This window comes from Rhineura floridana, chromosome 3 (assembly GCF_030035675.1).
Source record: "Rhineura floridana isolate rRhiFlo1 chromosome 3, rRhiFlo1.hap2, whole genome shotgun sequence".
In the NCBI taxonomy this organism is placed as follows: Eukaryota; Metazoa; Chordata; class Lepidosauria; order Squamata; family Rhineuridae; genus Rhineura; species Rhineura floridana.
Window position 1 is genome coordinate 198,099,512 of NC_084482.1, and position 72,089 is coordinate 198,171,600.

The 72,089-nt window shown below is 44.0% G+C and overlaps 1 protein-coding gene across 1 annotated transcript; it reads left to right on the forward strand.

Moving 5' to 3' along the window:
• The first annotated feature begins 4,185 nt into the window (after positions 1-4,185).
• LOC133381028 (von Willebrand factor A domain-containing protein 7-like) lies at positions 4,186-48,373 on the forward strand. The gene is made up of 18 exons (XM_061619418.1): positions 4,186-4,438; positions 5,544-5,666; positions 6,309-6,488; positions 7,038-7,113; positions 11,415-11,506; positions 13,895-14,059; positions 16,692-16,901; positions 19,025-19,163; positions 24,176-24,312; positions 31,640-31,918; positions 32,378-32,596; positions 34,446-34,618; positions 36,921-37,035; positions 39,774-39,978; positions 40,828-40,909; positions 42,404-42,627; positions 45,588-45,692; positions 48,252-48,373. Exons 1-18 carry the CDS (start codon positions 4,186-4,188, stop codon positions 48,253-48,255), a joined length of 2,781 nt encoding a protein of 926 aa, XP_061475402.1. The 3' UTR covers positions 48,256-48,373.
• The last annotated feature ends 23,716 nt before the right edge of the window (positions 48,374-72,089 follow it).

Consider the following 72,089-nt stretch of genomic DNA (forward strand, 5'->3'; position numbering starts at 1 on the left):
AGGAGGGTCTCAGTTTGCACAAGATGAAACAATGGGAGGTGAAATATATTCTAGCAAATTTCTAGGTGTGCTCTATGGTTTTAATTGACCATACCCACCCTTCCGTAAGTGGGGTGGTTTAAACATAGCAGGTTGGACACACACATCTTTGGCAGGCCAAGTTTTTTTCCCCCAACAGCTAGATTCATTGCTTAAGTAGCAACATATTGTAATCAGTCCGATTTTACCTCAAACTAGTTTCAGATTCAACTGTTAATGCGCCCAAAATAGAAATAGAACCTAACCTCCAATTTGAAACACAAAAGGCTGTCTTCACCATCATATGACACTGACCAATAAAAATTCTTTGAAATTAATAAAAAAGAAATTTGACACAGATTTCTAGAATGAATAATGAGAGAAATATAATTTTCTAAGTTTGATGCTCTGCAGAAACAGTAGTAACACAGGAAAGAAGCAAAGCAAGAACAACAACAAGCATACAAAAATGTAATTCTCCATCTTTGGAGATGTAGTCCTGATTGCAAGTGTTGCCACCACTCACCATATGCTCAGAGGCACATGTTACCAAATTCTTCCAAGCTACACAGGAAGTGGTCTGGAATGTGAAAGACCAACTCAAATTGTGTTTGCATTTTTACAAATTTGTAGGGCAGTACAATATCTCAAAGACGAGGTCAAGTCTCCTGCTCCCCTGGTGCATTAGCTAACCAATTTCCCTGCTTTTTAAAGTGTGATAGAAATATCTGTTGGCTACAGCGGTGTTCTTAAACCGCAAGGGTTTTTTTGCCTATTAGTGAATTTTAACTAAAACACATTTGGCTGAAGTGTTGCATGAATGTGCATTTTGGGCCAAGGTAGATGTGAGTCAAGGGCTTTTCACATAAGTAGGGGCCAATTTACACATTACGCTTAATGCACATTGGCATGCAATTACATCTTTATTTTTTATTTGATTGCAGACACAAAAGCCGATTGTTATTGGAATCAGAGTGCGCAGAAGGGAAAGACTTATCCTTTGCTTTCTTGCTTGCTTTTCCTTGAAAATCACCTCCCCACATGACTTAGGCTATGAGACGTAGCGCTTGTCCACATGCAAGCAGGATCTCACTGAGAATCCATTGTTCTTTTAATTCATATTTGATTATATCAATCCACATTTGTTCCTTAATTCGAGTGGCAAATCCACTTGGTTGTTTTCAGCCAAATTCTACTCAGGGTAGACTCGCTGAAATTAATGGACATTCCTAACTTAATTTCAATAGATTTACTCTGAGTAGGACTTAGCTGAAAGCAACCCATTGTTTTCTGGCCATAGCACTAGTCATTCCACAGTGGTGGGTCAATCAATCCTACTGTTTGTTCATGACCCCAACTTCTAGTTTGTTATTCCCACTCCCTCTATTTGATCCAGGTATGCATGAAGGTGTTTGACCTGCACATTAAAGCTTCTTTTAAAAAAAAAAATCCCCCCAGGAATTGCACACATTCAGAACAAGCTTGAAAGAACAGGGGCTCTTGTTTCCCTTATTTGACCACATGAATGTATTTCTGAATATCCAGAAATCCGCACATCTCTGTCTGTCCTTTCTCAGAATTGAGACTCTTACTCTGGAGCTGCTTCTATGGGTACTTGTGCAATATGTTGATAAAACACAATGGCTTTCTGTTTCTTCAAAATGAGCTTATCCTATCCATCCCACATAAAAATACACATTTTACATTTGCTGCTGCACACATGAACATCCAAATGTGCAGAAATCTGGACCCTGCTATGTGACTGCTACGTGTTTCTCCAATGCAGTTTTTCACTTGTGCCAAATCTGCAGAGTTCTTTTTAAAAACTGTCTTTCTTTCAGCAACCTGCCACCAGAAATAAGCACAATAACTACTGGAAGGCAAGTGAATGCCAAAGGAAGTAGGGAGTGTGGAAGCAGAGGAGTTTTCCTTAACCAGATGCATCCACATGGAAGAACACCACTGCAATGCATCCGGTTTCACAGCAAGAATGAATTGGCTTTAGATATATTTTTGGAAACAGATTATCCCCAGATATGGGAAATCCGATTTTAATATTAAAAAAAAAATCCAATGGAAACATGTGGACAACGGCCAAAAATGTTGGGGACAAGGAGCTGCACACACACATTAAACACTGGTGCAGATGGGGGAGAAATTCGATTCAGTTCGCATTTAAACTTGAAACTATCAAATATACACTTTACAAAACTACATGAGAACCAAAACACAGGTGTCCTTCAAAATTTGCCCTTTTATGAATTTTGCAATGGAGTTCTCCAACCAAACCAATTTTCCAAAAAAAAAAGAATATGTTGGGGGAAAGTGTTCATAAAAATGAATATATTAGTAAAAAATAACATACAAAACTGCATTATACTAGTAGAAATTGATTGCAAAAATACGTACATTAGTTAAAGCTGCATACAAAAATGTGTTTATTCTCATTAAAATGATGGAGAATTTTCATGAGGATTTTTTTAAAAAACAAATTTGCAAATTGCTGCAGAAATGTGGAGACCTGAATTTAAGACTGGAAAAATGAAAAACTGAGGAAAATGTTTCCATCCCTAGGTATGGACAGTCCCTGAGAAAAAAAGCTCCCATTGACACCAATGGGAAGTGGGGGGGTATTTTTATTTATTTTTTTATTTAAAATCTTTCTATCCCGCCCTTCTACCCTATAATAGGGCACTCAGGGCGGCTTACAAAAATAAAATCAAACACGTACATAATAAAATTGTAAACAGTAAAATCAGTAGAACAATTCAAACCTCCCCTCTTACATGTCTACATTCTTTGCCCAACTACTAGTAAAAGGAAATTGTTTGCAAAAATGTGTATATTATGCAACAAGGCATACAAAAAGGGATGGAAAGATCTCTCCGTTTTAGTTCTCTCAGTTTCTCATTTTTCCAGTCTTAAATTCAGGTCTCCAAGAGCAATCCAAATCATGGAAACCCTGTGGGAGGGGGGACCGGCAGAGGAGGAGCCAGAGGAAAGCTCTGCGGCATCCACTCCCCGTTCAGGAGCTGCCAGGCCAGCTGAACGCCGGCTCGGGAACCATGTGCAGAGGCTGGAAAAACAAATATTGGCTCACACAAATACCCTTACCAGGGAGTAAACGCTCCCCATTGACCACCATGGGAATTATTTCACTCCACCAGCCTCTTGATCAGCAGAAATTTTACCTGGATTGGACCCCTTATGAGTACTCAGAACGTGAGGAGGAGGATGCGTAAGCCCCTCCCCCTCAGCTCTTCCTCTGCCATGCCCCCAGAACACCCCATTTTCTGGCCTTCTGCCGGTTCCCACCAGTTCTCCATCCACTGGGCTGGCCATCCCCGGAGGAGCTCAGGTTCAGCTGATAGGATCCCAGCACTGCCGTGGCTGAGCCGGGATGAGGGGCTTCTGCTGGCGGAGTCTGGCGGTACTGGGAGCCTGCTAACTCAGCTACGGTTCCATCACATCCAACTGCCCCCCAGCCCAGCGCAAACACTAGCAAAGTACTCACTTTTGCAAGCAATTTTTCATAGTATAATAGATTTTTGTATGTTGTTTTCACTCATATAGTCATTTTTATGCGCGCTTCCCCTTACTTATGCATTTTTGTAAACACTGGTTGGCAAACTGCATTGCAAAATTTGACTAAGTGCGAATTTTAAAGGATTGCTGTGTTTCAGTTCTTATACTGTTTTGGAAAGTGCGAATTTGACAGATTTGGCTTGAAATCCAAACTGAAACATGTTTCTCGCCCATTCCTAGTTAGGAGAAACGCACACTAAAATGCTGATGAATTTTCATGAAAACTTTTTAAAAGAAAAACACTGCAAAGTAATATGGAAATGTGGACAACCGAATTTAAGATTGGAAAAATAGGAAAATGAGACAAACTAAAATTGAAAGATTCACCCATTCCTATCTTCAAAGCATTTCCCCTATTATCTGGAAAATTGTGCTGATCAGTGGCTGAGCAGTAAGGATGCGAGAGCCAGGTTTTCCCTGGAATCCTCTGTCTGGCTCTTCTACATGCAAGAGGAAATGGACTGAATAGGTGAGGGATTTCCCCTGGGCAAGCTCAGCTATTTAACTGGCAGAGGAGAGGAAGGCAGGCAGACAGATGATCCTTTCCCTTCTCTGCGCTCCACCCATTCCCTCTTGCAAAGCATGTTGCTCCTCAGAGGCCTCCCTGTGTTCTTCTGCCTGGGCATTGTGAACGGATTCCTCCCCAACCACGAATCAGGGGGTATTGATTCAACTGTCTACACAGATGCTGACATCACAGAAGCAGGGGTCCTACGGGCTGTTGCCCGGTACATGGAGAGGAACCCACTGCCTGGGAGATCTCCCATGGTCCCAGGAGAGCTGGAAAATATGAAGCCACTGAATGCTACTGGACTATACAAGGCTTTTTACAAAGGTAGGCACAGAAGACAGGAATACTTTTCATTGCCCCATGTGACTAGACCAGCCTTTCCCAACTAGTGGGCCACCAGATGTTGTTGGACCACAATTCCCATCTTTCCTGACCATTGGCAATGCTGGCTGAGGCTGATGGGAGTTGTGGTCCAACAACATCTGGTGGCCCACTAGTTGGGAAAGGCTGGACTAGACCTTAAGTCTCTTGCAGAGTATTGACTCTCCACAGCCTTTACTTTTGCTAGGAATTTGATCCCATTTCCTTTCCAGTAGAACCAGGAGACTTGAATTCACGAATCACAGGTTCAGACTCATTACTCCCATAAATGCCAATCTGTAGCACCGAGGAGTCCTAGCTACCTGCTCTAACATACTAGACCTCCCAGCCCCTCCTAATGGACCTGAGTGTCGTGGCTGCAAGCCTGAGCCTTCCCCCTTAAAATCCCACCATCCACCCTAGAGAACTAGGAATCCTGATTGTCAACTCCTCACCTCTGGTCATTAAAGCCCATTTATATTAGGGCATATTGTAATATCTTACTAGAATGCTGTAAATGCTTATAGTGCCCCCATCCCTCTCATCCCATCCTCTTCCCCGCTGTCAATCTTTAGAGGTGGAGAACTCTTTTTTTCCCTGTTGAAGGTTGCTATCCCTCAACAGGTTAGCTGTTAGGGGCTGCATACTGATGGTAGATGCTGGCCAGTCAGTGGTTGTCAGGACCAGAAACTTCTCCCACTTTCTTCCCCTGCCCCTGCCTCTCTCGCACACTCTCTATCAACCCTTTTTTCTCTCTTTTTCCACGCCACCTTTCTGTCTCTCTCTCTCATTTTCTGTGCCACCTCCTTTTTCTCTTTCTCTGTGCCACCCCCTTCTCTCACACATTTTCTCATGCCACCCCCTTTTCTTTGCCTTGTTTTGCCTCCTTCCTTAACACCCACTTGAAATTAGACTGATGTCCATATGCAGTCCAGGGGTTACAGTTTGACCACCCCTACATTTGCATCTAAACACCTTGGAGGCAGGACCATTTGTAAAAGCATGTATGTTTTCATGTGCAGATTTCACAGTTCTAAAATAATGTGACCTCTCCCTTTTTCTTGCACAGCTGATGTCTCTCCCAGTCGATTGGTCAAAGCCATACAGGAGCTTATCTCTGGGAATAATCAAGTGGAGGTCACCCACCGGGAAGACAGTAGCTACTTCTTCTACTGCGAAAAGATAGCCCAAAGTAAGGGGGCTGCACCTTTTTGTGCGGAAAGGGTAGGGAACAGTGTTTGGGGTAATCTGGTGTACTATTTCTTGTAGAGAAATGTAGGCAATGCTTGCTAGCACAGATGAAAAATATTAAAGTTTGTCTTTATCAAATGCTAATCCTTACAGAAAATTTCGATGCTTTCAAGTTTGTCTCACTCAGGAGTGAGAAGCCTGTGGTCCTCCAAATGTCATGACTATTTCCCATGCTGGCTGGAGCCGATGGGAGTTGGAGTCCAGCAACATCTGGAGGACCACAGGCTTCCCCAGCCATGGTCTAACTGCACGCATAAACAACAGACATTAAAGGTGAGGTGGGGTAGGGGGGAGGAACTTAGTGAACGTTATGTCTTGTCAATCAAGACTTCCTTAATCATATACCAGAAATTTGCTGTTGGATTCTAAGTCTTGTTAGCCCCCAGCCAGCCCAGCCAATGGTCAATGATGATACGAGTTGGAGCCCAACAACAGGTTTTCTAGTCCCTGGTGTGAAGAAATTTCAGGAAAGGGGGCATAGCTTCCAGTTAGCATTGAGCGCTGGCGTTTTTCTTGTTTAGAAATTAAACATTCAAAGGAGAAATAGGTATTTAAAAAGTTCTCCTATGCTATCAATTCCCAGGTATAAACCAGTTTCGGAACCTGAGGGAATCTATGCTCAACAGCCTGAAAGATCCTGTGAGCTCAACAACTTTGGAATCAGCTCGCCTAAGCGCTGGAAAAGCTCTCCATGTCCAGCAGAAATTCTACAGTAACACCAACTGGGTTGAAATGGGAAAAACCAAACCTTATGAACACCTGTGTAAGTCATGATGGATATACAAAACTGTCTTGTTTTCAGTGGTAGTTCCCCAGCTTTTTTCTATAAGGAGACAGAGAGTGATCTTTTTGTTTACCATTACTGTTTACCATTTCTAAAAGATATGCTTTACAAAAGTGATTTGCCTAGTCCACATGGCACTTTAAACCATCATTCAAAGATAGCCAACATGATGCCCTCAAGATAGGGATGGAAGGAGCTGTCTTGGTTAGTTTCTCATTTTCCCAGTCTTAAATTGTTCTTCACATTGTGGATTTTTAAAAAATCCCAATGAAGATTCGTCAACATTTTAGTGTGAATTTCTCCTAATAAACACAGTTTTAACTAATGTACACATTTTTGCAAGCAATTTCTCCTAATATTATGCATTTTGTATGTTATTTTCACAAATATATTCATAGCCCACTTTTCCACTTGTGCTCTCAAAGCAGCTTACAGAATCATCATAAACCTGTTCAAATTTCAGGTTTACATGGAATTTAACTGAGTCTAAAATGGGATCTTCCCCCCTCCTTTCTGTGTGTCCTACAGTAAATCCAGCCAGTCCTGCTTCCCCTGTTGCTCCTGCTTCTAAGGAAACCTGTAAAGACTGCATCAGAGACTCAAGGTAAGTCCACAATCATGCTGTTGTTCTCCCACTACCACCCCCGCTTGCCGGGCACTGGTGGGTGATGATTGTGGAGGGAAACTGTTGCATGTTCTACTGTGGGCACATGCCAGCAGATGGCAATGGAGGAGCACCGCTGCCTGTACTACTCTGTGGCAGCTTGGTGGCATCCAATAAAGCTCAATGTTGGAAGGTTTGGGACAGAGAAAAGAAAGAACTTCACACAACACATAGTTAAACTATGGAATTCACTCCCACAAGTGGTAGTGATGGCCACCAACTTGGATGGCTTTAAAAGAGGATTATGCCTCTGAATACTAGTTGCTAGGAATCGCAAGTGGGGAGAGTGCTGTTGAGCTCAGGTCCTGCTTGCAGGCTTCTCGTATTTATTTATTTATTATTGCATTTATATACCGCCTCATAGCCGAAGCTCTCTGGGCAGTTTACAACAATTAAGAACATTAAAAACAAGTATACAAATTTAAACCATGCCAAATTAAAATCTATATAAAAAAACGATAGGCAAGTTAAAACACATGCTATTCAAATGCTATTTAAAATGCCTGGGAGAAGAGGAAAGCCTTGACCTGGCACCAAAAAGATAACAGGGTTTGCGCCAGGCACACTTTGTCAAGAAAATCATTCCATAATTTGGGGGCCACCACTGAGAAGGCCCTCTCCTTTGTTGCCAGCCTCCAAGCTTCCCTCGGGGGAGGCACCCAGAGGAGGACCTTTGACTTTGAGCGAAGTGTACGGGGGGTTCATGTCGGGAGAGGCGTTCCATCAGGTATTGTGGTCCCAAGCCGTATAATGCTTTATAGGTTAAAACCAGCACCTTGAAAGTTTAGCTCTCTCCAGATTAACCACAAGCTGTAACCACAGTTTGTCTCTGAGAGACCACGTATTTGCATGTTCACACTAAGCCATGATTTGGCATGACATGCAGACCAGACCTATTATGTCAAGCGCACACAAACACACACACAGTGTGATAAGCATTCAAAATGTCACATCTGAAAAGGCTCGGAAATATTTAAGAATTTGGATCTGCAACAAAATAGGCCTTAGTGAGAACAGGATGTTAGACTAGATGGGCCTTTGGTTTGGCCTGATTCAGCAGAGCTCTTCCTTTGCTCTAGTGCATTAGTCTGGATTCCCAAACCCTCTTAAAAATGTTTTTTTTTCCTCAGTGCAATACCTGGGAAGGGAGTGAGGAATGAAGTTGTGCAGGGCCCAGAGTAATGCAGCTGATACCTACAATGGTGCTTAAAGAAATGTTGGATGCTGACATTTTAATTACACCACAATGCCCCCAACTGGCATAGATGCATCAGGAGCAGAGATATATTAAAATGCCAGTGTCCAGTGCTCATTCAAGCACTGGGAAATGAAAAATGTAAATAAAGGGTCTGGAGACCACAGAACAATGTAGGCATCAGCACTGGTGAGCCCTGGCATTTCCCTGACTATGCCTAGTCAGTGCTGATGCTGGTGGTTTGGCTTTGTGACTGCCACACAGAAAAGCAACAAAGCAGGGCTACTGACAGGTGGGATGCTTATTCCTGAACCCCACTTTAAATGGGCACCCCCTCATTCAGTAGGGGTGAAATATCCCCTTTGTTAGGGCTGGCATCAGACTTCAGGGGGTGTTTGGCATGATGCTCCCAATGCCCACCCTAACCCAACATATCTTCTACCCACCCTCAGTTTCTTTCTTTTCTGATGCTCCTGGCACAGTGGCATCAACAACACATTTATTATTTATTTCTTAAATTTATATCCCACACTTCCCTTCAGGAGGAGTCAAGGGCAGCAAACAAAAACACTAAAAGCATTCTAAAACATCTTAAAAACAAAACATATTAAAACAAAACATCTTTTTTTAAAAAAAGAAATTAAAACATCTTAAAAAGCAATTCCAGCACAGACACAGACTGGGATAAGGTCTCTACTTAAAAGGCTTGTTGAAAGAGGAAGATCTTCAGTAGGCACCAAAAAGGTAACAGAGATGGTGCCTGTCTAATATTTAAGGGGAGGGAATTTCAAAGGGAAGGTGCCACAACACTAAAGGTCTGCTTCCTATGTTGTGCGGAGCAGACCTTCTGATGAGATGGTATTTGCAGATGATGTTGTTTGTATTAGTGTGGTGCCAAAGCTTCCTATGGCTGTATAGCGTGTTGCTGTTTTATTATTTGTCTTATAGTATGATATATTTACTTCTGTTTTTAACAATGTTGTAAGTCACTTGGAGAACTTTGGGTAACCAGCAACCAATAAATCTAATAATCCTAACTTTTTTCCCCAACTCCTCAACTGTCAAATCTTAATTCCCCTCTTAACTGTTCATTTCCTGCTCTAGAACCTCCAGCCAATCAGAGTCTACTGCCTGACACCCAGACCAGTCAGAATGAATTTACCTGACCCAGGCCTTGTTGAATAAATTATTTAAGGGACTTTCTCTCCTTTCCCACTCAGAACCTGTCACCAAGCAACTACTGCTAAGCAGCCTTGCAACATAGTAACAGTACAAAAGCCTTGAACTTTGGTAGTCACATAGGTCAGAGATTTTGTCCCCTTCAAAATGCAAACATAAGCAGACATCTCTCCATAACATTTATGTCAGGGATCCCCAAATTGTCTGGGGACTGTTGGCTTGTGTGCGTTGTTGCGTGAAACAGCATACATTACGTTGGAGTTAAGTTGAGCAAGAAACTTCTTCAGAGCATTAGATCATGTTAAGAGTCTTTTATTAAGACATTATGGCTTAAGGCTTAAGAGTAAATACATGTAGAGTTTCTTCAGTCATCCCCCCCTCTGGTACATCTCTCTCCAAAGGTAAACACAAAAGACAACCTCTCAGCTCAGAGGCATAATTCAGAAGACCAGCCTCACAGATCACAGGCATAAATCAGAAGACACAACTTACAGACTCTGTTAGAACTTTCCCAGTCTATCAGATGGTTACCATAGCAACGGCCTTGACAGCCCGTTCCCAGACTGGGCTAAGACATAACTCCCCCTAGTTACAGTTTTGCAGACTTGATGGAAAACTACTAGGCCTCATGCCAACAGGGACATGCTTGGAAAACTGGGCACCACAAAATACCCATTTCATAGGGAGCAAAACCTGGTGGTTTTCCTTAATCAACTCCCTCCCCTCAACAATGGGCAAAAATCTATATAGACACTCCCAAAATAAAATAAACCACAAACAAAACAAAAGAAATTGGGGAAGACCTATCTAAAATGCACAATCCCCAACCAAACAATAACAAAAAAGCCAATAAAATTTAAAATGGAAGTGGTAGGGGCCTTAGCAATCACCAAAGGAGGTGTCTGAGGGTGCTGGGGTATCACAGGCACCAAGTTGGGCACTCCAGGTTTATGGTGTAGAAGCAAGACTTGAACACAGAACCAAGTCCAGTACTCTGATCTAGAGGTGAGGAACCAGTGGCCCTTCAGCTGTTGTCCAAGAGGATTACCCCTGTAGTGTCTTCCCTACTGGGATGCCGTTGAGGGGCAAGGACTTCACCCACATGAAAGTGGCAAATAGAGGAAGGACCCCGTGTGAGAGGTAGGGAAGTGGAGATCTCTCAGGGTGAGAGACTGGGATGGGAAAGGAAAGCTCCCAAGTGAAAGCTGGGAGGATCTGTCATTTTCTATGAGGGTGGGGGTGAGGAATTAAATACTACTGATGTATAGATAATAGATTATGTACTTGTACATTGGTTTTTGTACTTTATGTACCCTGCTCCTGATTTTCTCCTCCTTTATTTCTTAGGTTGTTGCTGTTACATATATGCTATGTTTTGCACTTGTATCTAAGATTTTGTATTTTATTATATATATATTTATTATTATAATTGCTTTAATTTTTGTATTGTATAGATACTATGTTAAGTATTAGCATATATTGTTTGTTATTTTCTATGCTCTAAACCACCCTGGGTGGTATATACATTTAATAAATAAAAAATAAACTCCCATCAGCCCCACCCTGCATGGCCAATGGTCAGGGAGTAACAGAAGTTGTAGTCCGACAAGATCTGAAGGGTCACAGGGTCCTCATGCCTGCCCAAATCACTGGACTATTCTGGCTCTCAACTAATTAATGTTAGGAGAAGTGAATCCTGATGTGCACCCCTAGGTCTTTCTAGATGATTGTGATTCTTAACTTTTAGCAATTTTATTAAATGTGATTTGGGATGAGAGGCCTTACTCCTGAGTGACCTCTTCCATCCCTCAAGTAAATTAATTCAAAACAAGTGCATTTACCAACTTCCATGTTGTCTGTTTAATAGTGACCAGTACTCGTGCGATGGAAACATCCTAGTGAATGACCTGCTCACAAGTGGGTACTGGGTGTCAACAACATGCAGGAAAAAACCAAAAGGTAAGATCATAGGAACATAGGAATCTGCCCTATACGGAGTAAGACCATTGGTCCATCTAGCTCAGTATTTTCTACACTGGCTGGCAGCAGCTGTCCAGGTTTTCAAAACAGGAGTCTCTCCCAGACCTCACTGGAGATGCAGGGGATTGAACCTGGGACCTTCCGCATGCAAAGTAGATACTCTACCACTGACATGGTAAATCAACACAGCTAACCACAAGGCTGTGAAGGTGTCTCCTATCAATCCCAGTAGCTATCTAAGGAGGCAAGTGCTGACACCAGGTGGGTTGGTGGGTTCTTTCTGTTCGCTGGCCAGCAGCCCTCTTCATCTTCTGTCTGGCAAGGAGGTGGTCCCTGCCAAAAGACAGCCAGAATGTCAAGGTGGGCAAAATGGTTGCAAAATGAACCTTGTAAATTCAGTGTAGCCCTGTGCAATAGCCAGCGGCATCACTAGCGGGAGTGTGCGGGGGTGTGGACCTCTGGTGCGTGCCCTCCCAGGAGCATGGATGAGGTGGCTGGGCTTGCGCATGAGTGCGCAATCAACACCGGCCACCCCGTTCATACCCCTGGGAGGGCACGCGCCAGAGGGGCACCCAGCCAGAGAAGGCCTGGGAACGCCGGCTCGCCTCCCTCGCCCCGCCGACGCTGCTCCCAGTCTCGCCCGCCCGCCTCTGAGGAGGAGTTGGAGCAGCCTTGCCGGGCAACAGTGCGGGGCAGGGCGGCTCTGGGTATCACCCCCCTCACGGTGACACCCGGGTGCGGGCCGCACCCTCTGCACCCCGGTAGTGACGCCCCTGGCAATAGCTAGAATTCTCTTTGTCAAAGCAAGAGGCAGACAAGCAATTCAAGGCCATCTCACAGAGAGTCAGTGAGGCATAGTAGTTACGAGTGCTGAACTAGGACCTGGGAGACCAGGGTTAAAATCTCAGCTCAAGTCATAAACCTCACTGGATGACCTTGGGCCAGCCTCAGCCTAACCTACCTCACAGGGTCGTTGTGAGGGTAAAAATAGGGAGAGTATAACTATGTACACCACCCTGAGTTCCTTGAAGGGAAACTGGCATGTAAATTTGATTCAGTACTAGGCATTTGTTCTGTAGCTTATGATTTTATAGTTTTATGATGTTTTAATGACTTTATTGTACACCACCTTGATTTTCTCATGAATTGGCAGTTTATTTTTTATAAATAAATAATAAATCCCAACCTTCTGCAATTGGTAGGAGGGATTACTCAACATCCCCAACAATCAGGGAGGGGTTGACTTCCATGAGGCCACTAGTTAGTTTTAGTGATATATCAACTTTAAACCAGAAAACAAGGTGGTGTGAAGCATAATAACTTCAGACAATCCACTAAAACACATTAAACACCATTAGAGTATGAAAATTTTATATCTGCCGTATGTAAGGGATGACAAAAACAGGTATAACATCAAAAGACCTAGGAAGGCCTGCACCAACAGATAACTTTTTACAAGCTGAAGAAATACCAGCATTGTTGGTGCCTGCCAAATATCCAGGAGGATGCCAATTTCACAAGGTGGGTAACAGCAGGGGAATGAAAAGCAGTCACCCTATGGTGTTCTCTGAAACCAGCCTCACGGTTAGGAGTGGGGCCACTGTAACACAGGGCCTCCAACTCCCAACCATGGAGATGTTCCAGAAGGTTATCATGGTCAATGGTATCAAAAGCTACTGAGAGATCAAGTAAGAGCATCAGGGTCACATTCTCTCTCCCCACCCCATCCCTCTCCCAATGAAGGACACCCCTCAGGGTGACCAAGGCTGATACATTTTATTTATTTATTTATTTATTTATTATTTGATATATATCCCACCCTTCCTCCCAGCAGGAGCCAAGGGCGGCATAAGGCTGTACATAAGGCTGTAATGTGTTAACTGAACTTAGATCACACACCTGCATCATATAGGAGCCTCCTTAGCCATGTACTCCAGCAATTCAAAGCAGAGATGGGGAACCTATTGCCCTCCAGATATTGTTACACTCAGTTCTGCCACCCTGGGTTCCTTTGGGAAGAAGGGTGAGATACAAATATAATAAATAAATACAAACTTAAGAAGAGCCCTGCTGGATCAGGCCAACAGGTCATCTAGTCCATTATCCTGTTTACACAGTGGCCAACCAGATGCCTCTCAGACCCAATCAGCATGGCCAGTGGTCAGGGATGATGGGAGGTGTAGCCCAACAATATCTGGAGAGCCAGCGATTCCACACCCCTCATATAAAGACTAAATGCCATCCTCATTAAATAACTGCAACTGATAAATGACCCTCACATTTGTGTGTCCCTGACAGACAGACAATTCCTCTGATCCAGCCTGGCAGTTCTTATGCCGCTTCCATTCTCTTCCGTATATTCTGTAGGCAAATGTGGACATGGTGGGAGAAATGATCCAACACAAGACTTCCCTGTGACTGGAGGGATCAACAAGGAGACGACGAACCCCCAGCTTTCTCCACACTATCAATTGCACCCCCAAGCTGCTGAACTAGCCATACAAGACACAAGGGACTTCTTTGTAGGAGATGGTAAGTCCACAGCCTGATCCATAGGAAGCTTTCCTGGGGGCCACCTTGTTACCCTTTTAGCAAAAGGCTAACATTTTGTTCTTCATCCAGGCCTTTTATGATCTTCTTGTTTTCATCCCTGGGGTGGTTTTAGTTCCTGTGATCTGTTATGGGCAGGCGAGCTAGCTCCTGTTATTTTTTGTGTTTTTATTGTGTTGGTCCTAATTGTATTGGTTTTTTATGCCAGAGTTTTTAAGATTACTTGTCCTGGTTCACATGTCACTTTGAACCATTGTTAACTAAGTTATGGTTTCAAGGTGAATGTGCAGCAAGCTGGTACATGCTACTGAAACCATCGGTGCTTTGCTCTGCCCCTGCTCCTGCTGCAATGCCAGGAGCTAAACCATGGTCTGGCTTAGCATTTCATCTGAACCCACGCTTGTGGTTTGTTTCTCTTCAAATATACCATGAGTTGCAAGCACATATTTTGGGGGGAAACAAACCAGAAGCCCAGGTTGGGACATAACACTAAAGCAGGAATCTTTTTCTACCTGAGGGCTGCATTCTCTTTTTGGCAGCCTTCCAGGAGCCACATGCCAGTGGTGGGCGGGGCTAGAAGCAAAAGTAGGTGGAGCAACAAATGTTAATTTATTAACACATCACCCTCTATCCAGGCAAGCAAGAAGGATTATCAGAATTCATTCTAGCCAGGCAGAACACTCAAGGAGGGCGCCAAGCAGGGCAGGTGAAAGGTGTGGCTGAGGAGAGGGTGTGGCCTAGGGAGAGCCCCAAAGGCAGAGAGAGATGTCTGGAGGGCCACATTTGCCCCCCAGGCCTACAGTTCCCCTTCCTTGTGTTAAGCCAAATCATGCCTTCGCTCCCAGCAGTACGGTGGCAACAGCTGGAACAAGGGGATAGCAAAGTGTGATTTCTGCAGCATGCACCAGCTTGTTCACTTTTAAATCATATTTTAGTTTAACTGTGGTAGGGAGCCTTTGGGGCTGGAGTAGGGTTGCCAAGTTCAGGGCCTGAGACTGATCCTGTATCTTTAGGAGAAGAGAAAGTCAGCCAAGTGCCGGTGTTCTTGCAACACTGTAATGGGAAAAACCACAAGGTGGAATTCTCCCTCCCCCCTGCACAACTTTTAAAGATGCAAAAGACCTCTTGGAGGCTGGGCCTGGCAACTAAGAGGTCTTCTGTATCTTTAAAAGTTGTGCAGGGGGAAGGGAGAATTCCACCTTGTGGTTTTTCCCATTACAGGTTTGCAAGAACACCTGCACTTGGCTGACTTTCTTTTCTCCTAAAGATACAGGATCAGTCTCAGGGATTGAACCTGGCAACCCTAGGCTGGAGAACAGGCCAACTTTGGCAGGTTGGCAGGATCACCACCAGTCAAGCAATTGACATCATAATGACATGAGGTGATAGACATCTCTCAAAGCGCAGTGCTTTGCACAGCACTTCCCGAACACCTGACAACCAGCTGATCATCAGGCAGCTGGAAAGCATTGTGCAAAGCACTTTGTGATCTCTGCGCTCAGAGCTGCCAAAGCACCAAGCACAGGAATTGCAAAGCACTGTGCTTAGCGCTTCCAAAGAACCCAACACTCAGCTGGTTGGCAGGTGCTTGGGAAGCGCTGCATAAGGGGCTTTGCAGACACAGCACTATGGAAGCCCCAACAACCAGCTGATTGTCAGGGGCTGCACGGGGGCTTGGCAGGTGCCACCAAGGTGTCTGTGACCCCCTTTCAGCCCAGCAGTGTCATTACCTGCCCCACATCTCACATCATACGTTTTTATTTATTATTAAATTTATATCCTGCTATTCCTCCCAGAAGGAGCCCAGGATGTCAGGTGAAGGTAGGTGGGCATGGCTCGGCCAAAATGCCCTTGTGGACCAAATGGGGAAGTCCTAAATAAGAATTAGACCAGGTGTGCGGAACCTGTGGTTCTCCAAATTTTGGTCATGCATGCTAGGGCTGATGGGATTTGTAGTTCAGGAACATCTGGAGGGCCAAAGGTTCCCCACTCCTGACCTATGCCACAAATATCTAAAAGGCTACCTTCTTCCTTACAGACCCTCTCGGGTGTTAAGATCAGCAGAAGAGACTTTTTTGGTAGTTCTACCAGCCGTAGAAGTTGTGGCTTGGGAGAGGGCAGTCTCTGTGGCATTTCCTAACTTGTGGAATTCACTCCCCACAGAGGTGCATCGGGCACCTTCATTATACAGTTTCCGTTGTATGCTAAAGACTCTTTACCCTAGTCTTTGATATTTGAGATATATATTTTTAGGACCCACTCTATTCTTGTGATTGTAATTTGTTTTAAACTGGGGTGGGGGGTAGCACTGGTTTAAATGTTGGATTTTACATTGTTGTGACCTGCGCTAGGACTTTATGGTGAAGGGCAGATAATCAATCAATCAATCAATCAATCAGTTGGCCTGTGGACTGATTCCTCACCTTAGATCTATGGCTTTTGTTCTTTTGCCAGTAAAAACAATGTAGCCAGGCACCATGCTAGTGTGAGACAAGGTACACTGCAGTGCAGACATGGCCTAACATTTGCCACCCTGGGCTCCTGCTGGGAGGAAATGCGGGATATAAATCAAATAATAAATACATAAAATAAACTTTACTCTGTATTTTCCCAGGATACGGCCTCCTGGACCAGGTGGGCAGTGATATCTTTAAGAAGCTTTTCAACTTGGACGGCTATTCGCTCACCTTTGTAATAGACACAACGGGCAGCATGACAGAGGATATCAGCCACGTCAAAGCCATCAGCATCCAGCTGCTCCGAAACTATTCTAGCTCCCCGGATAAACCCTTTAACTACATTCTTGTGCCTTTCAATGATCCAGGTGAGGAGGCAAAGAGAAAGAGTTGGCAGGGATGGAGAACTTGGTGCTCTCCAGATGTTATTGGACTCCAGCTCCCATCAGACTCAGCTAGCATGGCCAATAGTCAGGGAAGATAGGAGTTGGAGTCAGCAATGCCTGGAGGGCCAGAGTCCCCATCCTGGTATAAGGCCTGAAGGGGAAACCTGTGGTTTTCCAGATGATGTTGGACTACAGTTGCAACTATCACTAACCATTGGGCATGCTAGCTGGGCCTGATGAGAGTTGGAGTCCAAGAATATATATCTGGAAGGCCACAGTGTTCCCTCCCATGGCACAAGAACTGAAAGCAACTTTGGTGGATAGGCCCAACAGTATGGATCACAGGTGGGTGGGAAAGATCAGTGGGGATCTCAACTGGAAAAATTGCAAGTGGACTGCATTATAAATAATTTGGAAGCACAATGTTATTCCTATGTATATCATGCTAAATTATCTTTGTACGCAGGGAAGGGGAACCTGTGGCCCTCCAGATGTTGTTAGATGACAGCTCCCATCATTGCTGACCATTGGCATCATGACAGAGGCAGATGGGAGTTGGACTCCCACAAAATGGGGTGGGGGGATCACAGCTTCCCCATCCCTATATTTTTTAAAGAATTGATATGATGGCCTTCAATAAATAAATAAAAGATCAGAACAGCTGACAAATAAAACAATAAAATACATAATAAAACAACAATGAAGTCAAAAGACAGCTTAAAAGCAGTTCAAAACAGCAGAGATAAAATGTGCTGTTGCAATCCAAAGTTTTCTGTGTTATCTTCCTATCTTTTTGATAGTTATTTGTGGCACTTACAAAAAATAAATAAAAAGCAACTGCAGCCCAAGACTGTCCAGTGTTGATTGACAATGTGGATTGATGCTTTCAGGGCAACTACCCCTTTAAGTAGAAGCTTCTTCCTTCTGGTTTCTGCTGCTATTTTTGCTTCATATTGAGCGGGGATGCCTGATTACTGAAATGTCCCTGAATGATCTCCGCCATGCCCCCTCTATGATAAGCTTCCGCCAGGCCTTAAAGACCTGGCTCTTCAGGCAGGCTTTTGGGGTGGTTAGGTTTTATTATTGTTGTTTGAGATTTTTAATGCTCTAATGTAATTTGTATGTTTTTATGTTGTATGTCGCCCAGAGTGGCTGGATAACCAGCCAGATGGGCGACTAATAAATAAATAAATAAATAAATAAATAAATAAATAAATAGCTTCTTAATCTTAATTACACAGTTCCAGTTTCCTGCAAGGAGGGTGTTTCATAGGCTAGTTTCATCTTTGGAGCCACAACTATTACTCATTTATTTTTTAACATTTAAATTTTTCTGAGTGCTAGTTTGCAACATTGCAGTTGTTCTGAAAAGCCCTGTCTCCAACATGAAACAGAAGTTGACAATTAAACACCAATTTACTAATACCATGTCTCTCTTGAATAGGAAACAATTATAAGAGGGAAAGCCACAAAGAGGAAGCTTCTAATTAAAGTTATATTTGCATGGGAACCAGTACTGAATGGCGCATGCTTCTAAATGAGCATTATAGCAGTATCTTGGCCATTGGCATAAGCACTACCAGATAATTCCATGCTTTAATCCACATATTTACTTAAATTGGCACATGTATGTTTATGCAAACTGGCCAGCCTAACCATCCCTATGACAGTTAAAGATTGTATCCAATACTGGTCCTACTCAGAGTAGACCCATTGAAATTAATAGACATGACTAACCTTAGGTTCATTAATTTAAATGGGTCTACTCTGAGTCAAAGTTTATATTTTTGATGTGCGTTTTTGTTTTGTTTTAAACTGTTATCTGCTTCAAGTCCCAAAAAAGGATAGAAACTGAACTAAATAAATAAAATATATGCTTGGGGCAGGGGCAGCCAACACGATGCCCTCCTAATGTTTTGGATTATAACTCCCATCAATCCTAGCCAGCATGGCCAATGGTCAGGGATGATAGGAACTTTAATCCAAAAACATCTGGAAGGCACCATGTTGGCTGTCCCTGGCTTAGACCATGTCTGCATCTGCTGCTCTCACTTTCATCTCTTCATGTCTTCACAATTCAATCCCTGTCATATCTGTCCTTGCAGATGTGGGCCCAGTCCAAGTGACTCGTGATGTGGATGAGATGGAGTCTTTCATCTCTAGCCTCAAAGTTGATGGTGGTGGTGACTGCCCAGAGATGTCACTAAGTGGTCTGAAGTTGGCTTTGGAACACAGCTTGCCACAGTAATGGCTCTGCCCTTTCTTCCCTTATTCCTGATGTATTCTCTTCCCATGACCTTTGTTACTCAAGTTGTACTACCTTTGCTTGACTACCTGAAACTCTCCTGCTCGCTTAAATTGCTCTGCTTGTTCTCCCTTGCTACCACTTAGGCCTGGAATTTCTTCCCAGATCAGCTACATGTTGCCAGTGCTACAACTGTTCTTTCAAATCCTTCATAAAAAAAACCCTGTATCTTTTTTTATGTGAAGCCTTTAAACCCCAATCCTTACCCCCATTAAACCCCAATCCTTACCCCCAACAACAATGGTGTTCAAGTATGTGTGACTGGCCAAATTCCAATTATATCTCAGTTAAATAACCTGAAATCTGAATAAACCTTATAGCCATACACATAGTTCCTTTGTGTGAACTGGCAAACCATTTATTTATTTATTTATTTATTTATTTCATTAAACTTATAGACCGCCCCATAGCCGAAGCTCTCTGGGCAGTTCACAAGACAAGAAACAAACAAACCAGTTAATTTTCCATTGACTAGAACAGAGGTAGCCAACGAGGTGCTATCCAGGTATTGTTTTCTACAAATACTATTCTCCCTGACCATTGGCCATGCTCCCTGGTGGGGGGAGATGGGAGTTGGAATCCAACAACATCTGAAGAGCACCATGTTGGCTAACTCTGAACTAGCACATAACAAAAGTTTTGTTGGATCTAGTTCAGACTCCCGTTTCCCACAGTGTCCAACCCTAAACCAATGAGAAGCCCACAAGCAAGACAGGGGCCCAGTATCACTCACTGGTAGTTGTTTTCCATTGACTGGTATTCAGAAGCATGCAGCTTCTGATCCTGAATCATTCATTCATTGGTGATCACTCATGGCCAAATAAGATTGTCTTCCAAGGTAAGGTCTTTAACAGTGGGTCCATAAGTGACTGTGGAGGCCAATTCTAGATCCACACAGCCTCCCACAGTGAGGACATAGGTTTCCAGATGGAAGATGGTCGCGATGAGGATTTGCTTGACATGCCTTCCGCTTAGCTTGTTTGTCTCTTTCACCCTGTACTCGTGCTTCTTCAAAGTCCACAGCACCTTTGTAACAGCCGACCACCAATTAGGACGCTCATGGGCCAAAGCTGCCCAGTTCTTGATGCTCATGTTACATTTTTTCTGATTAGCTTTAAGAACATCTTTAAACCTCTTTTGATGTTTAAATCTTCCATTTTCCATCCTTAAGTTGGGAGTAAAGAAGCTGCTTTGGAAGACAGTGATCAGGCATTCGAACAACATGGCCAGTCCAACAAAGTTGATGTTGAAGGATCATTGTACCAACACTGGTAGTCTTTGCTTCTACCAAAATGCTAACATTAGTCTGTCTGTCTTCACAAGTAATTTGCAGAATTTTCCGGAGGTAGCGCTGGTGGAAACTTTCAAATAGTTGGGAGTGGCGTGTATAAATGGTCCATGTTTCACAAGCATACAGTAAGGTCAGTAGTACAATGGCTTTGTAAATAAGCATTTTGGTCTCCCTGCGAATATCCCAATCCTCCAACACTCTACGCTTCATTTGGGAGAATGTGGCACTCGCAGAGCTCAGATGATGTTGAATTTCAGCATCAATGTCAGCTTTTACAGAGAGATAGCTTCCAAGATAGGAAAAGTGATTAACGTTCTCCAGTGTCGCACCATTAAGCTGGATTGATGGTGCTACAGGGGGATTAATTCGCACCTGGTAATAAAGCACTTTGGTTTTTTTGATATTAAGTGAGAGCCCAAGCTTTCCATATACTTATGCAAAGACATTTAGGATAGGTTGAAGATCTTTCTCTGAACGTGCGGAGACTACATTATCATTGGCATACTGAAGTTCTACGACAGAGGTTGTAATTACCTTACTTTTTGCTTTCAGTCTACTGAGATTAAAAAGCTTTCCATCTGTTAGATATGTGATTTCCACACCAGTAGGACGTTTCCCTTCATTAAGGTGTAGAATCATAGCAATGAAGATAGCAAATAAAGTTGGAACAATGACACATCCCTGTTTTACGCCTGATCCAACTCTGAATAGATTGCTCTGAAAGCCATTGTTATCCAAAATTGTCGCCGTCATGTTGTCATGAAGGAATTGCAAAATATTCACAAATTTATCAGGGCATCCAATTTTCAGAAGGATGGTCCAGGGAGCAGTTTGATTCACAGTATCAAAGGCCTTAGTCAGATCTATAAACGCCATATATAAAAGTTGATGCTGCTTCCATGCAGTGAAGATCATGTCCACTGTCCTTCTGGAAGGGCGGAAACCATTTTGGGATTCAGGGAGGATATCTTCTGTGATAGGTAGGAGGCAATTTGCATCTGCAAAATGCTGGATTTCTTGGGCTTTCTTTATCCACCAGGTGTTCTTAAGTTATCTGGTTCTTCTTTGGACCTCACCCTTTGCACTGGCATAGATTTTTTTCTTAGCAGCACAGTTAATGTCTTTCTGCTATATCTGGAAGGCTTTCCTTTTCTTGTTGATTATATGTTCAGTCTCACTACCATTCTCATCAAACCAATCCTGATGTTTCTTAGTTTGGTATCCAATAGTTTGTTCACATGCTGCAATAATGGAAGTCTTCAGTTTCATCTAGTGTTCCTTGACATTTTCAGGGAGTTCCATAGGTAGATGTTTCTTGAGAGTTGTTTGAAAGCAAGCTCGCTTAATAGGATTTTGAAGGGCATGGATGTTCATTTTACGCCTTGGTTTTCTTCCTTGGAACCTATGTTGAGGAACAATATTAATGGCCATAGTGGATCAAATTAATCGGTGATCTACCCAGCAGTCATCAGCACTCATCATGGCTCTAGTGAGGAGTACATCATGACAATCTCTGGCACGGACAATTATGTAATCCAGAAGATGCCAGTGTTTCGACTGAGGGTGCTTCCATGATGTTTTACATTTATTTTTCTGGTGAAAGAGTATGTTTGTAATAACAAGATTATGCTCTGCACATTTAGTCAGAAATAGAATTCCATTCAGGTTGCTATTGCCAACTCCTTCTTTCCCAATGGTTTATGGCCATAAATCAAAATCATGCCCAACTCCTGCATTGAAATTGCCCAGGAGGATAATGTTATCATCCTTAGGTATCTCTGATAAGATGGTGTCCAGCTGGGTATAAAAAATTTCTTTGATGTCTTCATCAGCATCTAATGTTGGTGCATAAGCACTTAGAATAGTTGCCTGCTGGTTTTTGGTGAGTTTTAATTGGAGAGTTGAGAGTCATTCATTAATGCCAGTAGGAACTTCTGACAAGAGCTTCACAAGATCATTTTTAATAGCAAAGCCTACTTCATGTATTCGTCGTTCTTGTTCAGGCAGTCCTTTCCAGAAGAAGATGTAACCTCCTTTTTCTTCCTTCAATTGTCCCTCTCCTGCTCTTCAAGTTTCTTGGAGTGCTGCTATGTCAATATTAAAACGTCTCAACTCCCTCGCAATATTGGCAGTCCTGCGTTCAGGACGTTCACTATCTGTATTGTCCACCAATGTCCGTATATTCCACGTTCCAAAGTTCATTTGTCTTTTGCGACCGCTAAGTGGTGACCCCACTGGACGTGGTGATCCAGTCAGGGAGAGAGATGAGGCAGACTATGTTTAGGGCACCTTTTCTAGCCCCCTCCCCATACAGGGTGAGCAGAGTGGATCCTGAATAAGACTGCTCAGTCGTGGTTACAGCTGCCGAACTACTCAACTGCCTCGGTCCTTGAGCCAGGATGACTGAATCTGTATCCACCGCCCATGTGCCAGTCCATGACTAGGGGCTTCCGGATTTCACAGTCCTGCCCCTGTTGCCATTCGCCGATCGCCATGGGACTTTTGTTTTGTTTTGTTTTGGTTTGGTTGGAAGATGCCTGTGCGTGAATTTGTTTTATGTGGGGAGATTGGTGCACGACGATCAACACACAATCTTGACAGAAAAAGGCTTTGATCCAATGGCATGGATACCACGACGATTGGAAGTCTTTTATCTGCTGCAGCCTTCATCCGCCTTCACAGCCGTTGTAACGTACACATTGTTATCCTCCGCCTGTTCTGCCATCGAGGACATTCTTGGATCGTTCTTTGTCTGGTTCCTCTCCCTTGACCTTACCGCCATGGGTGACCCTGCTGGGAGTACATGACTCTCGACGGCATCGCTAATAGGGTTCACTGGAACACGCAAGCCCACTCACCACTGCAAGGTGACGATCTAGTGAGCAGGTGATCCTGAATAAAGCCATCATGACTAGCAACCATTGATAATTTTCTGCCCAGTATCAAATGTTAGAGTTTATCTTCCTTGGGACAAGGACCCTTTTTTTGCTTATCCTGTCAAGTGGGCTGGGGAACCTGAGTCCCTCCAGATGTTGCCAGACTAAAACTCCCATCACCCCTGATCATTAGCTGGACAACATCCAGAAGGCACGTAGTTCCCCACACCAAATACATGAATGGCGTTGTATAAATAGTCATGATTGCCTCTGAGCCATTCCACATTCAACCCTACTTCTCTGCCACCTTAACCTGGGAGGTGGAGAACCCTTTTCAGCCCAAGGGCCTCATTCTGTTCTGGAAAATCATCTGAAGACCACATACCAGTGGTGAGTGGGGTCAGAAGCCAAAGGAAGTGGAGCAACAATAGTAAATTTTATCTTTCTATAGTAAGCTAGTTTCTACACTCACTCACATACTTCTCTGTATCCTCCATCCAGACAAACAAGCGACATCATCAGAGTTCAAGGACACATTCCAGACAGGCAAAAATATTTGGGGTGTGAAGTAGGGCCAATGAGGGGGTGTGGCCTGACTGCCTTTAGCTCCCAGGTCTGAGGTTCCTCGTCCCTGCAGTAACCTTCAGCCCAATCGCCCTCCTTATTTAGTTTATTTATTTATTTATTATTTGATTTATATCCTGCCCTTCCTCCCAGCTCTTTGCACAACATACTACTAGCCTGTTCAAACCCTCTTCCATAAGATTCTTTCCACTTCCTCCAGGTCCCAGATCTACATGTTCACTGATGCTGGAGCTAAAGATGAAGACCTGATGGATCAAATCAAAGGCATAATTGATTCCTCTGGATCTATCGTGAACGACTTTCTCACAGGATATTGTTCAAGCCGGAAACGAAGAAGTATGTAAATCTGGGCAAGGGATATGATCCAATGAGCAGAATATTAAGAGAACAAATTAGATGGTCTGAAGCCCAATATGTAGCCACCATCAATTGGTAGCCACCGAGGGGAAGAGGGCAAAACCACTCCTCTGTAATCAGCCTTGTAAATAAGCCTACAAACATTTACAAACTGTGAATGTTTTTACTAGTCTGCTGAAAGGCTGTTTCTACCCTGGGCATAGAGAAGAAGCCTCACCTTTCATGACTAGCATGGAAACATAGGATAATTTTATTCATTCATTCATTCATTCATGCATTTCATTTATCAGTTGCTTTATTTCAAAGTGACTTGACAAAACAAAATATGTTACATAAAAACAATCAAAACCATAACAAAATTAAAATAATGACAATAAAAATCCATAAAAACGCTCATCCAGCAATAAATTAATAAGGACCAGGTCCTACCCAAACCACTAAAAGATGAGCAGCAGTGTAGAAGGCAATATTAACTGAAGGCTTGGGTGGGAAAGGTCTTAGCCTGGTGCCTAAAGACCACCAAAGTTAGTGCCAGGCAGGTCTCCCCAGGGAGAGCATTCCACAGACAAGGGGCTACCACTGAAAAGGCTGTTCTGATGTAGCCACACTCCACATTTCCCTTGGGTGGGACACTCAGAGAAGGGCATCCACTGAGGACCACAGGGTCCAGGGTGGTTCTTATGAGGAAAGAGTCCTTGAGGTATTATGGCCCTGAGACATATAGAGCTTTAAAGATCAAAACCAACACTTTGAATTGAGCCTGGAAACTAATAGGTAGCCAGTGCAGTTTGGCCAGAATTGGTATAATATGGACAGACCTTCTGGTCCAAGTCAGTAATCTGGCTGCTGAATTCTGTACTAACCGTAGTTTCCAAACTGTCTTCAAAGGCAGCCCTGATTATTTATTTATTTACTTTCTTATATCCCACCCTTCTTCCCAGTAGGAGCCCAGGGCACCAAACAAAAACACTAAAAACACTCTAAAACATCTTTAAAACAGACTTTAAAATATATTAAAACAAAACATGTTTTAAAAAGTGTTTAAAACATCTTTAAAAAGCAATTCTAACATAGACACAGACTATGTATAATGCATTGCAGTAATCTAACTTAGAGGTTACCAGATCATAGACAAGTGAAGCTAGGTAACAGCCTCTAAGAACACTGGTTTTTTTTAAAAAAAGCCTTCTTCCAGGTAGGCTGGTGGAAGGAGGACAGGGCATGTTCAGTGGGTTTCCTTTTCTCTGCAGCCAGCACAGAAATCAAGTGAACAGGGGAAAGGAATGGAGAGATCTGTCCCTCCTCTGTCAGCCCAGTAACTTCCCTACATGGAATTCCCAGACACCTATAGCTACTAGGCAAGCTGTTAAATGCAAGTTTGCCTGTGATATGGTCCCTTGTTGCCTCAGTAATACGTGAAGCATGGATGATGCAGAGTCATGTTGAACATTTTGTTCTTTCCCCTAACACAGAGATGGGGCATTTGTGGCCCTTTGGATATTGTTGGACTCCAATTCCCATCAGCCCTTGCCAGCATGGCCAATGGCCAGTGATAAGAACATAAGAACATAAGAAGAGCCTGCTGGATCAGGCCAGTGGCCCATCTAGTCCAGCATCCTGTTCTCACAGTGGCCAACCAGGTGCCTGGGGGAAGCCCGCAAGCAGGACCCGAGTGCAAGAACACTCTCCCCTCCTGAGGCTTCTGGCAACTGGTTTTCAGAAGCATGCTGCCTCTGACTAGGGTGGCAGAGCACAGCCATCATGGCTAGTAGCCATTGATAGCCCTGTCCTCCATGAATTTGTCTAATCTTCTTTTAAAGCCATCCAAGCTGGTGGCCATTACTGCATCTTGTGGGAGCAAATTCCATAGTTTAACTATGCGCTGAGTAAAGAATTACTTCCTTTTGTCTGTCCTGAATCTTCCAACATTCAGCTTCTTTGAATGTCCACAAGTTCTAGTATTATGAGAGAGGGAGAAGAACTTTTCTCTATCCACTTTCTCAATGCCATGCATAATTTTATACACTTCTATCATGTCTCCTCTGACCCGCCTTTTCTCTAAACTAAAAAGCCCCAAATGCTGCAACCTTTCCTCGTAAGGGAGTCGCTCCATCCCCTTGATCATTCTGGTTGCCCTCTTCTGAACCTTTTCCAACTCTATAATATCCTTTTTGAGATGAGGCGACCAGAACTGTACACAGTATTCCAAATGCGGCCGCACCATAGATTTATACAACGGCATTATGATATCGGCTGTTTTATTTTCAATACCTTTCCTAATTATCCCTAGCGTGGAATTTGCCTTTTTCACAGCTGCCGCACACTGGGTCGACATTTTCATCATGCTGTCCACTACAACCCCGAGGTCTCTCTCCTGGTTGGTCACTGCCAGTTCAGACCCCATGAGCGTATATGTGAAATTCAGATTTTTTGCTCCAATATGCATAATTTTACACTTGTTTATATTGAATTGCATTTGCCATTTTTCTGCCCATTCACTCAGTTTGGAGAGGTCTTTTTGGAGCTCTTCGCAATCCCTTTTTGTTTTAACAACCCTGAACAATTTAGTGTCGTCAGCAAACTTGGCCACTTCACTGCTCACTCCTAATTCTAGGTCATTAATGAACAAGTTGAAAAGTACAGGTCCCAATACCGATCCTTGAGGGACTCCACTTTCTACAGCCCTCCATTGGGAGAACTGTCCATTTATTCCTACTCTCTGCTTTCTGCTTCTTAACCAATTCCTTATCCACAAGAGGACCTCTCCTCTTATTCCATGACTGCTAAGCTTCCTGAGAAGCCTTTGGTGAGGTACCTTGTCAAACGCTTTTTGAAAGTCTAAGTACACTATGTCCACTGGATCACCTCTATCTATATGCTTGTTGACACTCTCAAAGAATTCTAATAGGTTACTGAGACAGGACTTTCCCTTGCAGAAGCCATGCTGGCTCTGCTTCAGCAAGGCTTGTTCTTCTATGTGCTTAGTTAATCTAGCTTTAATAATACTTTCTACCAGTTTTCCAGGGACAGAAGTTAAGCTAACTGGCCTGTAATTTCCGGGATCCCCTCTGGATCCCTTTTTGAAGATTGGCGTTACATTTGCCACTTTCCAGTCCTCAGGCACGGAGGAGGACCCGAGGGACAAGTTACGTATTTTAGTTAGCAGATCAGCAATTTCACCTTTGAGTTCTTTGAGAACTCTTCGGTGGATGCCATCCGGGCCCGATGATTTGTCAGTTTTTATATTGTCCATTAAGCTTAGAACTTCCTCTCTCGTTACCACTATTTGTCTTAGTTCCTCAGAATCCCTTCCTGCAAATGTTAGTTCAGGTTCAGGGATCTGCCCTATATCTTCCACTGTGAAGACAGATGCAAAGAATTCATTTAGCTTCTCTGCAATCTCCTTATCGTTCTTTAGGACACCTTTGACTCCCTTATCATCCAAGGGTCCAATTGCCTCCCTAGATGGTCTCCTGCTTTGAATGTATTTATAGAATTTTTTGTTGTTGGTTTTTATGTTCTTAGCAATGTGCTCCTCAAATTCTTTTTTAGCATCCCTTATTGTCTTCTTGCATTTCTTTTGCCAGAGTTTGTGTTCTTTTTTATTTTCTTCATTCGGACAAGACTTCCATTTTCTGAAGGAAGACTTTTTGCCTCTAAGAGCTTCCTTGACTTTGCTCGTTAACCATGCTGGCATCTTCTTGGCCCTGGCGGTACCTTTTCTGATCTGCGGTATGCACTCCAGTTGAGCTTCTAATATAGTGTTTTTAAACAACTTCCAAGCATTTTTGAGTGATGTGACCCTCTGGACTTTGTTTTTCAGCTTTCTTTTTACCAATCCCCTCATTTTTGTGAAGTTTCCTCTTTTGAAGTCAAATGTGACCGTGTTGGATTTTCTTGGCAATTGGCCAGTTACATGTATGTTTAATTTAATAGCACTGTGGTCACTGCTCCCAATTGGTTCAACAACACTTACATCTCGCACCAGGTCCCGGTCCCCACTGAGGATTAAGTCCAGGGTTGCCGTCCCTCTGGTCGGTTCCATGACCAACTGGTCTAGGGAATAGTCATTTAGAATATCTAGAAACTTTGCTTCTTTGTCATGACTGGAACACATATGCAGCCAGTCTATGTCCGGGTAGTTGAAGTCACCCATTACTACCACATGTCCTAGTTTGGATGCTTCCTCAATTTCATATCTCATCTCAAGGTCTCCCTGAGCATTTTGATCAGGGGGACGATAGATCGTTCCCAGTATTAAGTCCCTCCTGGGGCATGGTATCACCACCCACAACGATTCTGTGGAGTCTGCCTCTTTTGGGGTTTCGAGCTTGCTGGATTCAATGCCTTCTTTCACGTATAGAGCGACTCCGCCACCAATACGTCCTTCCCTGTCCTTCCGATATAGTTTATATCCAGGGATAACCGTATCCCACTGGTTTTCTCCATTCCACCAGGTCTCGGTTATGCTCACTATATCAATGCTCTCCTCTAAGACCAAGCACTCCAGTTCTCCCATCTTGGTTCGGAGGCTCCTAGCATTAGCGTACAGGCACTTGTAAGCAGTGTCTCTCTTCAAGTGTCTTTGGCACTTGTGGTTAGGCCTGTGGTAATTTTGCTCTTCTGAATTTATATCCTGTGCCCCTGCTCTCACAATGCCTACTTCTAGGCCTACCCCTTTTAAAAATTTTAAATGATGGGACTTGGAGTCCAGCAACATCTGGAGGACCAGAGATTCCCCATACTTACCACAGCAGCATCAGCAAGTGAAGCAGGCTGTGGAAATGCCATGCTTGGAAAGTTCATTTTTAAAATGAACTAGTTCTAGTTCATTATTTTAGTTCATCCTTTTACAAAACAAACTGGTCCAGTTCAATCCATCTAAATGAACATTTTAGTTCATAAAAACGTCATCCTTGGCAAAAAAAATGATAATGATAACAATCACAACAACAACAACAACAACAACAACAACAATAATAATAATAATAATAATAATGGTAATGGTAATAGTAAAATACTATTCAGAATATTACAAGCTGCTGTGCTTAAGTACAGGGTCCAAAAGTAAATCAGGAGGCACACACAAGTAATAAGATGGCTGACAGACAAAATGTCTGTCAGTTGAAGCTTTACCCACAGTTGTATTTCCATACAAGAAAAGGTTTGCGCTGCTTATTTGTGCCAATCATATAGCTGTTAAAGGCATAAGGCATCATTCACTTTGTTCCTGTACCTGGATTCCTTGCTGCAAGCTGCTCCTGTTGGAAGAAAGTGAATCTCTTCACAGGGAAGATACAAAAAATGCCTCACATTCCTTCCTTCTGATTGCTTATGACTGAGTGAAGCAACCTCAGCAGTAGCAGCACTCAGTATCTGCAAAATAATCCTTGGAATGTTGCCTTCATGTTTTGCTTTCTGACTTTCTTTGTATATGTCCAATTTTGAGGGGGGGTAATGATAACTACAGTCCAGGCCTCCTGCAGGAGCAGGGGGATGAATGATGAATGTGAAAATCAACTAGAAATTGTTCAGAATTCTACCCCAAAATGAACTTCATTCCCAGTTCACGAGGCAATTATGGGAACTACTTTCGGATGGTGTTCAGAGATGTTTAAACTAGTTCAGTGAACCGAGGTTGGCTGTAGAAACCCTGTCCAAGTGCCTGGAGGCGGTGAGTGGCTGGATGGGAAGGAATAAGCTGAAGCTGAACCCTGACAAAACCGAGGTACTGTTTGTGGGAGACAAGGGAAGGCTGGGGGATGTGGACCTGGTGCTCAATGGGGTACGTTTGCCCCTGAAAGACCAGGTCCGCAGCCTGGGGGTCATTCTTGACTCCCAGCTGACCATGGAGGCTCAAGTCTCGGCTGTGAGCCGGGCGGCGCTGTATCAACTCCATCTGATACGGAGGCTGCGCCCCTACCTTCCCAACCATCTGCTCCCACCGGTAGTACATGCCCTGGTCACCTCTCGTCTAGACTACTGTAATGCGCTCTATGTGGGGTTACCCTTGAAAACGGTCCGGAAGCTGCAACTGGTACAGAATGCGGCGGCTCGTCTGATTAAAGGCAGCCGCCGGCAAGATCACATCACTCCAGTGCTGAAGGAGTTGCACTGGCTACCGGTTGTTTACCGGGCCCAATTCAAGGTGTTGGTTTTGACCTTTAAAACCCTATACGGTTTTAGCCCAGTCTGTCTGAAGGAGCGCCTCCAGCATCGTCAGGGATGCCACTCAACAAGATCAGCCTCAGAAGACCTTCTCTCAATCCCACCGGTTAAAACAGCTAGACTGGTGAGGACTAGAGAGAGGGCTTTTTCAATAGTAGCCCCCACCCTGTGGAACTCTCTCCCAAATGATCTCCGCCATGCCCCTTCTATGATAAGCTTCCGCCGGGCCTTGAAGACCTGGCTCTTCAGGCAGGCTTTTGGGGTGGGTTAGGTTTCTTACTGTTATGGTTTTAAATTTTAATGTTTTAATGTATTGTTTTATCTTGTACGTTGCCCAGAGTGGCTGGAAACCAGCCAGATGGGCGACTAATAAATAAAATAAATAAAATAAATAAATAAATTCAAAGCACTGAGGGGATGAAATGATCAGCATGGCCCCCACAAGAGCCAGAGCTTAATACACAGGAATGAGTTCCAGTAATGCCAGTCTGTTGCCTTCTCTCTCTCTCCCACACACACACACCTTGAAGACATCCCCTTCTACAGGGGAGGGGGAAGGAAAGAAAGACATGCCCCCTTCCAGAAGGATCTCCAGCTATTCACTTTTGTGGCAGCATATCTCCTGTACTTGGCTATCTCTTTAGTTATGCAAAAGCCCATCCTCCCAGCCAAAGGGAATCTGCCAGGCTGAGGACACAAGAAGAGCCCTGCTGGATCAGTCCAAAGGCACATCTAACCCAGCATCCTGTTCTCACAGTAGTCAACCAGCTGTCTCAATGGGAAGCCCAAAAGGACATGAGTGTAACAGCGCCCTCCCTACTTGGGATTCCCAAAAACTGGTATTCAGAAGTGGACTACTGACCCGCAGCAGTGGAGGTAGTAGTCAAGAAGTTGACTAGTAGTAGAGGATCAATTGGTTTGACCTCCTGTGGCAGCCTCTTTTTACGACGAGTCACAAGATTGGGGAAGGGGCTCCTTGGAGATTATTCAAACCAACTCCCCATTTCATTACAATATAGTTAATCATCATAATCAGTAATTGCTGCCATAACATCTGCTATTGCTTGCCTTTCCTCCTGTGAACACAGAAGGGGAGGAGACCAGGTTTCAAAAGGAAATCCATCCTTCATCTCCACAGGTATTGCTGAGGAGTCTTCGGGGAGGAGTTATGCTAACCTGTATGAAGAACTAGCTGCTTATTCTGGTGGGTTCTATGTGATGACCACCAAAGGTGAACTCGACCAAGTCCTGGGCATAATGGAGCTCTCGCTGAATGCTGCCCCTGTTAAGGTGGCCCATAAACACCTGGATGGGTCTCAGCTCTCCTTCCCTGTGGATGAGACTCTCACTGAAATAACTATCTCGGTCAAGAGCTTAATCTCCTCCAAATTCAATGTTACTTTGCTGCAGCCATCAGGTATGATTTGTCATAATGCAGAAAACAAATCAGAGTCCTCTCCTGCAAATGTATGGGGGGGGATAAAAATTATGAACACGTTCTTGTGTTAATTCACTGCACCAGGGACAGGAAACCTTTTTCAGTCTGAGGGCCACATTCCTTTCTGGGCAACCTTCCAAGGGCCACATACCAGTGGTGGTTGGAGCAATGAATGAAAATTTAACCTTTATACAATAGCCTAGTTTCTACACACACCTCTCTATCCTCCATCCAAACAAGTAAGAGACATGATAACTGTTCAAGGACACGTTCCATCCAGGCAAAAAAGCAGGGCCAGTGAGGGGTGTGGCCTGGTGAGAGTTCTGAGGGCCAGATAGGGAGACCTGGAGGGCCACATGTGGCCCTTGGGCTTGAGGTTCCCCATCCTTACTCTACGCTTTCTGCAGCTCTGTGTGTCTTTGTGTCATTCCGTGGCAGGAGACCCATTGATCACCACTGATGTGGTGATCAACACGGCCACACACAAGATTGTGAAAGTGTCGCCCATCCCTGAGCAGGGCTCGTGGACCGTGTCTGTATCTCCCAGCGGCTCCTACAAGGTGGAAATCGGAGGCAAGAGCTTGCTTGACATTTCCTACCAGATTATGCAGAAGGAGAAAGGCTATGTGCTTCCGATCCAGGGAAGACCTGTGAAAGGTAAGTGTTCTGGGATGTGAATGTGGCCGCAGTGGGCAGAATTACCTCTTGTTGTTGTTGTTTTAGACTCATAAAGCACTTAACATTTCCTAAGAGCTGTAGAAATAGCAGGGCACTTCTATGTGCACTTGCCACTTCCAGCATACCTACAGAGTCCCATGTACTCCTTTTTAGAACATTGAGTGGTATTTGAACAATTCCTCCCACCCCACCCCCCAAATTATGCAGGTACCCAGGCTACAGGCTCATAATCTAATAGATATGATACAAAAAAAGAACAGGGAGGGGCCAGATTGCTCTCCCCTGGCCACGTATTCTTCCTGGAAGGCCAGAGGTGGGTGGGTGCCGTCCCCCAATGGTTCTTGCTCCTATGGCCAAAAGATGGGCCCAGTGATGGGCCTTCATTGGCCAATGAACGAAGCCAGGCTGTTCTCCCTCTTTCCATTATGTTCTTCCGGAGAGGCAGGGGTGTAGCCTCCCAGTGCCCCTTGGCATATATATGAGAAGATCCCCAAGGAAGCTTTCCTAGGGAAAAGCAGCTGAAGTTGGACGGGGTGATTCTGAATGGAGAAACCGTGGGCAGAAAAGTAATGAGAGTCTTGCAAGTTATTCAACAAAGGTAACTTAAGGGTCTACTCAAGTCTGCCTTCCAGTTCAGCCCTTTATTAGTCCATTGTGGCTAGGGATGGAGGAGGAATCTGCCCTACTCAGATTCCAAATCGGACTCAACTGATCCCATCTGGGCAGATCATGACCTACACCAGATCAATGTGGTCCACTTCCAGCGGATTCCATTGTGAGGTAAACACCAGGGGCATCCCTAATTTTTTTTCCTGTGCAATTCCTTGTAGGACCGATGGAACACCATCAAGCCCCATCACTCTCCAAGGGCAATTTGCTCTATGTTCATTCAAGATGTGCAGAAGCCAGGAGCCCTATGCACTAGCCACTCAGGCTGTGGGCGGCTGGGCATGCTAAAGAATTTTCATGATGATTTTTTAAAAAAATTGCTGCAGAAATGCGATGAACTGAATTTAAGACTGGACAAATCAGAAAGTGAGAGAACCAAAACTGACAGATCCTTCCATCCCTAGTGGGAGCTAATGACAGTGCTAGCCAACAGAAACCAAAGAACTGCTTGAAGCTGATGAAGCACAGGGACATTTTTTCCCCTCCCACCACCATCACCATGGCAACCACCTTCCACCCTGCCCAATACAAGTGGAGGGGCTGTGGATGAGGCACTGGCTGTGCCACTCCCTCTAGCCCCATCACTGCCAGCTAGGGATTAGGACTGCAGCCTGCCTTCCGATCTGCACATTAGTCCTGGGGATGCAAATCCAGCATCAGTTTACAATGGAATTCACAAAGATCAAATTCCTTAACATACCTAGTTTTGGGCAAGGGCCTTTCCCATCACCTACTACCTGAAGTCCTTTTAACTGAGGATGCCAGGGATGAATCTGGGTCCTTCTGCACTGAAGGCAGAACTTCTACCACTCTTCCCTCTTTCCTCGCTTGACAAAACCTTTTGAGGCTGATCACCTGCTGTCTTATTCTTTCTTGCCATAGGTAACCAACCAAGTGGCTGTTCTAAAATATGCGATGTTGCTGTTCATGAAACCATGGTAGAAATAAAGTACCCGCTGACTATATATTATATCTAAGGAGGGAAAACATGCTTTTTTCCGGACTCTGATATATTACCCAAAGAAGCTCAGAATGGAGCTGTAAGCCCCAAGAGGGAAAGTCCCAGAGCTCAATGGGGTCACTACACTGATAGAGGGGGGAGGGGGAGACCAGGGGATTTCCAGGGGAACTAAAATGACTTTCTGCATCTTTGTTCCAGGCTCAAACTACACTTTCTCCCTGAGGCTGATGGGAGACGCTAAAGGTGCTCAAGTCCAGCGCTTGGTCCCTATTTCTGAACTGGGGAACCCCATAGACTCCATTGCTTTGAACCAAACCTTTGATGCCCTTGGCAACCTCATAGCCACTGCCCCTGTTATCTTGCACACCACGGTAGGTACCCTTTTCCATGTTGTTTGCTAAGGCAAGATGCCGGTTGCCGGGCCAGCTCTACCATGAGGCCCAGGGTGGGGAACCTCCAGTCTGGAGACCAAATGTAGCCCTCCACGCCTCTCTGTCCAGGCATCAGCGTTTATGCACAGTGAGTGTTTATGCTGGGCTACAATGTGTCCTTGAACTGTGATAACACCTCTTCCTTGCCTGGAGGGAGAAAGGTGTGTGTAGTGACCTCTTTATTGTGCATGGAACGTGTAGTGTATTGCCCCTCCAGGCTTGCCACACCAGGAACTGCTGAGTCAGCCCCAGGCTGTGGCAGTTTCAGTTCCAGGCCTGCCTTACAAGCAGCACTATGCTGTGAGCCTTGTTCTCTGTATATGATTAGTTATAGTAAAGTTCTTGTTATTGTTAGATCTTCTGTGTGGCCCTTTATGATACTTTTCAGCATGAATGTAGCCTTCTGTGCAAAGGCAAGAGTCACATCTGTTGCTCAGCCCATTTTTTGCCTCTGGCCACGCCCACTGCTGGTATGCGGCCTCTGGAATGTTTCCCAGGACGGAATGTGGCCCTTGGGCTGAAAACATTTCCCCAGATTTTCCTCAGAGCAGCTGACAAGTAATAATGAATTAATGTTTTCAAAGATTGTTTAAAAGCAAATAGTATTGTTTTGCTGTTTTATTGTTTACTGCTGTGGGCTTCTTTGAAGGGCACGATAGAAATATTGGGTTTTATTCAACTAAGTCCTACTCAGAGTAAACCCATAGAAATTAATGAACCTAAATTAGGCATGTCCATTAATGTCAAAAGGTCTATTTTGAGTAAGATTAGTACTGGATACAACCCATAGGGTGGGATTCAATATTAGTCCTATTCAGAGTAGATCTATTGAGGTAAATAAATATACTCTGAGTAGGATTTATGTGAATACAACCCATAATACAATTTATTTATTAATTAATTTTGTAACCTTCCCTTCTTCCCAGAAGGAGTCCAGAGCAGCTAGGCAATCAAATACTAAAAACATCTATGAAAAAAATGGAAATGTGCTGCCTTCAAGTCGATTCTGACTTATGGCGCCCCTGTGAATAGGGTTTTCATGGTAAGCGGTATTCAGAGGGGGTTTACCATTGCCTTCCTCTGAGGCTGGGAGGCAGTGACTGGCCCAAGGTCACCTATACAACTTCTTAAAAACAAAACATCTTTCAAAACATTTTTTTTAATTAAAACTTCTTAAAAACAGTTTCAGACACAGATGCAGACGTAAAAGGCTTGTTGAAAGAGGAAGGTCTTCAGTAGGCACCAAAAGGACAAAAAATAAATAAATGCATAAGCTAGCTTGCTTCCCTCGGCTGCAGTGGAGGACACTGTTCTGTTGCCAATGTTGATGTAAGATTCATCTGTCAAACTGCTTGCTGATTGTACATGAAAGGGTGGGAGGGAGAGTGACCTTCTTGTCCTTTGCCTCAGGCAGAAAAATGGCTTGAGCCACAATCTGTGCCCCTGCCCAGATGGTGGGGGCAGGTGCAGAGGGGCGGCTGCTCCTTTTCCTTGCTACCAACATTTGCTCTCTTCTCTCTTACATGTAGGGGACCTCTGATCAGGTAGCCACAGTCTCCAGAGCAGCCTTTCCCAACCGATGTGCCTCCAGATGTTGTTGGACCACAACTCCCATCAGCCTCAGCCATTGGCAATGCTGGCTGAGGCTGATGGGAGTTGTGGTCCAACAACATCTGGAGGCACACCGGTTGGGAAAGGCTGCTCCAGAGGGTTGGCAATGGGGCCCTGGCTGGCGTATGGACTTGTGGAGGAGCCCAGCAATGCTGGCCCCTGACCCTGACCCTGTTTCTTAGGCATTTAGACTGTCTGATTAAAAAAGAAAGAGAGCTTAGTGAGATTCTTTCTTATGAACTGTAAGAGGCTGTGAGACCTTTTGCTGTTGTTTAATCACTTTTCACAAACAACAACGATAATAATAATTTCCCATTAGTGTCATAGATAAGTTAACACAGATAGAGAAAAACAGGAATGGGGAAGCTGTGGCCTTCCAGATATTGCTAACTACAACTCCCTGACCATTGGTTGTGCTGGCTGGGACTGATGGGAGCTGGAGTTCAGCAACATCTGGAGGGCCACAGATTCCCCATTCCTGCTCTCTCTCTCTCTCTCTCTCTCTCTCTCTCTCTCTCTCTCTCAAATTAAATGAAGGGAGTTGTAATTAAACAACACCTGGAAGGCCATAGGTTCCGCAGCTCTGCTGTAAAAGACCTTTAGTAATCATTCTCTCTCCTTTACCTTGTAGACTACCCTGCTGAGCGTGGAAGGCCTGTCTCCGGGGAACCTGCCCTTTTCACGAGTCAGCAGCTATCCGATCAGCACCGAGTCTGTGCGGATTGTGGCCTTGCCAGACCAAAAGAGTGAGTGTGGTTTTTCCCCCGCCCCACCTGGTGAGGTGGAACACGCCAGTCACAATCTCTCTTCCAGTCACTTCACTATCCAGTTCCCAACTTAATGAGTCACAGACACCACCACGACAGCAGCTCTACTCCTTTCATAACTCCCACCTCCTCCAATAAGAGCTGTTCATCATAAGAAAAACCCAGCAGTGGATAGCATAGTGGTGGTGGGGAGTGCCCTCTTGACCACCTGATATCTGAATTGCTGCTGCTTACCGGGAAGGAGAGAGGGAAGGGAAGCGAGGCAGTGGGGAGGTCAGTGCAGTGCAAACACATCACCAGGAGCACCAGGACAGTGCTGACCTCCCCGCTGCCTCACTGCCCCCCTTCCTGGTAACAGGCAGGAACTCGGATGTCAAGAGGTCAGGTGAGCACCACCCCACCACCACCATGCTGTCCACTACTACTGGAAAAAACCCTTGTCATGCATTTAAACCAGTATTCATTTTCCCTGACGGCTGGAGCTGGGAGGAGAGTTGTTGCTTTTGCAACGAAAAAGCTCGGCCTGAAAGCATAGAGGCTCCACCTCTTCCGGGCTTTCAGTCATGCCCTGCTTTAGACTTTAGTCTTCTTGACGTTCAGCTATAGCCCTGCTTTTGTGCTTTCCTCTTTAACTTTCATCAGCATTCGTTTCAAATCATTATTGCTTTCTGCTAGTAGTATAGTATTGTCTGCATTTCTTAAATTACTGATATTTCTCCCTCCAGTTTTCACACCTCCTTCATCTTGGTCCAATCCTGCTTTCCGTATGATATGTTCTGCATATAGATTAAATAAATAGGGTGATAAAATACACCCCTGTCTCACACCCTTTCTGATGGGGAACCAATCAGTTTCTCCATATACTGTCCTTACACTAGCCTCTTGTCCAGAGTATAGGTTGCGCATCAGGACAATCAGATGCTGTGGCACCCCCATTTCTTTTAAAGCATTCCATAGTTTTTCATGATCTACACAGTCAAAGGCTTTGCTGTAATCTATAAAGCACAGGGTTATTTTCTTCTAAAATTCCTTGGTCTGTTCTATTATCCAACATATGTTAACTATTGCAATAGTTCTCGTTGTCCCTATGTACTAGTTGCTGTGTTGTTGCATTTATGGTTCTAACCGTATTTCTATCTCCTTTTGCTTTTGCTTTCCTTCTCTCTTTAACCATTTTAAGAGTTTCTTCAGTCATCCATTGAGGTCTTTCTTTCTTGTTAACCAGAGGTATTGTCTTTTTCCATTCTTCCCTGATAACGTCTCTGACTTCAGTCCATAGTTCTTCTGGTTCTCTAAGGTTAAAGCCTCAAATCTTTTCCTTATTTGATCTTTATATTCTTCTGGGATGTTATTTAAATTGTATTTTGGCATTATGATTGCTTTGTTGTTCTTTAGCTTTACTCTGATTTTCAGTATTACCAGTTCATGATCTGTACCACAGCCTGCTCCTGGTCTTTTATAGTATTTTAAAGTCTGCATCTACTGCATCTACTCATATAAATTCAGATAAATCTATTCATATAAAGTAGCATCTGCAAACATTATGCAAATCTGTGCCCTCTTTTGTCCTGTTTTTGGCTAATGAAATTTTCTCTTTTTAGCCTATGCTTTAGTGACCACCTGGGACAGCATTCCAGCTGCACTCTGGGTCTTGTGCCATGCGGGGAAGGGAACTGGCAGCCAAACAAAGTGTCCCCCTGTGTTCAGCCACCCTTCCCTTTAATACCTTCCTACTGCTACCAGGCAAAAGAATTATTTTACCCCGGCTGCCTTCTACCAAACACCCTAAAACTTCCCCTTGCATCTCCCTAAGAACACCTCAAAGTAGCATGGAACTTGACTTAGGCATGGGTAGTGTATAAATGGAGACCACAAGTTTTTAATGAAATAAATATAAGTTTGCTAAGATAAAAAGGACAGTCCTTAAGGAAAGGGTTTTCATAGGAAATGTTTCAGAAAAGCAGCACATCCCATCAGTGGGGCAAAAAAAAAGTGAAGAGATAAACACAATCTGCTTCCCCTTTCTCTAGATACAAACGCTAAAAGTAATTACTTATATCCAATTAACCGCATCATACACCCTCCAGCATGTATTTCCCTTGTCCCCTTAGATCATGCCTTGATCAATCCATCCTTTATTCTGGTCCTCCAAAATACTTTCTATGTTATTTCCAATCCATAAAACTGAAAAAAGTGCTAGTGATTTAAATCCCAGCTGCAGACAGAGCTTATGTGTGATCCACTGCCACTTCAATGGATTCCATCCCCTCTGATGTGAGCCATGGACAGGTCAAAGTTAACAATTTAACCCTATAATCCCCAAACAAATGTACATGCAAGATTTATATTTTTATATAACAATACAGTCCTTGACAGTGTAGTCCATTTCTTTCACACCATCCTACTAGTACTTCCTCCCAAAATTCACATAAAAACATAAGAAGAGCCCTGCCAAAGGTCAAAGGCCCATCTAGCCCAGCATCCTGTTCCCACTGTGGCCAACCAGATGCCCCAATGGGAAGCCCACAAGCAGCACTTGAGTGCAACAGCACTCTCTCCCCACTTGTGAATCCCAGCAACTGGTATTCCAAGGCATACTGCCTCCAACAGCGGAGGTAGAATATAGCCATCATAACTAGTAGCTACATCCAATGGTGATACACCAACTAGGTGCCAATAGCTGTCCAAGTTGTGAACATGTTCTCCTATCTTCCCAGGCACAATGGCGCCCGGTGGGAGCCTGGAGGTCTCTGTCCTGGTGGTAAATGATGGGCCAGCTGAATTGTGCTCTTTTAAAGTCTGGGATGACCTGGGTTTCCTGAGCAGCTTTGTGCCAACCGAAAGTTTCCTGAATCCAGGAGAGAGCGTCAACCTCACCGCAAACTTCATTGCATCTTTAGAGAACAGCAGCTTTGCCTCCAGGTAGGGAAGCATTGCCAAAATGGCAGAAATGAGACTCCCAGGTGGTCTGAAATAGGAGTAAATTTGGAGTGAGAAAGGGATGATGTTCCAAAATTTGGGGGTTCTCTGGGTGGGAAGCAGTAGTCTCAAGACATAGGAACATAGGAGGTTGCCTTATCCCAAATGAGGCTATTGGTACATGTAGCTCAGGACTGTCAATCCTGACTGGCAGCGCTTCTCCAAAGTTCTCTCACCTCTACCTGGAGAAGCCAGGGACTGAACCTAGGACCCTTTCCATGCAAAGCAGGTGCTCTACCACTGATACACAACTCTTCCCTTTTGTTGTTTGTGGCCTTAGGAAGAATATAGGAAGTTGCCTTATACTGAGTCACACCAATGGCCAATCTAGGTCAATACTGTCTACGCTGACTGGCAGTGGCTGTCCAGGGTTTCAGTCAGGAAACACTCCCAACCCTACCTGGAGATGCCAGGGATTGTACCGTGGGCTTTCCATGTGCAAAGTGGATGGTCTAATGCTGAGCAACAGCTCTTACCTGGCTAAGAAGCCGGGAAAGGGGGCTGGTGCCAAGATTCCCAGATTCTCTGGGCAAGGAATTAAGATTGGGTGGATTAGGACAATGTATCAGTGGAGCATGGCATTGTAGCCCAACCAAGGTAGATTGCTAAAAGGAGCAAAGTTGACACTCTGGGCCAGCCTTTGCCAATCTAGCCCTCTCCAGATGTTTTGGACCGCAACACCCATCAGCCCCAGCCAGCATGAGGACTTGTAGTCCAAAACATCTGGGGGGGTGCCAGGTAGGTGAAGGCTATGCTAGGCTGTCCCTTCTCACCACCACCCCTTTCTTACAGCATCGCAACGTACACAGCAAAATGTTCAGCTTCCCAAAACTACTTGAAACTGCCCATCACCGTCATTTCTGAAACTGCCACAGTGAGTTCTTATTCCACGTTGATTATTCATGGCTGCTGCTTATACCTGATATTCAGTGAAGAATGATCTGCTGCCTGTAGGCCTGTTAGAAGGAATCATTTTCCATTCTGCCATGTTCATCCCATGCAGCACTGTTTCCTTTCCACCGCAGTTTGTTTTTCGCCAAAAACTACGTTACCCATCAATCTGTTCACTGTGGTAAAATCATGTAACTTACATAAGGCTGTCAGTCATTACATTATTCCACCACCATTCATTTCAGCGCAAAGGAAATGCAATGCAAATAGAGGGGAAATGTAATACATTACGTATCATTGGTGGACTGAAGGCAACAGCAGCAGATTCTGATCATATTTGCTGGACTGATTTCCATTCCAGACATGGGACTAATTAGTGAACATTGGTAATTTCCACGCCTATTTTTGTTTTCATTGGGATACTCCAACATCCCTAGCTGCTTCCCAGCTTGAGAAGCACTACCTTATAGCTGTGTAATTGTGTGTGTGTGTGTGTGTGTTTCATTCTCTTCCAGGCTGTGTTTTGACCTCTTAGGCCATAAGGGTTGGGGAATCTATGCCCCTCCAGATGTTAGTTGGATAACTCCCAGCCAGAGCTTGGAAAAGTTACTTTTTTGATCTACAACTCCCATCAGCCCCAGCCAGCATGGCCACTGGATTGGGCTGATGGGAGTTGTAGTTCAAAAAAGTAACTTTTCCAAGCTCTGCTCCCAGCAGCCCCAGCCATCGTGGCCAATGCCCAAGGATGATGGGAGCTGTCATTCAACTCTTTTCTGAAGAGAATTCCAGTGCAAATTGTTCTGATCCACAGCTCATAAACTAAAGCAGCCTTTGCCAACCTGGCACCCTCCAGATGTTTTGGGCTACAACTCCCATCAGGACCAGCCAGCCTGACCAGGGCTGGTGGGAGCTGTAGTTCAAAACATCTGAGGGGCACCAGGTTGGCAAAGGCTGGACAAATGGGTGGATCAGAGCGTAATTATCCTTCAGGTTTCACACTTCTCCAAATTCTGTCATAATATGTCCCAACTCAAAAAAGGACCAAAGTGCATTAAAATTCCTGTTTGGGGTTAAAATGCACTTAGAAATGTGTACATTGTTATAAAATATGTGTTTAATAAAATACACATTTATATACATATTTGCGTGCAGGGTTTTTTTAACAAAATCAGAGATTAATGTGGAAATGGGACTCAACAAACTTATGAATGCACTCCTGTGAAACTGACAATGAACACAAGTGAAACTGACATACATAACAAGAGGTTGAGTCATCCACCCCAAGTTCAGGGGTAGCCAATGTGGTGCCCTGTAGATTTTGTGGACTACAACTCCCATCAGCCCCACCTATATTGGTCAGGAGTTATGGGAGTTGTAGTCTAAAAATCTGGAGCTGCCCCTGCCCTGGCTGATGGTGGTGTTAACTGCTGGCTACTCTTTGATTTTAATACTAACCAACATGTGCTCCTCCCAACAGAAAACAGATGATATCCCACCAGTCTACTTGCTTCTAGACCTTTATATGCCTTGTGTAGGCAAGTTCCAAAGCAAACCTACCTGCTCTCGGTACATTTGGCGCATGAGATTTTCTGGCAAGGATGCTCACAGTGCTGTCACTGTCCAAATCAGTGGAGATTCTTCTGGTCTATCTTGCAGCCCGAGCGGGATTGATGGCGACAAGGATGTCATCTGTCACTATCAGTATGTATATCCACAGTTTCTAGAAATCTGACTGTTACAAAATGACTACCTATAGTGGAGTCCAACAGCTGAGCCAGTATCCTGCTTATCTCAGCTTTCTTTCTTTTCTTTCTGAAAAGTTGTTTTGATCTAGAGCATAGATCTGTGGAGGATAGAGAGGGATGTTTGAATAAGTGTAGAAACTAGCCTATTGTACAAAGATAAAATTTACATTAATTGCTCCACCCACCTTTTCCTCTGACCCCACCCACTACTGGCACAAAGAGCCCTTTGTGGCACCCCAACAATCAGCTGAGAGTTGGGACTTCAAAGCACAGTGCACTGCACTCTGCGGGTACTGCCGATCATTGGGGCTTGCAGACAGCCCTGCATGATGCTTTGAAGCCCTGCTAATCAGCTGGTTGTTGGGACTACAGACACAGCACACAGTTCTCTGCAAGCACCAACAATTAGCTGATAGGCAGTGCTTGCAAAAGAGCCAAGGGAGCATTCTGTACAGGTACTGCCAGCCAGCTGACTGGTGCAGCCATGCGTTTACCTGCCCCACACCCAATGTCATATATGCTGTCAAGTGGGTGTGGCTTGATCAAAGTGGCCTCAAGGGCCAAATGGGGAGGCTTGGTGGGCCTAATTAGGCCCGCAGAATGGAGGGTCCCCACTGCTGCTCTATGTTCCTTGGCTGCTGGCAGAAATCAGAATGTGCCCTGCATTCCCAGGGCAAATGGAGTTGTCATTGTGGAAGGGACTTTCCATTATTTATGTATTTAAAGCATTTTTACTCCGCTTTTTAGCCAAAAAAGGCTCCCCAGGTGGTTTACAAAGGTCTGCATTAAGGCAGTCCCAGCCCTCAGCCGGACATTTTAAAAGTCAGAGCACACACGGAAAAAGGACTGGGAGGGAGGATGCAAACTCGAGCACCGGTTCTTAAAGTTACAGTTCTTATAACAACTGCAATTAACAACAACAATAAATCTGATTCCTCAGTTGTGGCAACTTGTTACAGGAGGCTACCAAAGTACCATCCACCAATGGAAGAAGCCATTACTGGCCATGATTTTCCCAACATGTGTCTATACAACAAAATGCACTTGTGAAATCAGCACTCAAAACAATCTACACACTGTTTGTGTACTGTTCTTCTTAAAAGCACGCTGTCAGATTTGTAGGAAATCCAACAGGTTCCAACTGTCCTAAGATTAATCAACAGCGCCCTCTTGAGGTTACCATCTGTTCAGCAACACTGAACAGCAACTGAGATGTAATAGAGACAATTGTTCCATTGCCCCAAGGGTCCTTGGCAGGGGGGTTAATTTTCTCCCTCCAGACATTGCTAGGGATCCAGTTCCTTCTTTTCCCCCATGGAAGTTTATTTATTTATTTAATAAAATTTGTATGCTGCTAAGTTGTTGGAACATCTCAACAGTTTACATGAACTATGCATTAAAATTATTGGTAAGAAGACAGGTTAAGAACAAGTCAACCCCAAAACAGTTACAAATATAATTAAAATCAGTAGTTAAAAATACATTATGAAAAAAAGGAAAACAATTGCCTGTTAAAATGCATGCCAACTTTATGTATCTGAGTAAGCTTGCCTAAACAAAAAAGTTTTTAGGAGGCGCTGGAAGCAATACAGAGAAGGCACCTGCCTAGCATCAATGTGCAGATACCACCACAATGAAAGACTGATTACTTACAAGTGCAGAACAGGAATTGTGTACCACCTGTAAAAGTGCCAGTTTGAAGTGGCCAAGTGGGCATGTAAGACGATCCCTCAAGAAAACTGGCCCCAAGTTTTATTTCTCTCTCTCAATTAACTTTCAGAAGAGGAAAGAAGTAGCTTTCACCCTGAAATGGCTGCAGAGTGCATATAGTTACCACTGCAATGACATTCCTCCCACAATCACAAATGCTGCTCAGGTTCTTTATCCCTCCAACCTGATTTCCTTCAAATGTTGTTGTACAAGAATTCATTAGCCCCAACCAGCATGCCCAATGGTCAGGGACAATGGCAGTTCTAGTCCAAGACATCTGGAGGGCACCAGGTTGGGCAAGCTGTTCTAGAGTAGTGGCAGCCAATGTGGTGCACCCCAAATGTTGTTGGACTACAGCTCCCCATCAGCCCCAGCCAGCATGGCTAATGGCTAATGGTCAGGAATTATGGGGGCTGACGCCCAAAACATCTGGAGAGCACCCCTGTCTGAGACTCTTCTCCCTCTCATTCTATTTTCCACTATTATTTACTGTGTTTATATACCACCCTTCCTCTTGAAAGAACCCAGGGTGTTGCTCACCAGAATAAAAAACACAGTTGCCATTGCTGCAATAAATTATAGTCTTTATTTGGCCAGGTGGGGGTGTTGGTGGGGAAGAGATTACAATCAAAATAAGGAAGTATGTAAAATTAGATACATTCACGGCATTTAACTATTGTTAATATCATTTCCCCCTTGCTGAGTATAGAATCCCTTTAGGTATCTGATCATGCCCTCTGAATCCTAGCCACATATACACTTTGGAGAGGAGTTCCAGCCTCCTCTGTTCCTCGATTCCAAGTTTTCCCATATGACCTACCTGTGCCCAGCGCCCATCCAGTCCAGCATCCTGTTCTCACAGTGGTCAACCAGATGACCCAATGGGAACCCCACAAGCAGGACCTGAGCACAAGAGCACTCTTATTTTCCTGCGGTTTCCACCGACTGGTATTCCAAAGCATACTGCCTCCAGTCACAAAGGCAGAGCACAGCCAGCATGGCTAGCAGCCACTGATAGCCTTATCCTCCATTAATTTATCTAATCCTCTTTTAAGTCCATCCAAGCTGGTGGCCATCACTGCCTCTTGTGGGAGTGAATTCCATAGTTTAACTGTGCCCTGTGTGAAGAAGGACTTTCTTCTTCACTCAACATCCTTTCCACTCAACCTTTGCTTATCAGGCTCATACTTATGTTCTCCTTTGTAGGTCGAACTGTTGTTCTCCTTACGCAGAGGCCCTGATCAGCGATGAAAATGGAAACACAGCCACTCTCACTGTAGACTACAGACAATCTCGTCCTCCTGCAGCCTTGTAAGCTTACAACACCCATGAAGCTGTCTTATACCTTCCAACGAGGGCAGACTCCAGGCATGTGGGTTGGTGGATGTGCATGTGTGTGCATAGGTGTGTGTGCGTGGCCCCCCCATGCGCCCCCAACAGCCCCCCACCTGTCTAGTCTTTACCATTGCCCTTAATGAAGATGGCGGCCGTGGTTTCCCTAAGGGGAATGAAGCTGCCGCCGCCACCTTTGTTGATGGCACACGTGCATGCTACGCACACACATCCCTGCCATCAACTAAGATGGCGGCAGTGGCTTCAGTACCTTAGGGAAGCTGTGGCCGCCATCTTCATTAAGGGCAATGCTAAAAAGCCAGCTGACAGGTAAGGGGGGGCATGGGGGGGCGCGGATCGCGGAAGGGGAGCGGAGGGCCCCTCAGGGGCTCCTGTAGCTCCGGGGCCCTCGGGCCAGTGCCCAACCTGGCCACCCTTTAGAACCGGCCGTGCTTCCAACTATCAGTCCTACTAATGCAGTAATTTACTCTGACTGGCGGTAGCTCTCCAAAGTTTAGGGCAAAGGTCCCTTCCAGTATCTCTAGGGATAAGAGAGAAATTAAACTCAGTTCACATTTAAAGGTGAACCTACCTAATTTGCACATTCTGCAGCAATGGAAATGGAAATGGACAGCCTTCAAGTCGATCCTGACTTATGGCGATCCTACGAATAGGGTTTTCATGGTAAGCAGTATTCAGAGGGGGTTTACCATTGCCTTCCTCTGAGGCTGAGAGGCAGTGACTGGCCCAAGGTCCCCCAGTGAGCTTCATGACTGTGTGGAGATTTGAACCCTGGTCTCCCAGGTCATAGTCCAGCACTCTAACCATTACACCACACTGACAGAGTCATCCTTCAAAATTTACATTTCTCTGAATTTTGTAATGCAGTTATCCAACCAAGTAATGTGTACAAAAATGCATATACAGGAGTAAATTGCCTGTAACAATGCATAAATTAGTGGAAATAACATACAAAAATGCCTTATTTTAGAGGAAATGGCTTTGTAAAAATGTGTACATTAAGCAAAATTGCACGCAAACATGTATATTAGGAGAAATTAACAGTAAAATGCTGATTAATTTTCAAGAGGCCTTTTTAAAAAAAATACAAATTGATATGGAAATGTGGAGAACTGATCTTAGGACTGGAAAAATGAGAAATGGAGAGAAACCAAAACGGACAGATTCAGCTGTCCCTGCCACCTATGAAGCTCTCTTGTACTGCCTGATTATCAGTCCTTCTAGAGCAGTGACCAGCAGTGGCTCTCCAAAGTTTGGGGCAGAGGTCTTTCCCAGTGTTTGCTAGCTGAGATCCTTGAAACGGAGATGCTGGAGAGTGAACCGGGAACTTCTGATTGCAAAACCACAATCCCCTTTGTAGTCAGGTGGCAGCCAAGAACTCAAGACTCTCAAGAAGGAGAACTGATCCCAACGGGAAAGGGAAGGGAGCATTGTTTGCTAGGGCCACTTCCAAACTAGCTGTTTTCTCTGGAATTGACATAATCTGTTGGACCGAGAATTAAGACAGCAACACTGCCAAAGCATTGTGTTCCAGTGTTCCTCCCATGATTTTTGGACAGGGATGCGGAACCTCAGGTCTGGTGTCTGAATTTGATCCTCCAGACCCCTCTGGCCCTGACTCTCCCCAGGCCCACTCTTCACTGGCCCTGCTTTACACCATACTTGCCTGGCTAGGTTTGATGGGAGTTGTAGTCCGAAGAATCTGGAGGGTACCAGATTGGCAAAGATAAAGTAGGTGTGGGGAACCTTTGGCCTCCAGATGTTGCTGAACTACAACTCCTAGGGCTGTATTCAACTAATTTGTTGCAGTGGCAGAAGGCAGTGAAAGGAAACCTGCTGGCGCATCAGGGCTTCTCCCCCCTCCTCCCCCCTCCCCTCATGCCTTCCCCAGTTCTGCTCCAGAGTGTCAAGAGAACCTCTAGAACAGTGCACGGGGGGAGGAGAAGGTAGATTGTTCTGTCCGGCATGCAGAAATGCTTGCACAGACAGAACAATCTCCTTAGTGCTACATTGAATACAACTCCCATCAGCCCCAGCAAGCATGAATGATGGGACTTGCAGTTCAGCAACATTTGGAGGGCCAAAAGTTCCCCGCCACTGGTCTAATTGCTTGCTGAATGACAAGTGCAGAGCAACAGAGTGTGATGTCATGGTTAGGGTGTTGCACTAGGACATGGGAGACCAGAATTCAAATCCCCACTCAGACTTGTTGTTCGCCGGACTGCGAGTCAGCAGAGTTGTGGCCCTTTTCTCTTGACAGAAGCTCTGTGACAGGCAGAAATTTGAAAGGTGCCACTTTCCCCCATTGCGGTTTCTCTGTGCCGTAGTTCAAGCTGTAACTGCTTAATGCCAGCCTCAAGCTACTAAAGAAGTGGAGAGAGATGTGACATCGCCTAAAGCCTCCCAGGGCTCAGGGAGTCTAATGGATTTGAGGTAGGGAGGGCACTAACAAATACCTGCTGCTTTTCATGCAGAATTCCTTTTTTCCTTTCTCTCTCTCTCTCTCTCTCCTGACAGCTGATCTGCATCACATGACTAGCATACAGGCGATAAAGCTTTGGAGAGTCATGTTTTTGGTTTGTAGATGTCATTCGCGCTACCCAGAGTCTACACTGCCAAGTGGTAACCCACTGCCCACATCTGCCGTCTCCATTACACCTGGAGCCAAATAAAACAAACTTCAAAAAGCACTTATGCCTGTGTTTACACCATCTGTTTAGAATAATGTGCATATCTGTTTAGAATAGGAATGGGATCCACTGGCCAGTGCCAATTCAAAAGCATCCCGTTGACCTAACAGGCTGGTATTGATTTGAGCTCGTTCTTTGTCCTCAAGCTGCCGCTTTTAATGATCTGTTTTTCCCCCCCTTGGAATAAATATTGGCATTACTCTCGATATTTAAAGGAAATATTTGTATTTTGAAAGGAAATATTGATAAATTGAAGGAAATATTGATATTCATATCAATATGAATATCAATATTTTAGACAGATTTTTTTAAATAATCCATTTCCAAAAATAGCCACAGAAAATCACTACATAAAAATTCCTGCAACAATAGTGAATAAGAATTAATGGAAAATTCAGTACCAGATCCAAATTGGGCTGAATTCTAGTACATCCCTAGTTTAGAATAATGTGCATGTCTGCAGTCTACACTAACCATCTGTTTGACAAGTCAGAAGTTTGGTCTCAAGGCATATATTGGCACCTCCAGATGACCTATTTATTAAGGGTTGTAGTAGCCCAAGCTAGTCTTACTCAGACTAGACCCATTGAAGTTAATAGACATAGCTAACTTAAGTTCATTAATTTCAGTGGGTCTTCTCTGAGTAGGACTCAGTTGGCTACAACCCTAAGCATTCATCCTGATTTGCTTGCACAAAGCTTACACGGAAGTTAGATTGTATCATTTTTTTTTTACTGAGCATGCATTCTGATTTGTTTGTGAGGAGGTTATAAGACAAAAAGCATTCATCCTGATTTACTTGTGGGGTGCTTACATCTACCCATTAATCATTTCTTTGTTCCACACTTTTCTATGCACTCCTCTGTCACCTTCCAAACCGCAAAAAGTCTGTTTCTTTTTAAAGTGGGTTTATTGTGCTAGGGCAACAGAGTACTTTAACTGCGCAAACCTAAATTTCCCAGTATGCACTTGAATCCCTCCCACAAAATGCTGACAGTCTGGAAATGGCCATACACTTTCCTCTTGGATGGGAGAATGCACAAACAGAAGGCAGAGCCCATCCGAAAAAAATCTGCCTCCTCTTCTTCCTCCACTCTGCAGAGTGTAGCCAACATGCCTCTGGAAAGTCAGAAAGTGCAAAGGAAGATGCATACTTGTATAATAATAATAATAATAATAATAATAATAATGTATATTCTGCCCTTCCTCCTAGAAGAAGCCCAGGGCAGCAGACGATAAAGGATAAAACACTAAGAAAAAAACAAAACATCTTTTAAAACATTTTTTTAAAATCTTGTAATGTGTCTTTAAAAACATCTTTTAAAAAATTCCAATAGAGATGCAGACTGGGATGAAAGTATCTACTCAAAAGGCTTGTTGGAAAAGGAGGGTGTTTAATAGGTGGTAAAAAGACAACAGATGGTGCCTGTTGAATGTTCATATCATACTTGCTGTTAGACTAGGTGAAGAACATGTGGCCCTACCAGATGTTGCTAGACTACAATACTTATCATCCCTGATCACCAGTCATGCTGGCTGAGGCTGATGGGAGTTGGAGTTCAGCAACAGTTGGAGGGCCACAGGTTCCCTGTGTTAGACCCAGTCCTACCACGAAGCAGTTGTACAGGGTGGATTTGTCAGTTTGTGGAAGACTTTTGGCTCAGAGTCTCTGGTGAGACTTTTGATGGCGTGCAGCAAATAATACAGCCAGACCCATGCAAAAATGCATATACTTGGGCAAAGTGTGGATAAAGAAATGTTAGTGAAAATAACATAGAAAAATGCATTATATTAGAGAAAAGTGCTTTGCAAAAATGTGTCTGTTAGGAAAAATTGCATGTATTATTAGAAATTCACACTAAATGCTAATGAAATGTCATGATGACTTTAAACACACACACACACAATTTGATGTGGGGAGCTCAACTTAAGAGTGGAAACATGAGAAACTGAGAGAAACCAAAACTGACAGAGTCGTCCATCCCTATGTGGATGTGACCTTCATCTTGAACCCATTATGCTACAGGCTTCTTTTTCTCTAGAACTGACTTGGCTGAAGAGCTACATGAGCTTGCTCTTCTTTTTGCCAAGGTATCCGTAGGTCAAGGGCTTTTCACATTAAATAGGAGCCAAGGGACACGTTCTGATGAAGGGACACAATGGTATGCAATTACGTTTCCCCCCCTAAATGAATGAATTACAGGCACAAGGGACAGATTGTTATCAGAGTTGCAGTTCCCAGGAAACAGGCTCCCCCTTGCCTCTAATTCATTAAACAAAAGCAAGGCACAGCTGCACACTGCATTCAGCCTAATGTGTAGTTTGGCTCTGAGAGAGCTTCCCTAGCCCTTGCAGAAAAAGGCAACCAGAATCATCCAGGTGCGTTCTATAAAACTAAAGTTAAGTTCCTAATCACCTCAGTTGTGGACATATGTTTGAAGGCACGCAGCTGGAGCTGAAAAAAGTCCTAACAGCTCTGGGCCATGGCATGCTGGAAATTCTGCTACAGCCAAAGATAGCTGGAGCTAAACTGATGAAACTGAGGTTATCATACTTTGGACACATAATGAGAAGACATGATTCACTAAAAAAGACAACAATGCTGGGGAAAAACAGAAGGGAGTAGAAAAAGAGGAAGGCCAAACAAGAGATGGATCGATTCCATAAAGGAAGCCACAGACCTGAACTTACAAGATCTGAACAGGGTGGTTTATAACAGATGCTATTGGAGGTTGCGAATTCATAGGGTCACCATAAATTGAAATCGACTTCAAGGCACATAATAACAACAAGAGTCAAAGAACTGATTGATTAATTAAAAACAGTTTGTAAAAACAAACACACACACCCCTTGCTTTTTGGTTCTCATTGTCCCCTTAGGATACCAGTAGGGATAGGCGAGAATTGCAATTCAGTTCACATTTCACAACGAATCTATCAAATTTGCACTTTCTGAAACAATAGGAGATCTGAAACAGCGATCCTCTGAAATTTGCACATATTCAAATTTTACGATGCAGTTCACCAACCAAACAGTGTTTACAAAAATACAAATATTATGGGAAAGTGTGCATAAAATGGATATATAAGTGAGAATTACATGCAAAAATGCATTATGTGAGAAATGGCTTGCAAAAATGTGTATATTAGTCAAAACAGCCTACCAAAATAGGTTTATTAGGAGAAGTTCGTGCCAAAATGTTGGAGAATTTTCATCAGGATTTTTTTTAAAAAAAATCATAAATTGCTGCAGAAATGTGGAGAACTGAATTTAAGATTGGAAGAATGAAAAACGGAGAGAACAGAAATTGACAGATCTTTCCATCCCCAACTACCAGAACACAGTGATATCATAATAGCAGGAACCACAACTGGAAAAATTCCCTTATTAAGATACAGATGTCAACAACCCTTCCAGTGGCACCATCAGAGTAGAACTTTGGGACAGACGTCCCGGGCCCCACTTAGCAGAAAGGCTCCCCAAAGCAGCAGGGCTATTTTATCACATTTTGAAGCCTATTAATACACATTACTGCCACTGCACTCAGATGCACATCTGTGTCTTTCTTGGTCCTCTGTTTTTACAATGTACTTGTTGCAGTATTGCTCCCAGCATCGCTCAGAAACTCTAAGAAAAAAACAAATAAAACCAGAATTTTTGTTTGTTTGTTTCTTACTGGGAAAAAAGTATTTTTATTCTAATGCTGTCAGGTAAGCTGTAATATAAACAGCTGGTATAGCACAGTGGGGAGGAGAGCCTGGCTGGGAGTCCAGAGTCTGTGAGTTCAAATCCCCACTCGTGTCACCTGGGTGTCAAAGACCAGTTAAAGATCACCCCCACAGTGAGTGGCTCAGGGGTTAGGTGCCCTGCCACCTGTGCAGCCGTTGGCAAGCAGCATAGTACCAAGGAGTGCAGTTGCCACCCGGCTGGCAGTTGTGGGCAAGGAAGGGGCTGTCTTGTGCAGCTGTGGCAAGTTGAGCAGGCCCTAGCCAGCTGGGGAGGACTAGCCTCAGAGGGAGGCAATGGTAAAGCCCCTCTGAGTACCGCTTAAAATGAAATCCCTATTCATAGGGTAGCTATAAGTTGGGATCGACTTGAAGGCAGTCTATTTCCATTTTCATTTTTCAAGCTGTAATATACAGTACTGCCAAATTTGGTTAAAATCAGTGCGGTTTTTAAAGGCTGAATCCACCATCTTGATTCAAAATGGCATCCAATTGTATCCAAATATAGGCAAGAACTTCCTCCTCGATCTCAGGAACCATCAAGCAAAATTTGGCTCCTGTCCTGACTCCTGTTTCAGATGAAACCAAATCCAGCAGTCCCAAATCTGCCCACAGGGCAATTAAAAAAAAAAAGGTCTGGTCACAGCCCAAAGTCAAAACGCAGGGACAACATGAGAGGTGAGATCCAGAAGCAATCAAAGGTCAAAACACAGAGCAGGCAACAGCTAGATTGCACCAGCGAGCTGACGCAAGGACATCATTCCAGCACTCTCTGCCAGGAACTGCAGGGCATCTAGATTGTCTGAGAAGTTTGATCAATTTGTGAGGAGTAGCTTCACAAGTAGACCCTTACTCCCAAGGAATCCTTGTACTTCAGGCGGGCATCTGGTGTCTGGCCGCTGATTGGGCCTGCAGCTTTAAGTGCAGGCACTTCCCCAGACCAGATAATGGCTCAGACTCTGCCTCTAATTTTGTGCAGGGGCCCTCTCTGTCTTGTGGAGGAGGTTGGGGTGCTGTGATCGCTGAAGACCCCAGATCCCCCTGTTCTGTCTTACTGTCCATTGACACAGCTTGCTCCTCTGTAACGTTTGCTTTTGTGGGTGCCAGGTCCTCCTCTGAAGAGTATTCCTCCAGTGGGAGCATGACAGTTACAGTACCCAAATCAGTGTAGTTTTAAAAGGTTCAGTCCTCCATCTTGATTCAAAATGGTGTCCAATCGTATCCAATCATAAGCCAAACCCTGCTCCTTGCTCCCAGAAACCATCATGCAAAATGTGGCTATGATATGATTATGATTAAATTTATTACCCGCTTTTCACTAACAGTCTCAGAATGGGTTACAACCATTTAAAACTCAATATTTTAAAAAGTTAATACAAATTATAGGAATAGGGTGTCCAGTATGTTAAGTGGTGTCCAAATGCACAGAAAACAGAAGGATGGCCAAATAACTTTTATACAATATATATGATTATAATAAATTGGCAATCTATCCTGATTCATCAAGATTTGTGTATCCCTATAGATCCATCCATCCCACATTCATACCACTATGAATTTGTAGTATGTCTACTTTGTAGACAAATTTGTAGAATTTGTCTACTAGCCATGATGGATGTTCTACCTCCACTGTCAGAGGCAGTATATCTTTGAATAGCAGTGGCTGGGAATGGCAAATGGGGAGAGTGCTGTTGCATTCAGCTCCTGCTTGTGGGCTTCCCATAGGCATCTGGCTGACCACTGTGAGAACAGGATGTTGGACTAGATGGGTCTTTGGCCTCATCCAGCAGGGCTCCTCTTATGATCATATGTTCTCACTTTCTCCTGCAATGCCACCCAACTGCTCTTTTGCATTAAAGTAAAATCTGCATTGTACAAAACCTCAGACTACAAACTTAGAATCAAACATACACATTAAGACTGTATCTGAAGTGACTACTTCTTTTCATACCACATTTCCACATCAGTTTGCAATATTACTTTGAAGTCCTCATGAAAACTAATCAGCATTTTAGTGCAAATTTCTCCTAACATACACATTTCTGCAAAGCAATTTTCCCTAATGCATTTCTGCAAGTTATTTCCACTAATTTATGCACTTTTATGCACACTGGACCTTGCATACACATTTTTTGTACACATTGCTTGGTTGGAGAATTGCTTTGCAAAATCCGACACAGTGCGAATTTCAAAAGATTGCTGTTTCAGTTCACATATTGTTTAGGAAAGTATGAATTAGGTAAATGCAAACTGAATCTAATTTCATCCCCCTCCCTAGATGCAACAGAAGTGTGAAAACAGGTAGTGTGACAAGAACATCAATATTCCAATCTTTGCTAAAGGTGTTACAATTTATTGTTGTAACAGAAAATAATGGGGGGGGACTTTAAAAGAAAAGCAGCAACATTTCTGAAACAACACCTGCTAATCTGAATCTAAAGAGAGAGTTGTGAAATTTTAGGGCAGGGAATAGATTATATGTATTTATGATATTTACCGTGTTGGACAAACAAACAGAGTGAGTCTCTCAACAGAAGGACAATGATTAGCTAGACACCATTTGGATTAGCCACACTTTATATTAACTGTTTCTATTAGATATCATTCCATTTTTGTAATAGCAAAAGTACACTGAAAATTTTAAAGGATGCTTTTTCTCTGATGATATTTCAACACTCGAGTTATACTTTGTATGAACTATATAAATTATAAAAATTAAAAGAAGGAAGATAATCTGCAACACATCTCCCTTCTTGAATCTGAACCGTGGTTGAGCAGTAAATATAGGGATGTCTGAAGCTGCCTTATACCCTTGCTCCATCTAGCTCAATACTGTCTTCACTGACTGGCAGCAACATTCCAGGGCTTCAGGAGGAGCTCTTTCCCAGCCCTACCTGAAGATGCTGGAGATTCAACTTCAGACCTTTTCTCATGCCAAGCATGTGCTCTGCCACTGAGCTACGGCCCTTCCGCAGTTGGGGTTTGGGAGCCAAGTTTTTCCGGGAATCCTCTATCTGTCTGCACAAAAAATAGGAGGAGATGGACTGAATAGGAGGAGGGGGTTTTCCCTTCTGCGGGCTCAGTTATTTAAGTAGCAGAGGGAAGAGCACACTCCAGAGTTGAGAAAGGCAGGCAGACAGGAGGAGAATTCCTTCCCTTCATTGCCTGATCCCTTGCAAAGCACGCTGCTCCCTAAAGCATGCTGCTTTGCTCTTCTGCCTTGGTGTTGTGAGTGGATTCCTTGCCAACCATGCATCGAAGGAAAATTATTCAACAGTCTTCACAGATGCTGACATCACAAAAGCAGGGGTGCTGCAGGCTGTTGCCCGGTACATGGAGAAGAACCCACTGCCTGGAAAACCTCCCAAGGTCCCAGGAGAGCTGGAAAATATGAAGCCGCTGGATTCTACTAAACTGTTCAAGGCCTTTTACAAAGGTAGGCACAGAAGACAGGAGCATGAAGACTTTTTCTTGCTCCATGAGACTAGACCTCATGGTCCTTGCAGAGAACTCTGCACAGCCTTTTCCGCTCGCTAGGAATTTTGTCCCATTTTCTTTCCAGCAGAACCAGGAGACTTGGATCCACAAATCACACATTCAGACTCATTAGTCCCACTCGCGCCAGCCTACAGCACCCAGAGTCTTGGCAATCTGCTTTAACATGCCAGACCTCCTAGCCTCTCCTAATGGACCTGGGTGTTGTGGCTGCAAACATGAGTCTTCCCCCCAAAACCTACCACCCATCCTAGCGACCTAGGAATCCTGCTTGTCAACTCATCCGCAATGGTCACTAAACCCCATTTAGCTCAGGGAAAACTTGGACACTTTGATCTATCCTACTCAGAGCTTGGAAAAGTTACTGTTTTGAACTACAACTCCCATCAGCCCCAGCCAGCATGGCCACTGGATTGGATTGAAGGGAGTTGTAGTTCAAAAAAGTAACTTTTCCAAGCTCTGATCCTACTAGAAGACTGTGTGAGCGCTGTGTGAGGGATGGGATCCTTTGGCCAGTGCCAGTTTGAAAACAGCCCATCAACCTAACAGGCTGGTATTGATTCATTCTTTGGACACTAGCTGCTGCTTTTACGGATCTGTTTTTTTCCTTGCAAAAAAATTAATAAAGATATTTTTAAAGGAAATATTGATAATCTTAGAGGAAATTTTAAAGGAAATATCACTAAATGAAAGGAAATATTGATAAAATTATCATTCCTATTATCAATATTTTAGAGGTGGATTTTTTGTTAAAAAAAACACCTGCTTTCAAAAATAGCTGTGGAAAATTGCTATATAAAAATCTGATCCACAACGACAGAGAATAAGTGAATTAATGGAAAACTTGGTACCAAATCCGAATTGTGTGGAATTTTTAGCATATTTTTATTTTATTTATTTATTTATTATTGGATTTATATCCCTCCCTTCCTCCCAGCAGGAGCTCGGGGCTATCCCTAGTGAGTGCCTATAATGCCCCATTCCTCTCATTCCATCTTCTTCCCCACTACCAACCTTTAGAGCAGGGATGGAGAACTTTTCGTTTTTACTATCAATGTCTGCTTTCCCTCAAGGGTATTCTGTCAGGGGGTTTCGTGCTGGGGGGATGAAGTCAGCAGTAGGCAGGGCCAGAGCCAGAAGTGGGTGGAGCTCACCTTTTCCCTCACCCCCTTCTCTCTCTCTCTCTCTCTCTCTCTCTCTCTCTCTCATTTTCTGGCCACTCCCCTTTCTGTCCCTCTTTCTCAGTCTGTACTATCTACTTCTCTCTCCACCACCACCACATTTGAGTATAAATGCTTTGGGGCCAGGACCATTGGAAAAAGCATTTATATTTTCGTGTACGGATTTGATGGTTCTAAAATAAATAATGTGACATCTCCCTTTTTCTTGCACAGCTGATGTCTCTCCCAGTCGATTAGACAAAGCCATTCAGGAACTTGTCTCAGCAAATGATCAAGTGAAGGACATCCACAACAAAGACAGTCGCTACTTCTTCTACTGTGAAAACATTGCCCAAAGTAAGGGGAATTGCACCTTTTGGGGGCAAAGGGCTATGGAGCAGTGTTTGGGGTGATGGCAAAGCAGACCCCTGCAGAGAGCTGATGAGCAAAGAGTTCAATGCCATTGAGTCCTCCCTCACCAGGGTGCTCCCTGTGGGGAACACACTCGCAAAGCAGAGCACTCCCCCCCATGAGTCCTTTGACAGGTGGGTGGAGACATCTACCTATTAGTTTCCTGACATGATGTTAGCTGATTGACAGGTGGGTGGCCCCACCCACTTACCAAAGTTGGCTCACCGAGTGGGGGGGGAAGGGGATAAAGATCTGGCGAGCTGAGCCAAAAAAGCTCCTCACCCCTGTTTTAAGAGAAATGCAGGAAATGCTTGCTAGCAGAGGTGAAAAGCACTTCATTCACCAAAACACTTATCTCTACTGGCAGACCTGCTCTTAAAGTGCATGCTTAGTTTGTCATAATCAACATTTAGGTTTAAATGCTTCCGCTGGAGAAACCATCAGACTCTGCCCAAACTGCAGCCCTTTAACTCACCCAGATTCCAGAACTTGTTGAGATTAAAAATTGCCAAGCATACAGCCAGCCTACCTGCAGTCTTGGATTGCAGCAGGGTTGGGGAAGCCATGGCCCTCATCATCATGGTACCTCCATCATCAGAGCTGGGAAGGAGAAGCACAGGTAGGATTGAAAAGCATAGGGCAGGCAAAGCCCCTTGCGCTGCGGTTCCCAGAACTGGGAACCCTGTGTGAGGGATTCTGACAGGTAGGCAGGACAAACCACCTGTCAATCATGTTGTCCCTCTATATTTTATCCCTGGGCAGTAAGTTTGGCTGAGAAGCAGTGACTGGCCTAAGGTCACCCAGTGAGCATCATGGCTGAGTGGGGATTCGAACTCTGGTCTCCCAGGTCATAGTCCTACACTATAACCATTGCATCACACTGGCTTCAATGTATTTTCTTCTCAAGCACCAGATAGTCTTACGAAATTCAGTTATACTGTATACTATTCTTACTGATAAGGTAGAGAGTGAGGGAGTTAATGGAGGCAGTGACCTATTTGATGGGAAAGCGTTTTAACTGTGTTTTAGAATATTTTTAACTGTGTTAGAATATTTTCAAGTGTGCTTTAGAATGTTTTCAGCAGTAATTGTGTTTTGGAATGGTTTCTAGTATGCTTTTTTGTTGTTAAATGGTTTTGTTTATGTGTGCCACCCTGTGCTCCTTCAGGAGGAGGGGCGGGATATAAATTCAGTTAATAACAGTAATATTATTTCCAGTGTGAACGTAGGAATGTGGGGTCTGCTTTATACTGAGTAAGTCTAATTCAGTATTGTCTAAACCAGGGATACAGCTGTGTCTCTATAGATACTGTTGGACTCCAGTTCCCATCATCCTTGATCATTGACTATGCTGGCTCTGGCTGGTGGGAACTTGAGTCCAACAACATCTTGAGGGCCACAGATACCCCATCTCTGGTCTACACTGACTGGAATCGTGTCTCTAGGATTTCTGATACGAGTCATTCTCAGCAATCCCTGAATATGCTGTGAAATGAACCTGGAATCCTTTGCATGCCAAGCAGATGTCCTGCACTGAGCTATGGCCATTCCCCTGTAGGTGTTAGGGTTACCACCTTTTATTTTTTCTTCTTCTCAGGGTTGTCGTGCCAGAAAACAGTTGTGTGAGAGATTGAAATGTAAAGCCCCCTACACACCCATCGGTTTATCTGCACGGTGGTGGTGGGGGGGGAACCACATATTGAATTTCTAGGAACGTAGAAAGCTGCCTTATACCAAATCATTTCATTGGTCCATCAAGCACACTATTGTCTATGCTAAAGGCTAGGCCAGTGGTTCTCAAACTTTTTTGGTTCGCGGCACACTGTAAAACATATAAAACTTTTCTGGCACACTTCATGTACGAAATTAAAATTACAGTATATTAATATATTTTAAACTATGAATAAAAATAACTTAACGTTTACAAATGGGTTTCTTCTCATTTCTAAAATATACTTTCATAATATTTGCAGCACACCTAGTCACCTCTTGCGGTGCACCAGTGTGCTGCGGCGCATCATTTGAGAATCACTGGGCTAGGCCATCTGTGGCCTTCTGAACGTTATTGGACTTCAAATCCCAGCAGCCCCAGCCAGCATAGCCATTGGTCAAGGGCCAATTGTAGTCCAGCAACACCTGAAGCCTGCCTTGTACCAAGTCAGACCATTGGTCCATCTGGCTTAGTACTGTCTGCGCTGACTGCCAGCAGCTCTGTAGGAGTTCAGACAGGGTTCTCTCCCAACCCTACCTGGAGATGTCAGGGATTGAACCTGGGACCTTCTGCATGCGAAGCAGATGCTCTGCCACTGAGCGAAAGACCTTCCCCATAGTTGGCTTAGGTATCCAACTTTTCAGAGTGACAACCGCCAAGGTCCAGTTTACCCCTCCCGGGGCCTCCCCACCCATAGAAATATCCCATTACACAGTTAAGCACACTGAACAAAACGATGTTGCTTTCAAATGGAAATCACTGTAAAACCCATCAAGTAGATGTTAGACAACTTGGAAGGCACACAGGAAGTCAAAAGAAACTAGAACAAAATTTCTTTATCAAACAGTGAGTAAAAAGGATCCAAAGAATTAAAACAATATATTTTATTTGATTAGCAAAAAAATATGAATACAAAACAGTGGTTAGGTAGCACAAAGTTAAACAAAAGAAAAAATTATTTCAAAGAAATATAGAAATACACCATAGTTTGTTCATTTACATTCCATTGTTTACTTGTCCCCAAACAATGTTAGCTATAATCCATTACGAAAGATTAATCCATCTGTAACATTTCACTGTATTCTAAAGTGGCATCTCCATTTGAACATTGTTATTATATTGAACATTTTAAAAAATTAAAGTATTTCTTCCAATTATGGTAAAGTTTCTCTTTTCTTTTTTCTTTCTTTTTCTTTTTCTTTTTTTGCAATCCTTTGTGATATTCTTTGACCCTAATAGCTTGAACCTATGCAGACTTAGGCAAATACATTCAAGCCAGTCAGTGGGAATCTTCAAAAGGGATCCAAAGAATTATTTTTTTTATCTAGCTGATTTGTATAATGTATCATCCGCTTTTCCACTTGTACTCTCAGATCAGCTTACAGAAATATCATAAACCTGTCCAAGCTGCTGAATTTCAGGCTTTTGCAGAATTCAGCGGAGTCTTAAATGGGATCTTCCCCCCTCCTTTCTGTGTGTCCTACAGTAAATCCAGCCAGTCCTGCTTTCCCTGTTGCTCCTGCTTCTAAGGAAACCTGTAAAGACTGCATCAGAGACTCAAGGTAAGTCCCACCATGATACTCAGGTTATCTCCCACCATCATTCTCCATAGGCTTGCCAGGCAACAGTGGGTGATGGAGGAGGAGGAGAAATGTTTGCCTGTTCTATTGTGGACACATGAGCTGGTGGCAATGAAGGAGTCCTACTTTCTGTATTACTTTGTGGCACCTTTAATTTTTTCTTTCTTTCTTTCTTTTGTGGTGCCCCACTGAGAGAGAGAGAGAGAGAGAGAGAGAGAGAGAGAGAGAGAGAACATTTTTAAGAAGCCAGGGAGCCCAAATTAGTACAGATGTAAAAAAAAATGGGAGGAGCAAACAGCCTTGGTGTGTGCCAAGGTGGGTGTCTAAGTGTGCCTTGATGACCGCAGGTGCCATGAAGACTCCAGGTTTAAGGTGTAGAAGCAGGACTTGAACAGCAGTACCATAATTAAGGAATCTGCGGCCCTATGGCTGTTGAAGGACTCCAACTCCCTTCAGCCCCAGCTAACATGGCCAACAGTCAGGGATGATAGGAGCTGTAATCCAACAAGGTCTGAAGGGTCACATGTTCCCCATCTATGCCCAAATCGTCAGACTATACTATCTCTAAACTATTAACGTTAGGAAAAGTGAGTCCTAGTGTACAATTCTAGATCAGGTTGGATGATGATGATATGAGTAGTAGTTTTTAGCAAGTCTATTCAATGTGGTTTGGGATGAGTGGTCTTAGTCCTGAGCAATCTCCCCAGCCCCTCAAGTACATTAATCTGAAAGAAGTGCATTTACCAACCTCCACATTCTCTGTTTAGTGGGAGCACATTCTTGTGTGATGGAAACATCCTAGTGAATGACCTGCTCACAAGTGGTTATGTGGCATCAAGAGACTGCATGGAGAAAAGGGGTAAGGCCAGTAATCATTGCTAGTGGGGTATTTTTTGCCAGTTGTTATCTTTGTTTTGTTTTCATTCAATACAAGGAGGATAGGTCTAGTGGTGGAGCCTAAATAGGCAACTTCCAAGTCCATTGTGTGTCTGCATCTGACTCCTAGGTGCTGCAGATTAACAATGACTGGGAGAGAAGGTCTTTTCACTGTTGGCCCCCTGGCTAGGGAAGTTTACCTGGTACTCACACTGTCTTTTTGGTGCCAGGTGAGCTTATCTATCTCCTCTTTTTTGTTCTCTCAGGCCTTTTAAGATCTTATCAGAAGTGCTCTGCTTTTCTAATCCAGATATAGACCAGCATCCTGTGCAGCCTTATACACTGGCTGGAATTCACTTTGTCAAAGCATGAAGGAAAGCAAGAGGCAGACAGCGATCCAAGGCCATCCCAAAGAGAGTCAGTGTGTCGTAGTGCGTAGAGTGCTGGACTAGAACCTGGGAGACCAGGGTTCAAGTCCCCACACAAGGCATAAAGCTCCCAACCTCTCAGACTAACCCAGCCTTTCCCAACTAGTGGGCCACCAGATGTTGTTGGACCACAATTCCCATATTTCCTGACCATTGGCAATCCTGGCTGAGGCTGATGGGAGTTGTGGTCCAACAACACCTGGTGGCCCACTAGTTGGGAAAGGCTGGTCTAACCTATCTCACAGGGTGTTGCAAAGGTTAAAGTGTCAGGTATATATAATGCAGCAGAGTGTGGAAGGAACAAATATGTTATACACCACCTAGATTTTCTTATGAGTTGGCTGTTTATATAATATTTTTATAAATCAATAATAAATCCCAACCTTCTCCACTTGTAGAAAAACACAGTAAAGGAAGAAGGGTTATTCAACATTCCAAACAATCACAGAAGGGTTGACTTCTATGAGATCACTATGCAGTTACTGTATATACCATCTTTAAACCAGAAGTTAACAAAGTGTCTGCAGCACAATAACTTCCAACAATCCACTAAAACACATTAAGAACATAAGAAGAGCCTGCTGGATCAGGTCAGTGGCCCATCTAGTCCAGCATCCTGTTCTCACAGTGGCCAACCAGGTGCCCGGTGGAAGCCCGCAAGCAGGACCCGAGTGCAAGAACACTCTCCCCTCCTGAGGCTTCCGGCAACTGGTTTTCAGAAGCATGCTGCCTCTGACTAGGGTGGCAGAGCACAGCCATCATGGCTAGTAGCCATTGATAGCCCTGTCCTCCATGAATTTGTCTAATCTTCTTTTAAAGCCATCCAAGCTGCATCTTGTGGGAGCAAATTCCATAGTTTGACTATGCGCTGAGTAAAGAAGTACTTCCTTTTGACTGTCCTGAATCGTCCAACATTCAGCTTCTTTGAATGTCCATGAGTTCTAGTATTATGAGAGAGGGAGAAGAACTTTTCTCTATCCACTTTCTCAATGCCATGCATAATTTTATACACTTCTATCATGTCTCCTCTGACCCGCCTTTTCTCTAAACTAAAAAGCCCCAAATGCTGCAACCTTTCCTCGTAAGGGAGTCGCTCCATTCCCTTGATCATTCTGGTTGCCCTCTTCTGAACCTTTTCCAACTCTAGAATATCCTTTTTGAGATGAGGCGACCAGAACTGTACACAGTATTCCAAATGCGGCCGCACCATAGATTTATACAACGGCATTATGATATCGGCTGTTTTATTTTGAATACCTTTCCTAATTATCCCTAGCGTGGAATTTGCCTTTTTCACAGCTGCCGCACACTGGGTCAACATTTTCATCGTGCTGTCCGCTACAACCCCGAAGTCTCTCTCCTGGTCGGTCACCGCCAGTTCAGACCCCATGAGCGTATATGTGAAATTCAGATTTTTTGCTCCAATATGTATAATTTTACACTTGTTTATATTGAATTGCATTTGCCATTTTTCCGCCCATTCACGCAGTTTGGAGAGGTCTTTTTGGAGCTCTTCGCAATCCCTTTTTGTTTTAACAACCTTGAACAATTTAGTGTCGTCAGCAAACTTGGCCACTTTACTGCTCACTCCTAATTCTAGGTCATTAATGAACAAGTTGAAAAGTACAGGTCCCAATACTGATCCTTGAGGGACTCCACTTTCTACAGCCCTCCATTGGGAGAACTGTCAGTCTATTCCTACTCTCTGCTTTCTGCTTCTTAACCAATTCCTTATCCACAAGAGGACCTCTCCTCTTATTCCATGACTGCTAAGCTTCCTGAGAAGTCTTTGGTGAGGTACCTTGTCAAACGTTTTTTGAAAGTCTAAGTACACTATGTCCACTGGATCACCTCTATCTATATGCTTGTTGGCACTCTCGAAAAATTCTAATAGGTTACTGAGACAGGACTTTCCCTTGCAGAAGCCATGCTGGCTCTGCTTCAGCAAGGCTTGTTCTTCTATGTGCTTAGTTAATCTAGCTTTAATAATACTTTCTACCAGTTTTTCAGGGACAGAAGTTAAGCTAACTGGCCTGTAATTTCCAGGATCCCCTCTGGATCCCTTTTTGAATATTGGCGTTACTTTTTGAATATTGGCGTTACAACCAAGAGGTCTTCTGTATCTTTTAAAGTTGTGCAGGGGGAAGGGAGAATTCCACCTTGTGGTTTTTCCCATTACAGGGTTGCAAGAACACCTGCACTTGGCTGACTTTCTCTTCTCCTAAAGATACAGGATCAGTCTCAGGCCCTGAACCTGGCAACCCTAGTGGTCAGAGATGGTGGGACCTGTAGCCCAACATCTGGAGAGCCAGAAATTCCCCACCCCTCATAAAAAGACTAAATCCTCTCCCCATTAAATAACTGCAACAGATAAATTGCCCTCACAATTGTGTGCCCCTGACATAGATGAACTGCTGCTCTGACTCTTATTCTCATTTCTATATCCTTTCAGAGCGTAAATGTGGACACGGTGGGATGAAAGACATGATCCAATATCATTCTCCCACTGGGGGGATCAACAAGGAGACAAGTGACCCAAAGGCCTCTCCACACCATCAGCTGCATCAACAAGCAGGTGAACTAGCCATACAAGCCACAAGAGACTTCTTTGTAGGAGATGCAAATAGCACACCAGAGACCGAAACTCACATGACACTAAGAAGATCAACAAGGGAAAACTTAGGTAAACCACCTGAAAGATTTCACGTTAGTTCAATACAAGCCCAAAACGAAATAAAGGTGGAAGAAGGAACTGCATATTTCACTTGTAATAAACCTAACCAAAATGAACAAATGTAACATGAATGTAACAAATGAGAATTATGTTTGAAAACTGTGTATTAAACTGTATCTTGTCTTTATGGAAAGGTGGGAGCTGTAGGTTTCTGGACAGTGAAGTGTTTCCAGAAAGACAAGTAATGGGTTAAAAAACTGTGCAGCTGTCCAAGGACAAACTGCAGCTGGCACTGAACCGAAAGTGTATAAAGCCTTGGGAGACCAATCTCAAGGTGTGGGGGATGTTAGTCGGAGTAAGAGAATTGTATTATCAAGTAACCTTTGTCTTAGGGATCAGTAAAGATCCATCCATACATAACTGCTGTTGTCCATCATTATTCTACATTCGAGGGCATTCTGGATTGTTTGGCACCTTATTCTTTGGGCATATCGCTTCAGCATTTCATCACTGCACAACGTGATCTAGGTCAATGTTGCCTACACTGACTTGCAGCAGCTCTCAAGGGTTTCAAACATGGAACATTCCCAACCCTATGTGGAGATGCCGGTGATAGACAGTGGGAACTTCTGCATGCAAAGCAGTTGCTCTACCACTGAATTTATGACCCTTACCTGGAGGAGAGAAGGAAGCTGGTGCCAAGACTCCTGGATTCTCTGGGCAAGGAGTTAGGATTTCACAGATTAGGATAATGTATCAGTGGGATGTGATAATGCAACACAGCTAAATTAGATTGCTGAGGAAAGCAAAGTATATATTTTAGGCTGTCCCTTCTCATTGATAGTCCCCCTGATATACACTGTGGTCATAATCCCTGGATGTTTTTTCAGCATTGCAACATTCACAGCTACAAGCTCAGCAGCTCAAAACTACCTGAAACTGCCCATCACTGTCATTCCTGAAACTGCCCTGGTGAGTTCTCATTCCACGTTGATTATTCATAATTACTGCTAATATCCAGGGGCTGCATCCCATCTTGAGACACACTTCCTTAAATATGTAATCAGCTTCTTTTAACTGTTTGTTGTTGTTGTTGTTAGATTTATATTCTGCCCTTTCTCCCAGTAAGAGCCAGGATGGCAACTTGAAGAATATTGGGGAGGTCATTTTCTTCCTGGCCCAGTTCAGAGTGCTGTTTTTGACCTTTTAGGCACTAGCCAGGGGTAGGAGAACCTGTGGCCCTCCAGATGTTTGTTGCACTCCAACTCCAATCAACTATAGACAGTGTGGCCAATGGTCAGGGATGATGGGAGTTGTAGTCCAGCAATACCTGGAGGGCTGCAGGTTTCCTACACCTGCCCTATGTGGTCTAGATCTAGTTTATCTGAGGGAACAACTCTCCAAATACGAGCCTTTACACCTGTTGGGTTTTATGGGTTAAAACAATTATGTGGTTCTATCTCTAACAGAGTAAAAATGGTTAAACCAGAATGAGCAGTGGCCAGCCCCACTTCCACGCTCACACAGTCTAGCAGAATAAAGTAAACAAGCTTTCTTCAGTAAAGTATAAAAAAATAGTTTTTCTCACAACCACTTCATGTATGCAGTGATATAGGTACAGCTTAGAAAATCAGAGAAGAAATGAGGTTGCTTTCAGTCTCTGGTTTTCAGCTTCTGCGGAGCAGCCTCAAGTCTTCTTAATCCATGTGGTTAATGGAGAATTTTTAAAAAACACAGCAAAGAAAGAGGAGGAAGTGGAGGGGAGAAACAACAAACAAACAAGAAACTACATCACAGCAAACTATAGTTATCTGAATCTGTCTAGAAGTGGCACATCTCCCTTACTTTACTAAAGTATTACAACCCTGCCCCCAAGTGGTAGCTTGCGAGGTTGTCTATCTCCAGTGCCTCTTCTCAAACCCACATGAAAGAACCCCCAAGTCCCATAATGATTCTCAGGTTCTCGAAGAAATCTCTTGGCAACGGCTTGGTCAAGATGCCTGCTGTCATCTCTGCACTTTGGCAGCAGCTCATCTTGATTACTACTTTTTCAGTCAGCTCACACACCACATGGTATTTAATTCCAATGTGTTTGGTGTGTGCTTGGATATTCTCAGTTTGAGAAAGTCTAATGCAACTTTGGCTGTCTTCCATAATCTGAATTGTTTTTCATTCATTTACTCCACAGTTTGTCAGTACAGTCAAGCCACATTAATTCTCTGCATGCTTCTGCTGCAGTTACATATTCAGATTCTGTGAAAGAGAAGGCTATTGCTTCTTGTTTCTGGCTGCTCCAGGAGACAGGCCCATCCCCATATGCAAACAAGAATCCACTGGTGGACTCGTAGTCCAAGCTGTTTCCAACCCAGTTTGCATCAGTGAAGCCTACAAATCTTGGATTACTGTTGGCTGGCAATCTCAGTTTAAAATCCATAGTCCCTTTTTTTAAAAAAATATGTTTTTAAAGATGTTCTGTTTTAACGTGTTTTTAAAGATGTTTTGTTTTAATATATTTTAAAGTCTGTTTTTATGAAGTTTTAGAGTGTTTTTAATGTTTTTGTTTGCCTCCCTGGGCTCTTACTGGGAGTAAAGGCGCCCATCGTTTAGATAGTTTGGTAGACAGTGCTGGGGAGGAGTCAATGGTCGTGGTGCACGTTGGCACCAATGACATGGGGAAATGCAGCCGTGAGGTCCTGGAAGCAAAATTCAGGTTGCTAGGTAGGATGCTGAAAGCCAGGACCTCCAAGGTGGCTTTCTCTGAAATGCTACCGGTTCCACGTGCAGGACCAGCCAGACAGGCACAGCTTTGTAGTCTCAATGTGTGGATGAGACAATGGTGTCGGGAGGAGGGGTTTGGATTTGTTAGGCACTGGGGAACATTTTGGGACAAGCCGGGCCTGTACAAAAGGGACGGGCTCCACTTGAACCAGAATGGAACCAGCCTGCTGGCACTTAAAATTAAAAAGGTGGCAGAGCAGCTTTTAAACTGACTGAGGGGGAAAACCCAACAGGAGCTGAGGAAGGTCCGGTTCGGAATAAACCTCCCCCCTGGGATAAAGACCAAAGAAATGATGAAATTTTAAAAGGGGTAGGCCTAGAAGTAGGCATTGTGAGAGCAGGGGCACAGGATATCAATTCAGAAGGGCAAAATTACCACAGGCCAAACCAAAAGTGCCAAAGACACTTGAAGAGAGACATGGCTTACAAGTGCCTGTACGCTAATGCTAGGAGCCTCCGAACCAAGATGGGAGAACTGGAGTGCTTGGTCTTAGAGAAGAGCGTTGATATAGTGAGCATAACGGAGACCTGGTGGAATGGAGAAAACCAGTGGGATACGGTTATCTCTGGATATAAACTATATCGGAAGGACAGGGAAGGACGTATTGGTGGCAGTGTCACTCTATACGTGAAAGAAGGCATTGAATCCAGCAAGCTCAAAACCCCAAAAGAGGCAGACTCCTCCACAGAATCATTGTGGGTGGTGATACCATGCCCCAGGAGGGATTTAATACAGGGAACGATCTATCATCCCCCTGATCAAAATGCTCAGGGAGACCTGGGGATGAGATATGAAATTGAGGAAGCATCCAAACTAGGAAATGTGGTAGTAATGGGTGACTTCAACTACCCGGACAAAGACCGGCCGCATATGTGTTCCAGTCACGACAAAGAAGCAAAATTTCTAGATATTCTAAATGACTATGCCCTAGACCAGTTGGTCATGGAACCGACCAGAGGGACAGCAACCCTGGACTTAATCCTCAGTGGGGACCGGGACCTGGTGTGAGATGTAAGTGTTGTCGAACCGATTGGGAGCAGTGACCATAGTGCAATTAAATTAGGAGACGGCTTGAGGGCAGATGGAGATGAACTCCTGATGGATGCAGTTTTGCACTGGTACGTGCCTACACTAAATTATATTTAGTGGTAGTGCGGATGGCAAAGAAACAATATTTTGCCGCCACTATTCAATCTTCTATCTGCCGGCCGGCGGAGCTTTTTAAGATTGTCTGAGGGCTGTTACATTCTGGCCCTACGGACATGATAGATCCATCTGAAGCCCGTTGTAATGAATTTGCCAGGCACTTCCAGGACAAAATTTCTCGCATCCGTCAGGACTTGGACTCCAATGTTACAGTAGTGGATTTAAATGAGGTATCCGGAGCACAGTCTGGTCATGCTTTGTTGGATGGGTTTCAATTGGTGCAGCTCAAGGACGTTGACAAGGTGCTTGGACAGGTGCATGCAACCACTTCTACATTGGATCCTTGCCCCTCTTGGCTGATAAAAGCTAGCAGGGTTGGAACTGCCGGCTGGGCCATGGAAGTGATTAATGCCTCATTGCGAGAGGGAGTGGTCCCTGGCTGCCTGAAGGAGGCGGTGGTGAGACCACTTCTGAAAAAATCTTCCTTGGACCCAGAAACTCTTAACAATTACAGGCCGGTTGCAAATGTTCCATTCTTGGGCAAGGTCCTAGAAAGAGTGGTTGCGGACCAGCTCCAGGCACTCTTGGATGAGACCGATTATCTAGATCCATTTCAATCGGGGTTCAGGCCCGGTTTTGGCACGGAGACAGCCTTGGTATGATGACCTTTGTCGGGAGAAAGACAGGGGAAGTGTAACCCTGTTGATTCTCCTTGATCTCTCAGCGGCTTTTGATACCATCGACCATGGTATCCTTCTGGGGAGACTCGCTGATCTGGGAGTTGGAGGTACTGCTTGGCAGTGGTTCTGCTCCTATTTGGCGGGTCGTCTCCAGAAGGTAGTGCTTGGGGAATTTTGCTCGGCACCCTGGGTCCTCCAATATGGAGTCCCACAGGGGTCAGTATTATCCCCCATGCTTTTTAACATCTACATGAAGCAGCTGGGTGCGGTCATCAGGAGTTTTGGAGTGCGTTGCCACCAGTATGCTGATGACACGCAGCTCTACTTCTCCTGTTCATCTTTCTCAGGTGAGGCTGTCAAGGTGCTGAACCGATGCCTGGCTGCGGTAATGGACTGGATGAGAGCGAATAAATTGAAGCTCAATCCAGATAAGACTAAGATGCTGTTGGTGGGTGGTTCTCCTGACCAGATGCGAGAACCTGTCCTGGATGGGGTTGCACTCCCCCTGAAGGAGCAGGTTTGTAGTTTGGGAGTTCTTTTAGAACCATCCCTGTCACTGAAGGCACAGGTTGCCTCAGTGGCACGGAATGCTTTCTATCAACTTCGGTTGGTGGCCCAACTACACCCCTATCTGGACAGGGAAAACCTTGCTTCAGTTGTCCATGCACTGGTAACCTCAAAACTGGACTACTGCAATGCTCTCTACGTGGAGCTGCCTTTGAAGACGGTTCGGAAGCTGCAGCTCGTGCAAAACGCAGCGGCCAGATTGTTAACAGGAACTCGGAGATGTGAACATATAACACCGATTCTGGCCCACTTGCACTGGCTGCCTATACACTTCCGGGCTCAATTCAAAGTGCTGGTTTTGACTTATAAAGCCTTACATGGCTTGGGACCACAATATCTGATGGAGCGCCTCTCCCGATATGAACCTACCCGTACACTACGTTCAACATCAAAGGCTCTCCTTCGGGGACCCACCCAGAGAGAAGCCCGGAAGGTGACAACAAGGAAATGGGCTTTCTCTGTGGTGGCCCCCGAATTATGGAATTCTCTCCCTGATGAGGTACGCCTGGCGCCAACATTGCTATCCTTTCGGTGCCAGGTAAAAACCTTCTTGTTCTCCCAGGCATTTTTAACATTTTAATATCTACTTTTAACACCTACATCTATCACTCACAATCTTAATTTTAGTAATTTTAACATTAACATCTTAAACAGCTTAATATTTTACCTGATTTAATACGTTTTTATACTTAACATTTTAGGATTGTGTCTGTCGTGTCCATGTGTTTAACTATGTTTAGTTATTTTGTTATATTGTTTCAATGTGTTTGATATATGTTTTTAATTGTATACTGGATGTTTTTATGCTGTAAACCGCCCAGAGAGCTTCGGCTATTGGGCGGTATAGAAATATAATAAATAAATAAATAAATAATAAATTAAACATACATGTAAATGGCCAATTGCCAAGAAAATCCAACACAGTCACATTTGACTTCAAAAGAGGAAACTTCACAAAAATGAGGCGATTGGTAAAAAGAAAGCTGAAAAACAAAGTCCAGAGGGTCACATCACTCAAAAATGCTTGGAAGTTGTTTAAAAACACAGAAGCTCAACTGGAATGCTTACCGCAGATCAGAAAAGGTACCGCCAGGGCCAAGAAGATGCCAGCATGGTTAACGAGCAAAGTCAAGGAAGCTCTTAGAGGCAAAAAGTCTTCCTTCAGAAAATGGAAGTCTTGTCCAAATGAAGAAAATAAAAAGGAACACAAACTCTGGCAAAAGAAATGCAAGAAGACAATAAGGGTGCTAAAAAAGAATTTGAGGAGCACATTGCTAAGAACATAAAAACCAACAACAAAAAATTCTATAAATACATTCAAAGCAGGAGACCATCTAGGGAGGCGATTGGACCCTTGGATGATAAGGGAGTCAAAGGTGTACTAAAGAATGATAAGGAGATTGCAGAGAAGCTAAATGAATTTTTTTGCATCTGTCTTCACAGTGGAAGATATAGGGCAGATCCCTGAACCTGAACTAACATTTGCAGGAAGGGATTCTGAGGAACTGAGACAAATAGTGGTAACGAGAGAGGAATTTCTAGGCTTAATAGACAATATAAAAACTGACAAATCACCGGGCCCGGATGGCATCCACCTGAGAGTTCTCAAAGAACTCAAATGTGAAATTGCTGATCTGCTAACTAAAATATGTAACTTGTCCCTCGGGTCCTCCTCCGTGCCTGAGGACTGGAAAGTGGCAAATGTAACGCCAATCTTCAAAAAGGGATCCAGGGGACATCCCGGAAATTACAGGCCAGTTAGCTTAACTTCTGTCCCTGGAAAACCGATAGAAAGTATTATTAAAGCTAGATTAACTAAGCACAAAATTTTGAGGCACTTCATAAGGTGGAAAGCTGACACATGGCAAACATGTAGTCCAAGAGGCACACTAATTATTAGGGAAAGCATATTGTGAGAAAAGTGTTCTCAATAAAGGGGTACTGATTTGCGTGCCTCTTCCTTGAAACAGGAGACACAGAGTGGACACACACACCCCAAAAAAGGTTAGGTATTGTCACACTAGCTAGACAGCTGAGGCCTCATGATAGCTTGAGTTGGTGTTTTGCAATAATAACCAAAGGCTGCAATCCAGTGTCCATGTTCATTGAGATAAAATATGTTTTTAGTCAAATACATCTTTCAATTTTCATTTTTTTAGTCCACAAATTAACATGGAAATAGAACTTAACAGATTTATAATAAACATGTAAAACTTATACGAAAACAGACTGATTCATCCTTTCCTAATTCAGGAGAAGCCAATGTGGTACCCTCCAGAAGTTGTGGACTACAATTCCCATCAGCCCCAGTCAGGATGGGAAATAGTCAGGAGTTAATGAAGTTGTAGTCCAAAACATCTGGAGGGCACATGGTTGGCTACCCCTGCCCTAGCTGATGGTGGTATTTACTGATGACTACTTTTGATGTTATT

Coding starts and splice junctions, on each gene's coding strand:
- LOC133381028 (XM_061619418.1), top strand. CDS start 4,186: ATGTTGCTCCTCAGAGGCCTCCCTGTGTTCTTCTGCCTGGGCATTGTG. Junction 11,507..13,894: donor ATGCAGGAAAAAACCAAAAG/GTAAGATCATAG, acceptor TATATTCTGTAG/GCAAATGTGGACATGGTGGG. Junction 42,628..45,587: donor GATGTCATCTGTCACTATCA/GTATGTATATCC, acceptor TCTCCTTTGTAG/GTCGAACTGTTGTTCTCCTT.